Genomic DNA, 72,089 nt, shown 5'->3' with positions numbered 1-72,089 from the left:
TTTTTATTTCATTATCAGATCTAAAGCTTTATTTTGCTGGATATAAGATTCTTGGTTGGCATCCATTTTCTTTCAGAGCTTGGTATATGTTGTTCTATGATCTCCTTGCTTTGAGGATCTATGTTGAAAAATCTGCTGAGATACAAATTAGTATCCTCCCTATGTGATCTGATTCCTCTCTCTTGCAGCTTTTAAGATTCTATCCTTATTCTGTATGCTAGACATTTTCATTATAATATGCCTTGGTGTGGATGGGTTGTAATTTTGTACATTTGTTGTCCTGTAAGCCTCTTGTATTTGGTTTTCCAATTCATTCTTCATGCTTGGGAAATTTTCTGATATTAAATCATTGAAGAGATTGTGCATTCCTTTGGTTTAAAACTCTGTGCCTTCCTTTATCCCAATAACTCTTAGAATTGGTTTTTTGATGCTGTCCCATAATTCTTGGATGTTCTATTCATGATTTCTTACTATCTCCACAGGGTGGTCAACTTTATTTTCCAGATTGTATACTTTATCTTCATTATCTGACATTCTTTCTTCCAAGTGACCTACTCTGTTGGTTATGCTTTCTATTGAGTTTTTTTATTTGGTTTATTAAGTTATCCTTCATTTCAAGGATTTCTGACTGTTTTTTTTTCCCCCAGAGTCTCTATCTCTTTCTTGAAGTAAACTTTTGCTACCTGTATTTGTTCTCTTATCTCTTTGTTGGAGTGATCAATTTTGCCTGCATTTTCTCATTTAAGTTATTCTTTAATTCACAGATCATTTTAATTATGAACCTTTGAACTCCTTCTCTGACATTTCATCAACTTCACTGTCCATTGAGTTCTGTTATTGTAGTGTCCTGGTTTATTTGGGGCACTTTTCTTCCTTGTTTTTTCATGTTGTCTATGTGTCTTCCTTTCTTACAGTGTGGATCTGAGATATTACAGTTTCTACCCTACATTCTTGTAGTACCCGTGCAAATTGTCTGTACCTCACCTTGATGTTGGGCTTCCAGACCCTGCTGGTGTTCCTCAATGTATGCTACTTCAAAAAGGTGGTGGTGGTAATAGCCGAGGTAACTCAAGATGATAGTGGAGGTGCCCCAAGATGGGTGCAATGTCTTACAGAGATGGAGCTGAAAGGGTGGGCCTTACACTGTCTTTGGGATGCCTGCTCTGAGATGCAGCTGCTTCTAGGCCCTGTCTAATGTCAAAAGGTAGGGGCTACTGCGTGGGGAAGGCTATGATGATATCTGCAGTGTCCCAAGATGGAATTGGGTTAGGCTTGGGCTCCCAGGTGGGAGTGGGGATGGACCCAGGCCTACTGTGAGCCTGGGTCCCACACAGGTCAGTGTGGGCAAATATGGGCTTTTTTTGAGTTTTTTTTTTTTTTTTGTGTGTGTGTGTGTGTGTGTATGTGTGTGCCATTTATTTAGTCAAGTCTGCTCATTCTTCTAAAAGATTTCTATAGGCCCCTTTCCCTCAATTCTAGAAAAATATCAATAAATAAAACATTGTGATATATGTTGTAGCTATTTTATTTCAGCTTGTAAGCTGTCTTTGAGCTCTTTAGTTGTGCTTTTAAAGGCCATAATTTTTTTATTATTATGTAATCAAATTTAGTAACATTTTCTTTTATTGTATCTTTTCTTACACATTTTTTTTTTGGAATTTATTCATGTTTTCCTTTGGTATTTATATTGTTCTATCTCTGAGTCCTCTGGAATTTGTTTCTGTATGTAACGGAAGGGTTATGTTTACTTTTAGTTTTTTGTAAGTGACTGTCCAGTAGTCCTCACATTACTCATCTTTCCCAGTGATTTGATATGCTTCTTTTATCATATAGTAGATTTTTATATGTAGTTGAATCTACCTCTGGGGTTTGTTTTGTTGTGCTGACCTGACAGTTTATTCTGTGCTAGTACCATACTATTTAATGAAAGAGATTTAAGAGTACTTTTATGTCTAGGAGTAGTTCTGCTCTGCCTCTATCCTTGCCTCCCACAGTTCTTCATATTTACTAAGTTCCTAGCTATTCTTGTGTCATTTTTCATCTTAAGCTTTTAGTTTTTAATAAACTAAATTTTTAATCAATACAAAGATGACTTTTACTATGTCATTAATAAAGTATGCCAAACCTGGATTTTGGAAGTTGCTTTCCTAAGCAGGAGGGATTGATAGCCATTTTATTCTTGAACACACAAAAAAATAATTTTTCTCATAGGAGAATAGAAGCAAAATATTCAGTTTAATATAGCTTTAAAAAATAATTTGTTTTATTGTATTATTCCTATTATACATCTGTTCTTACTGTTTGTCTCCCACCAGTGCCATATACCTCCATCTTGCCATCAAGAAAGGGGGAAATATACCTTTACCACATTCTGATAGCTTCTCCCACATAGACATGGAGTTAGCAGTTGAAAATGGCCTTCTACCTCTTTACTCCATGGATTAACATATCTTCTACTGTATCTACTTATGGTCCCAACATTAAGTTAAGAGAATTGTAGCTGACTGCTCTGGCCTTGGGATCCAGTCTCTAGTTAAATCCCCCTACAGAAGGTGGGAGGAGATGGACCCAACCATGATTCCATAACAATCATTCATGCTAGTTTGACTTAAGGTAAGCAAAACTAAGGCTGATTTCACCTACTTCAAATCTGTGATTCAAAAATAATATCAGCTAGAGAGGAAAAAGGAATAAAAAAGGTGTGTGTTGGGGGGTCACTTGCAAAATTAGAAGGGAGATAAGAAGAGTAGAAGCAGGGGACCAAGGAATAGGGAGGAGGGGACTGAAAGGGAAAGAATTGGGTAAGGAAAATGACCAAATTATGTTAGGTACTTTTATGAATATACCACAGTGCACTTAAATTTTATATGTAATCATAATGCATTAACTAAAAAAATTGAAAGACTAATAGAGTAGAGGAAGGGGTTAGGGGGATGGAGGATGGATAGAAAACTATGCTATATGCACTTATGAACATGTCAAAATAAACCCCATTATTATGTCTAAGTATAATGTGCTAATAATACATAAATAAAATAATATCTGCTGACCCAAGTTGAATCCATGAAATCTTAAAACTCTGAATTCAATAGAACATATCATGATGGATGAACATTTTTTTTTTTTTTGGTTTCTAGCATCATTAGCATATTAAATTTTAACTTCCCCTTATGATTTCATAGAAAACAGAGCCATTTTCTCCTTTAATTCTTAAAAAGTTTCATAATCTCAAAGATGAACACATAGAATGGTTGATCAATAGAATTTTATACTTCATTGACATAGTCCAAAGCTTTAAAAAATGTTCCACACCAATTTAGATTCTCAATTTTTTGTGACTATGATAGACAATGGACCATTTCATGAAGGCTTAACTTTTAAATCAGAAGAGATTGTTCTCAGTGTTACAGAACTTTCATTTTAGGAACTTTTTATTATTGGTGTTTTAAGCATTTAGTAAATATTTGAATGTCTTCTTTTGGAAATTATTGTTTGATATATGTTCCCATGTGTCTATTAATGTCTGTCTTCATGATGTAAAGGTGTCTCACATAATTATAAATATTAATTTTATGTTGTGAGTTTGCAAATATTTCTCCAAGTTATTTGACTTAATATTTTGTTTAGCATATTTTGATTCATAAAATTTTTACATCTTTATATGGTCCTTTATCTTGTGGATATTGTTCTAAAGCTTGGAAAAAGCTTGGAAGGTTTTTCTTCCATCTTCAGATCATATAAATATTCCATATTTCCATATTTAGCCTTTTAAAAATATTAATACTATCCTTGTCCTATTTATTGAGTAATTTGTAATGTGTGTGTGTGTGTGTGTGTGTGTGTGTGTGTGTGTGTCTGGTACTAGGGATTGAACCCAGTGGTGCTTTACCACTAAGCTACATCCTCAGCCCTTTTTATGTTTCATTTTGAAACAGAGTCTCACCAAGTTGCTGAGGCTGGCCTCGAACTTGGGACCCCCCTGCCTCAGCTTCCCAAGTCATGGGGCTCACAGGCAGACATCACATGCCAAGTTCTCTTTTCTTTTTCATTTATATCTTTGTCAATTCCTGGTGTGATAGTATTCCATTTTAACTTTTGCAGTTTTGAAAACCTTTTCAATCTGGGAAGGTAAGTTTCCTTCAGTATAGTTCTTTCAAAGCTGTCTTGACTATTTTCACCTACTTTAAAAAAAAAAAAATAGACGAACTTCGGTGTTATCTAATCAATTATTTGTCCAGAACGTCTCACATTTATGCGTTTTTTCATTTCGTGCTTGTAGCACAAGTTTGTAGTTTAAGCAGAGTTTTCAGTTTCCCCCACCCCACCCCATTGGTCATCTTGTGATACTTGAGCGCTTCTGTAGGTTAGACCTGTGGTTGTCTTGGCTGGTTCTCTACTAGGGTTTCACAAGGCTGAAACCAGAGAGTCCTCAGGGTTGCTTTCCTTTTTAGAGGTTCTGGGGGTGAATGAAACTCCATGATCTTATACTTTGCTGTTAGAATTCAGTTCTATTTGGTGGTAGGGAAAAGGACTTTGTTTCCCTACAGATTGGGGGTTATTCTCAGCGTCTAGTATTTGCTCCCATTCCTTGATAGTGGGTCCCCTCCCCCCATCTTCAATGACAGCATGGCAGGCTGAGCCATTTTCACGTTTTAATCTCTATGACCTTCCCTCTGCCTTGTCTGTCCTTTGCTGCCTCCTCCATTGCATCTCTCTTACTCCATCCCTTTACTTTGCATATAAAATTCAGGATTGATTTGTCTGTTTAAAAAACATACTGACATTTTCATTGGGGTCAGATTGCATTTGTAAGTTAACTTGGGAGGACTGACATCCTGATGATGTTGAGATGTGCTAAGAAAGCATACGAGATGTCTTCATTTTTTAAGCCTACTTTTGTGCTTTATAGAAGAATTTTATAGTTTTCTTTATATACGTACTGGGCATTTCTTGGGAGGTTTGTTCCTAAATATTTTATCTTTTTGTTACCATAGTCTTTTGCTTTCATTATATCTTCTAATTGGCTTTTATTTGTATATATAAATTTTACTTATTTATGAGTGCTGATTTTACGTCTTGCTGTCTCACTGATTTTTGTTTGTTAGAGTTCATTTTATCCTTGATTTTTGGAGATTTTCCATGCATACTATCATGTAATCTGCAAATAGGGGTAGATTTATTTCTTATTTCCTACTCCTGTAACTCTGGTTGTTTTCTCTAGTCTGATTGCATTGACTGTGACCTTCAGATAATGCCAGATACCAGTGAAATTAATGGGCATCCTAACTAGTTACTGACCTCAGCAAAAATGCCTAGTTTTTCCTGATTAAGTAAGGAATAGATGTGAATTTTGCCAAAGTCACCTTTATTACCTGTAAAGAAGTTCATATTATTTTTCCAAAGACCTATTAAAATGGTAAATGATATTCGCTTATTTTCTAACATATATCATCTTTGCACTCCTTGTGTAAACCTTATTTCTTAGTGTGTTCTAAGAGTCTGTTCTCCAGTATATCATTAAAGAATTTTGAATTCATGTCCATAAGTGATGTTGGTTTACAATTTTTGCACTGTCTTTATCAGGCATAGATATCAGTGTTATATTCGCATGTTAAAAAGCAGTTGAAATTTATTCCTGATTTCTTATAGTTTGAGACAATTTATTTAGTATTGGGACAGGCTTGTCTCTGAAGATTTGATAGAATTTTTCTAGGATTTCTCAAGAATCAGAAATTTTATTAATTTGATGTACTAATTTTCTGTTCTCAACTATTAATTTCTGCTTTTATCTTTAATAATTTTTTCCTTGTATTTTCATTTGATTTACTTATTTTATGCTTTTCTTAGTATATTGAATTGGGGACTTCATTCATTCATTTTTATTCATTCATTTTTATTGTCATGTAAATTATTTTTTAATCCTTGCTTTAAATGTATGTCATAATTTCCGATGTATAGCATTTTTATTACCAGTATATTTTTGGAAATTCAATATTTTTGCTTTATTTGCCTTTCACCCGAGAGCTATTTTATACAAGATCTTTTCATTTCCAGATAAAGTATCTTTTTTATTTTTCAGCTTCATTTTTAATTTCCAGTTTTATTGTACAGTAGTCAAATATTTCTACTTTATGAAACTTACTATGAAGTTTTCTTTAAGTCCAAGACCAGAAGTCAAAAAGGTATGGCCTCTAGCTCTGCATGATTTCTCAAAAAGCTTTTAGTAACACATAAACACACAGTTTAATGAAATAATTTCAAGTGTATAATCTTGAAGGTCAAGAACACCCACCTCACTCTCGCCCAGTGATGACTTCATTCTCCCTGGTGGAAGAAACTTCTAAAGTGAGTGTTGTGGCAATCACTTTCTTTCTTTTCTTTAGTTTTACCCCCAAATATAAATTTATGAACAATATAGGGTTTTTTTTTGCCTGTTTTTAGCCTTTATGAGAATGGAATGAATAGTCCTGCTTTGTTTTTTAAATAAAAGCTTCTATTTTTAGATAATTGAGGATTCACATGAAGAGGTAATACAGAGAGGTCCCATGAACTTTTCTTCTTTTTTATATTTTGCAGTTTGTAGCATCTTCAAAACTTTTAGTACAACATCTCGACTCTACTACTATGATTGGTGCAACTATCCAATCTTATATTTCATCAAGATCTCAATTTTCTCCTCTTCTCTATCAATTTTCTCCTCTTTCTCCATTACCTCATATCCAAGGGCATGACCCTTTCTTCCTCTAATCCTCCCTGGAGGCACTGCTTCTCAGATGCTGCCACATCAGGTCCTACATACACATTGCCAAACCCCTTCCTTTCCTCTAGCTAGGGGCATGAACTACCCAATCCCAACTTGTATTTGACTTTTTTGTGAGTATTGTTTCATGTCCTACTATGGGAGGAGATTTTGTCAGTGTTAATCCAGAGTTCTCTGCTCCTCTCTGTTCTTCTTCAAAGAGCCATCTCAGCCTCCCTGCCTGTTCTCATTCTCCACACCAAACATACAATCTTGCTGTGATTTTTTTTTTTTTTTTTTTTGGTATTGGGAGCTTTGTTGGATTTTTTTTTTTTCCTTGTGACTTGAAGATTGTAGTGTTTCTTGTCCCTTCACATCCTTAAGTCTCATAGCTCCTGTATAGCTTTATTTGTTTTCTGTGTGGATCTTATGGTTATTTTGGGAGCATGAGGCAGAGATTTGAATCAGGCTACTGCTATTGTTATTCAACGTCATTTAATCTTTCTAACAGCTTTATAAGTTACTATCACCTCTCAGTCTATTGAATAGGAGGAAACTGAGGCCCAGAGAAGTTAAGTGATATTCAAGAAGTTGGTAAGTACTACTCCTGGGATTTGCCAATACAGACTTAGTAAAATCTCAGAACTAAAGGGACCATAACATTTCCATTGCTTAGATTACTGCTGTTGTACACACCCAGAGTGGCTACTGAAATTCCTTCTTGAGTAACTCTTGAGATAGGGTCTCATTGCCTCCAATGAGCATGTTCCATCTTTGGATTCTCTAGGACTAAAAAGGTCTCTTTTATATTGTGCTATATTCTATTCCTTGTGTATCTTTGTTTCCAGTCCAAGTTTATACACCTTAGGGTTGGGGCAAACAAAGTTAAAAAATAAGCCCCTATCCTTCCTCAGCCCTCCATTATTAGAAGATAACACTGTAGCCTAATGTTCAATAGTAGATTATCCTTCCTCAGCCCTCCATTATTAGAAGATAACACTGTAGCCTAATGTTCAATAGTAGATTATCCTTCCTCAGCCCTCCATTATTAGAAGATAACACTGTAGCCTAATGTTCAATAGTAGATTATCCTTCCTCAGCCCTCCATTATTAGAAGATAACACTGTAGCCTAATGTTCAATAGTAGATTTTCGGGTTCCATTTCATCAAAGGGCCACATTGTTTTAGACATACACTACTTTACATATATATCACTTATAGAGTAATGAACACAGGATTACTTGAAAAATCTGACCAACATAAAATTGAGAAGGTTAATTTGTTGTCCTACTGTGGAAATTATATCTGGATGTCATATATATATATATATATATATATATATATATATATATATATATATATAGAAATTTACATATATAGAAATTATATCTGGATATATCTGTGTATAACTGATATTATATATATTACATTATCAGATATTAATGACATACACACAATTAGAATTTTTTGGACTATCATGTCACTCTGAGGGGCACACAGGTAGTGGTTAGGAAACATCCCAAGTCTCTTGCCACGTACTGATGACAAGGCACATGTCTTCCATGACATCTTTATGCAGTTAGCTCACTCCAAAGGCTGAACTTCCACATTTATACAAATGCAATGCCATTGTTTCCAACCCTGCCCATCCTTTCAGCATACAGCAATCCACATAACAACATTTTTTTTGCTTCCTTTGAAAAAATTAATTAATTATAAATCCAATAATGCCTTTATCTTAGTGAAACAAAAATGTGGTGTAGGAAAAACAGAGTCCTATTGCTTGCCACTCATATCCTCTCTCCAAATTGATGATCTTTAAAGCAAGAATTTTTATTTTTTTATTACAATTTGTAACAAAATATGGTAAGAATATAATCTTATTTAAATTTAAATCTTATTTAAATCTTATTTAAAATTAGTCTTTAAATTTACTAATGCATATCTATTTGAAAATAAAACCAAATATTTGAGGGTCTTGTAAAACTTAGGAGTTTTGGTTTTTGATTTCAGATAAATGGGTCAAATAATTTCTTTCAACAAACTGTCTTCATTCTTTCCCTGTCTGTCTATAGGCACCCTACCTCCCTAGTCAATTTCTCAAAGAATAAATTTCACACATGAACTTTTCAATAGGTTCCATTGTTGCATTTATTTTGAGTATCATCATTGCACACAACATCACAAGTTTTTATTAGTTCCTTCTCAGCATGGATTAACATTTTAATTTTACCTCAGTGTTTTATTTTCCTTCTCCTTAGGCAAAATGACAATCCATTTGCCAGATGGCTGCCTATATGTTCCTAACAGACTGTGACCTAATCACAGGTTAATTCACTGAACATGGGAGACTTATCACCTAGGGTGAAGCATGAAAGGATTTTGCTTTCTAATTAAGCCACCAATGAATATATTTTATAGGAGTTATATCCTGTAAAATTCTCCTACATAATACATATCCATATAAGCTCAATACAGTCAATGACCATATTGTTCTAAATGGAAAGTCAATATCTTTTTACAAGAAAGCTTGTTATGTTTGGATTTACATCAAATTTCCACTCCCAGAACAACAATAACACAACACAAACCCAAAGACTACTGTAAGTAAGTAAAGCTTAGATTAAACACAGAGCTAATTTTTAATTAACAAATGGGAAATTGCTTTAAAATCATGCATTAAAAATCCCCTTTTATAGAATTTTTTTTGAAATGACAAAATTATAAAGATGAGTGGATTAATGATTGCCAGGAAAAACAGGTGGGTACAAAGATAGATAGGTCTTTGTGGTGATGGAACATCTATACCTTAATTGCAATGGTGATTATATCTGTATATTAATGTAATCAAATGGTATAGAACTACCTGTGCACACGTTATTACCAACATCAGTTTCTCAATACTGTACTAAAACTTTTTAACCATTGGAAGGGGGAACTAAGTAAGAAGTACATAAGACCTCTTCATACAATTTTTGCAACAGGATCTATAATTATAATTTTATAATTGTTTCAAAATAAATACAAGAAAAACCCAACCTGTACAATTTATTCACTGTACAGATAATTGCACAAAAGCTAGCTCAGTATCATTAATAGTATTTACCAAGATGAAGCAAATACATACATAGAAATTGCCTCTGGTCATTTTTGGAATGAGGCAGGATTATGAACAAACTTTAAAAATTTTAAAGAAGTAATGGAATGAGGGATTAGGAATTTTGTGATTAAATGTGTCAAGTACAGAGTTAAAGTAAGCAAGCTGAGTCCATTTTCAGTAAGTAACATAAAGACACTGGTAGTTAAGGGAATAAATGCTTCTTTTTTTCTTTTCCGTATGACATGAGCACCTAATGTCACCTAGGTCATTCAGTAGCTCAAATAATGCAAGAGGCCAAAGTCTTCTATTTATGTAGGTTTCAGGAAAATAGTCCTCAGGAAAGATGTTCAGAATTTCATGTGGTTTTCTGTTGTTCATGGTCATGATAACCAGTGCTATACAGCTAAATTGATTCCGCTGTTAGACTGGGAAATCCCCACAATTCAGGGTTTAAGCATGCAAATCTAGTAATTTTGTGTTTTTGTGTTTGTTTGTATAAAGAAAGTGATATATATATATATATATATATATATATATATATATATATATATATATATAGATATAGATACACACACACACATGTATATATACATGTCACCTGAACACATACATACACATACACTGCATATATATATATATATATATATATATATATATATATATGTGTGTGTGTGTGTGTGTGTGTGTGTGTATAGGTGTGTATATATATATATATATATATATACACACACACCACACACACTCACACATATGTATGTTTAAAATAGGATTACTTTACAGAGTCAGTGTTCTGAATGAGAGACAATCTAAAAAAGGGTGAAGTCATGTACCAACTTGTACCAAGAAATCTGTATAACACTCAGAACAAATTAGTTCATGGCTAGAACTTGAATCTCAGAATTTAAAAAAAAGTCTCAAGAGCCTAAAGATCATGTTATTAAACTCCAGACGAAACACATGGAACAGAGGAAGACAGAATTTTCTTTTACATGGTCTTAATCCTGGACAAATCTTGAACATCAGGTAGAACTTGTAAGCACTTTCATTATTATTATAAAATTAGAAGGCAAGTGAAAGAATTTAAGTTGTTTGGGTTACTGCAGAATGTGCGATACCATAAGAGTAATTAAGTGAAATGCCATGAACTGTTGAGTCAGAAAAACCTGGATTCCAGACATAAATCTGACATGAATAAGATACTGAAGTTTGGGCAAGTAATTTAGGCACTTCTGATCACAAGAAAGCAAGTCACATAGCCACACCTAGCCTCAGAGGTATGGAGAAGTGTAATTTCTCATGTGCCCAAAGGGAAGAAGTGGAATATTTGTGAACAACCTCAGTGACTACCACATTTTCTTAATTCTTTCTACCTCAATTTTGTTCCCCCCAAAACTGGGACAATAATGTCTAACAGAGGAGGACACCTGTGCCTATCATGTTATGATTAAGAGTAAATCTCTGGCACAACACTGCCAAAGTTGAAATCCCAGTTCCAAGTCCTATAAGCATAACCTTGGGTAACATAAAAGGTCTCTGTCATCAGATTTCTCACCTGAAAAATAATATGCATGCCTACTATTTACCTGTGAAGATTAAGTCTGTTAATATGAACAAAATATTTAGAATAGTGCCCAGCACATAGTAAAGACACCAAGTATTTTCTCTTGACCCCTGGCACTGCTCCTAGAATGTAGAGCATCCTATGATGACTGGGTATGATGAAGATTATTACTATAATAGAGGCCAGGCTCTCTGCTGCCTAGCACTGGCTGACTGAGTACCTGAGAAAGAATAAGTTGGTAAAAACTGACTGAATCAGATTCCACTCCCATCAGAGTGAACTGGAGTAGATTATTCTTGAGGACTTTACAAAGACTCACTGTAACATATATTTAACAACAAGCTCAGCAGGTGTTATTCCCACAAAACTAGAAGCTTCCTGAAGGTGGGCACATCTACTTGCTTGCCCCTGCCACCCAATGTGATGACCTCACCAAGTGGGTGTCTATGAGTGGGACAGGATGGAACAGCCCAGCATAACTGCAGTGATGTCAGGGAAACTTACCACATCCAAACAGAGCCACAGGCAGGGTCTGAGTCTATTCATACATATTCACATGACTGGGCTAGTATGTGTATTGGAATTATTTTAAAATTCAAAGGTGGTTTAAATGACATTTTTAAAGACACATCTAAACCTAGTGCTGAAAGCTGTTTAGTACAGTTAGAAATTCATAGCTTTCTAATGTCTGAGTGATGCAACCAAGTCTTGGGTGTTGTTAAATTCGCCAGTAATGGGTATTATTAAACTATAGGAATAACTCATTTACCCCATAAAATTTGCAAGTTAAAATGTGTTTTTCTAACTGAGCCAAGTAGGATGCATTTTAAGACATACTTGGCTTCTTGGTGATAAAGTTTCTGATAAACTCAACATTGTAGAATCTTTGGAGTCACTCTGAAGTCACAGGGCATTTCTCTAGTCATGTAATTTTATTCTTTAATTATGATTATTTTAAAGATCATCCAGATATTTCTCTTTCAGACCTCCTGTAGTGTCCTAGGTTTGAAGACTCTTCTCCAACATATGTACTATTGTTATGTTTTGAGACAAAGAGAAAATCTCTTTGGGACCTTTTTTTTTTTGGTACTAGAGACTGAACCCAGGGGTGGTTAACCACTGAGCCACATCCCCAGCCTTTTTTATTTTTTGAGACAGAGTCCTGCTAAGTTTCTTAGGGCCTTGTTATATTGCTGAGGCTGGTCTTGAATGTTAGGGACTTTTTAGGTAAGGGATCTACCTGCCTTATCTAAGATCAGGTGATATAGTTTTATTAATATTTTTAATACTTATTTTCAATTTTTTAAATAATACTCAGAGAACTGCCTAAATTAATTCTAGGCTGAGTAGTTTTCATAAATGGACACCTTTATAACTAATACTTAGGCAAGTGAGTACATCACACCACCTAAGAAATCCGGTTCATCATGTCCCTTTACACTCATCAGTCCACTCAATGGTGTAACTATAACCTGACTTCTATCACCATAGATACAGTTTTGCCTGTTATTAAAAGTAACATAAATAGAAACATATAGTATCCATGTTCTCTTTAATGTCTTGTTTATTTTGTTCAACTTTATGTTTGTGAAATTCACACATAATTTTGGGTGAAGTTGAAAATTGTTCAGTTATAGCACTGTATGGTATTAATACTCTTATATGAATATATAACTATTGATGAATTTTGTTGTTGATTGAAATTTGGGTATTTTCTGATTTGGGGCTATTATAAATAGTGCTGTTATGAACATTTATTTTTATTTATTCATTTACTTATTTATTTGGATGACATTGTACAACTTTCTGTGAAGTAGGTAACAACTGAGACATAGGACACAGATGTTCAGCATAAGCAGAGATCCACCAAACAGTTTTCTAAAGTGTTTATATCATCTTATGATCTCATCAGTAGTGTACCTTCACATTCTTGACAACAGCTTTTTTTTTTCTTCTTTAAAAGTGCTCGTTCTAGTAGGCATGTCTCAGCACTGAGTTGTGCTTTTTATTTACATTTACTTGATAACTAATTAGACTAAGCAAATTTACTTTAATTGATCATTTATTATTCCCTATAAATTCTTTATTAAATGATCATTACAAATGTTTTTGTGAATTATCTGTCCATGGGTGCTCATTTTTCATTTGCTTGTATTTTCTTATTAAGTTATGGGAATTTTTTATATAATCTGGATGTAAGTTCTGTTACATGTACTGCTAACATCTTCATCCATATGCTTTGCTTTTTCATTTTCTTAATTTTGTCTTTTGATGAGTGAAGTTCTTAATATTATTATCATCTAAATTATGTTTTTTTCCCTTTCTGGTCAATATTGTCATGTGAGTATTTTAGGGGAACTTTCACCCAATTCAAAGTCTTAAGGATGTTCTATATTTTCTTTCCTGGAAGCTTTACTGTTTTGCCTTTCATATTTAGATCTATAGATCATTCTGTCCTCAGTACAACTTAGTGTCTCTATCTATTGTATATCTGTGTGTATACCACACTCTTATAATTGCCACAACTCTATATTCTGCTATATAGTAGGTTAATTTATTCATTTTTTTCTTTAAGAGTACCTCAGTTATTCTTCATTGTTTGAATTTTAGAATCAGTTTATCAGTGTCCAAATGAACACACATATCTGCTTATATTTTCATTTGGTTTGCACTGAATCTGCAGATCAACTGGGGGAGAATTAGCTCTATAAGAATATAAAGTCCCGTTCTTAATGAACATGGTATATCTTTCTATTTGGTGGTGGTGGGGGGTCTTCTTTAATTTCTCTGAATAATATTTAATTTCCAGTATAGAGAACTTACACATCTTGTTAGATTTATCCTTGGGGAATTTGAGTTTTTTTGATGCTATTGTAAGTAGTATCTTTAAGTTTTTTCATTTTTACTTGTTACTGCTATATAGACATACAGCTGATTTTTATATATTAATCACACAGTTTTTCAATGACAGAGTGAACCAAAATAATACCCCCCAAACAAATGTTGTGACTAAGAACTTGCCTTCTGCATTTTTAAAATGCACAAGAGAATGAAGTTGTATTCAAATCTTGAGAAATCTAAGCTGGAATAGTTTATAAATATAGATCACCATTAGATAATATGTGTATGTATGTATGTATGTGTGTGTGTGTCTATACATATATGTTTGTACATACATAATATGCACAAACACAAATATGTTAAAGACTTATTAATTTAAACAAATAGGAACAGGGAGACCATGAATTCATAAATAAATAAAATATACTATAAATACACTTTTTTTCCATTGAGTGTTTAATGACACAATTAAGCTTACAATGAATTATCAATTATCAATTAAAGCACTTTTTACAAATAAAAATGTTCACATTTAAATATATCATGTTCTTTTAAATTCTTTACAGTATTTGTTTAAGAATACATATAATATAAAGATAAATAAACTGTATTTAGCAGCATTTAGAGAGGTATATAATCCTGATCAAAATCTCAAATAATAAAGTTTACTTTTGTATCATATGCAATTAATTTGAATGTAAATAATATGCAACATATAAACACATAAACATAACTTTTCATTTAACTGCTTAACAATTTATCTCAGCAAATATGACTGTGCAAACATGCTTGTGAATACTACTTATTTATGTCTCATTATTAGCTGCAGTGGGAACATATCTAGAAGAAGAATGCTAAAAAAAAAGCTCAACATATTATGTAGGTTTATATCCAGGCTTTCATACACAACAAAATGTATATTCTTAAATATTTAAATTTATTTGGTTTTAAAAGACTCAAAAAAGCAATAATACCATTTGATAAAATTAAAAATTTTACATAGAATAAACAATCTTTTTTTTAATCTTCCTATTTTACCACTTACCACTGTAAGTTTCAGGAGAGCAAGGATTTTGTTTATGTGTTCTGCTACATTCCCGGTGCCTAGAACTGACACATAGTAGGTGTTCCATAAATATTTCTTGAATAATGAAATAAATTTTGGCATACATTTAAATAAGCTTTGAAGCATTCACATTCATGACTGAAAACTAATATCCACTTAGATCTGGAATGTGCCAATGTTCCATTCTTTTAACTCAGGTGGAATAACTGTAGGAGGACACATACGACCCCTCTTCTTTCCACTTCCAGCAGCTTTTGTCCTCACCCATGTAATCCACATTTCCTGGTAGAAAGCAAAATTTCAAACACTCACAGTAATTATTCTTTTGAGAAGACTGGAGAGCATTGTCTATAAGAGGGTTGCTTTAAGTCTGCAGGCAAAATCGACAACACTTAATGACTCAACCAAGCTGAGTGACTCAGCAAGCACTTTAGCAGTGTCCATTACCACTGCAAAACCATCTTGTTCGAATACTTCCTTGAGACCACATGCTAAAGTCACTGTATTCACACACAGTTTTTTGTTAGACTCTTATGAAACAATCTTCCCTATTGTCTTATACTCTAAACACAGGGAGGAAGTGAAATGAAAACTTCCTTTAATACTTTTAAAAGCAATAGTGTGTCTTCGTTTACGTGACTGATGCTTATATGCCAAGAGTATAATGGAAGTAATTGTGTCAAGATTTAATATTTAAAGCAGATATAATTAACCTCATAAGGGCTTGCTATATAAGAATATACTTTATTATTTAAATATTCTCTTTAAAAAGAAGGCTTATTTAATATTGATTAGAAAATAACAAGACTCAAATATTGGGTAAGTCAAATTCTAGATTAGATGTTCAATAAATGTTTGATATAAATCATTTACTAGAAGAAGAAATGGAGTATGGAGAAATTTTCTTCATTAAGGCTGAACCTACAAGTTTGTTCTGTAGATTTTTTCTTAAAACTTTCTTCTTACATGCCACCCCCATCTCCCACTATCCCCTATTTTTGCTTTAAAAGTATAACTATATTCAGACTTTACATAGCAGGCTTTTTTCATATTGTATATCATTACTACTCCAAGCATGGGGCTCCCAACTGCATCTGATAAAGTAGCAAGTCCCAGAACACCAGAACTTTTGCTTCAAAAGAGTCAAACAAAATGTTTAAATGCAACTCAGGTTAATGGATAACTGTTTTGTACTAATGTGCAATCATTTAATGTTCTGGTGCTTTTATAAAACAGGCCACAGCAATCCACAAATGTAGCTTTATACCAGTTACCAAAACTTTCATCTCTTGGGTATTTGGTAACTTAAAAAAAAATAATAATAATGTGAGATAGTTCAAAGACAACTCATCTGACAAATCATTTTACGTTCCTTAGCATGAATTCATTAATTTACCTTTTTGTTCCTCTTGGAGTTGATCTCATAAATAAAGGACCACTGGATAGTATCAAATGTGATATATAGAAATACTCCAAATCCATTCCTCAAAGTTGATTTCCAAGGCAGAGAGAGTAAACAGCCTTCTCCCAGCTTTCTTACTTGCCACAGCTGAGAGTGTAGGATGTTTACAGTATCTGTCGCTCAGTGCTCTCTAGGGAGGGGTTGGTGGTCAGCAGTAGAAGCCTCAGGAAACCCAGCACTATTTCAAGATTACTATAATATGTCACGGAAAAAAGATCAAAAAAGTATACTTGGGACTAAATTATGGCTCTTTTATAAACCTGGTCTGAAAGGGTAGGCGTGGAGGCCACACAATGCTTACTTGCTTGCCCTAAGTTCTTGTTCCCTTCCTGCTCTGTACAATCCAGGATTTTCCTGGAATCTTCAGCTTTGGCCATGCACATTCATGTTAATATTGGATGTTCAATATCTATGTTTTTCCAAAATGGTCTCAAAAGTTTTGTCCCCTCCTTAAATGGCACACATTTCCTTTCTGACTGTGGGAAGAAAAGTAATCTAGCTTCTCACTCTCTGAACCATATGACTTTGTTCCATCTTACTCCCACACAGAGCTGAGAACAATGGCTGAACTGTGTCTGCAGACAGAGGACCATCCAACAGTTTACTAAAAGTTAGTTACCTTCATTATGGTTTATGTAGCTATAAATTCAATCAAATGAACAAAAAGTAAATGTTAGGATAAAAAATCATGTGCACAAAATGGTGTATCGCAAATTGTTAATGCTTAAGTTTTTTTAAAAAATCTCATATTTAGAAGGAAGTAATTCTGTAATTGGAAACATATGCATAAATAGAGTTATTATATTCCTAAACTCTTTTCTAACCTTTTAAATGGTCGTGATGTTCAAAACACTTGGGTGAAGAAGAGAATGTCAATACTGTATATCACAGAACAACACTACTTACTAAGAACACTATACTATAAAGTAGCATATAGTCTGAAATTGTTAGAGGATATCACTCTTTCATTCATTTGACAAACATTTGTGGGTACCTGCCATATACCAGTGATGTTTAAAAATCTAGGTGGTAAGAAATGCATAACATCATCCCTGCCCTCAAGACAGCTTGATATGACAGACACATAAACCTTGAAGTGTAACATGTGTTGTGGTGGGTCAAAAGTTGCCTGACAAACCAGGCTAGGTTGGAATATTAAATAAAGTTGGTGAAGTGAAGATAGTGCCAGTAGGAATTTGGAAAGGATAGTCAGTGATGAAAGAACGTCACAGAGAAAGACAAAGTTAAGGTATGCTGAGACCTTCAAGAATTCAGCAGTTGGGGGCTCGGGATGTGGCTCAAGGGGTAGCATGCTTGCCTGGCATGCGTGTGGCCCGGGTTCGATCCTCAGCACCACATACAAAACAAAGATGTTGTGTCCGCCAAAAACTAAAAAATAAATATTAAAAAAAAATTCTCTCTCTCTCTCTCAAATAAATAAATAAATATATAAAAATTTTAAAAAAAAGAATTCAGCAGTTGGAAGGAAAGATGCACATGGGGAGGGGGAGGGGGAAGTGGGGCTAGAGAGAAGCACAGGGGAAGATGGGGGGCCCTTATATGCCAGGCTAAGGGATTCGGGCAGTATGTCAAAACTACGGAGGCCAATGGAAAAGTGTAAGCAGGCAAATGGTGTTACCATATTTGAACTTTAGAGAATTTGCTTTAGCAAATTCTGTAGGCAAGGAAAATAGGGAAAGAATGACTTTCTGTGTTAGTAGTATAGAGGATAGCACAAAAACTTTTACTTAGGGAAGAGATAGTAGGCACGTAGAGAAAACAAATATGAGAAAGCAGAAAGATAAAAAGCACAGCAGAAATCCATGAATGACTAGTTCAGGAGATGAAGAAGTTGTCTAATTCCTAAGCCTGGCTTGAGTGACAAGGCTTTTCATGCAAGAGAGGGTAAGTATGAAGACAAGTGATAAAGGAAAGAGCTCTGAGAAGTACCAGTGGTAATGTGAAAGGGAAGGGACTGAAACATTTATGAACTCCTGTGTGTTGAATACTGAGTTCTGTCATAATGAAAGGATGAAGACATTTTTTCATGACCAAATCACACAAGCCTACTCTCTATTCTGCACTTGTGCTTACCCTTCTAGCTGGTGAATAACCATGCTCTTCAAATCCAAATCAAATGTCCTAACTTGTCCTCTGGTTATTGCCATCCCTGATACCTGCTCCCCCTACCCCGACCCTGGGAGAAACTGTTGAACCTGTCTTCTCACCACTACTGTGACTCTACATATTCTTCTAGCAAAGAATTCTAATTTTATTATAATTATTTTCTTACTTGTCTACCTCTCCATAAAGCCAAGTCACTGGAGAAGAAACACCATGTTTTGTTTCGCTTAGTTTAGTTTTTTAAAAATTCACAGCATGTAGGAGCTGAGGTTGTGGCTCAGTGGTAGAGTGCTTGCCTTGCACATGTGAGGCACTGGATTAGATCCTCAGCACCACATAAAATAGACAAGTAAAACAAAGGTACTGTGTCCATATTCAACTTAAAGAAAATTTAAAAATAAAAAAAAAAAAATTTTTTTAAAAATCACAACATGTAGCCAGAGTTTGTTTGTCACTAAAGGAAGTTCTTGGTAAACAGTGAATGAATGAATGATGCTAACATCTGGCAATTTATTAACAATTTGAATATGATTATTAAGATTTTTAATCTTAAAATAACACATATGAGTTTGTGAAAGCTGTTTTTAAAATCCCTGATAATGCAAAGTTAGGTTGTTTTACTTTTCTAAGGAATTCATGGCTAAAAAAAGAAATGACTGCACCACACTCTTGCCTTAAATGACAGCAATATCTCTTGGAAAGTTAATCTTTCATGAGGGCAGCCTGAATTTTAAATTTTATTTTTTGATATATTTCAAGTGAAGAAAAGTCAAAGTAAAATGTAACTACAGAGAAGAAATCCATGTAAACAGTCTTTAAATGGACAAGAATGAAAGGAAATGGCCCCTAATAGTTGGGTCTGAATATTGAATAATCATTTAAGAGTTTAAAATGTTCTAACTGGAAAGAACCACACCCTTACTAAATATAGTCATTAAAATAACTTCAGTTACATAAAATGATTATTTTAACCACTCAAAGACAAGTCTGGAAAGTTCTGTCGTAACATGCAATCTAATCTTTTTGCTTTAGCAGGGCTTTTGACTTTAATAGGCATTTTAGTCACATAAAGCCAATCTCTGGTAAACTACCATTTGATCATTTTTAGTTCTAAATGAAAACACTTATTTTAAATGTATATTATATCTGATCACATTTGGCATATTCCATATTCAAAAAATGTGTGTGTGCATGCATGGGAATGTGCTGGTGATTGAACCTAGGGCCCTGCATTCTATAACTGAGCTAGCCACCCTACCCTCCCCCGCCACCCCCATCCCCCAACCCAGGCCTCTATAATCTTTTTATCTATTATATGATTTTAAAAATCCCTAGTAGTGCTGAACATCTTTCAGATACACAGTAGCTTTCTCTCTCATTTTTAAGTTAAAATGTAGCAGCTTCAAAGTAGCCAATGAATGATTCATTGGAGAAAAAACATTGTTACCATTTTTGAAGCTTAAGGTATCTTGTATACTAGGATTTTTAGCTGCTCATTCCCTGCTCAGGCATAGGTGTTACTAATTCTTCTTCTTTTTTTTTAATTGTTGATAAATCTTTATTTTATTTATTTATTTATATGGGGTACTGAGAATTGAACCCAGTGTCTCACACATGCCAGGCAAGTGCACTAACGCTACACCCCAGCCCCAGCCCCAGCCCAGATGTTACTAATTCTTAAAGTCAGGTCCAGGTCTCCTACTGCTGTTGGATTTTTAGAGCCAAATGGGAAAAATACCTGGTGAGGAGGTTTCTTATTCTAAGGGCATGTTTCCATAAGTTACTTTGCTACCTGTCCCCTTTCCTTGTCTAGATCTGGCTTAGGCTACCATTTTCTTTTCCACCTTTTATTCCACTTTCATCTTGCATGTGTAGAAGGTAAACATATAATAGGGAAACATCACGCACCAGTTGAAATCAAAACTCCCAAACTCCCATAATGTAATAAACATATCATCATATATAGGGCCCTGCATTCTATAACTGAGCTAGCCACCCCACCCGCCCCTGCCACCCCCATCCCCCACCCCAGGCCTCTATAATCTTTTTATATGGAAACCTTTAAGGAACAACCATGAGGCAACTATAAGTACAATAAATAACAATATATACTTATTTTACAGTAACTTCATTTATAGTAACATTAGAAGTTCTTACTCTGGTTAGTTCTTATTTATACCCTGGATCCTAAAGTTTCCATATAATTCATTATTTCCTAAAGGAAAATTGCAAACATAGAACATCTTGCTATGATGTTACAAAATATGGCTAATCAACAACAATGTTTCTTTAAAGTAGATCAAAGTACTATATTCATAAAAATCATGGACATTTATCCAACTCAAAAAATTCCATGGTTTTATGAATAGATCCTTTATTCTAAGAAACTCTACTTCCTCTTTAATTAACCTTCTCATGTTCATCTCCAGGAAAACATTCTCTTCCTTGAACCCAATTTGCTATACTTTGAATTTATAATTTACGTTATCTTTCTGTCTCAGGTACTCACTGTAGCTCAAATCAACCTGTAGTAAATTCTATAGTGCATGGAATTGCTACAAGTTTGTGTCATATTTGTTTGTGTACAATGCTTGTGATAGGTTTTTAATTAGTCTGGCATAACCTTCAATCATAGTTTTCTTGAAAAATTCTTTGGGTTCCAGATTCCTTAATTTTTAAAACTTCCATGCATACTATTTTATTTAAGTAATTATGCTGAGAGGACAAGAAAAGATACTCCTGTTATGATGAATTCATATATATATATATATATATATATATATATATATATATATATAACTTTTTACTGCCTGTCAATATATCACATTCCTATTAAGAGTATAAAATTCTTATTTTTTTTAACATTAGGGGGGCTTGAGTGTTTAAATGAACATACATGTGAATTTTCAATGAAAATTATAAAGTATTCAAACAAAATTTTCTTATAGGTATTTTTTTTGAGTCTTCATATATTCTGTGAACAGGGTTACAGGCTATAAATCATTTTGATCCTTTTAGTCATAGTAAATTGTGAATCTTATGTTTAAAAGTTAGCTTATGTTGGCTATAGCCATGGAGATGGGAATGTAACACTGTGACAGAAATGAAGGTATTCTTACCACTGTTGCCATAGGAAATATATATTAGAAGACTTAATCTATACAAACTAATAATTACCTTGAAATTAAAATGTAAAATGGTAGACTGACCAATATTTTAGTTGAATCCTGAATATTTACTATAGGAATGCTCAAATAACTTTAAAATAACTGTCACTACTATAAAATATCAAATTGTTATGATGATACTTGGTGGCATGAGTTCAAGTTTTGATGAGGCTAGTCACTCCAATGAAAAGTCTTTACCAGTATGAACTGACTTCAGCCAAATACTATTATGTTTCAAACATACTGAGTAAGCAACCAACCACCCATTTCTATATTTAACATTGTGTGTGTGTGTATGTATTAGTAGTATTAGGGAAGGGTATCTAGAAAACTATAAACCAAACTGATGGTGGCAATTAGGAGTAGGGAAAGGAGGGGAGAACCAGGACTGATCGCCAAAGATTTTAACTGTATCGGCAGTATTAATTTTCAAAAAGAGAATGTATTCGTGAAATGTGTATGTAAATCAATGGTATGTAAATCTAAAAATTACATTGGAAAATTTAATCGTAAATTTTCTCATTGTCCAAATTAAAATACAGAGTTCACTTAAAAATTCTGGATTCCCTCGAGATTTAACCAAGTTGATTAACTTGTGACTTTGGGTACTCTAGAGTTCTGTCTTGGCTTTTATAAAATGATAAAATAAAATACTATGTACATTATGGTGTGTGCCAGGTGTGTTCTCAAAAAGTACACATCCTCAGAAGTACTTCATGTCATAAAATATCAGCACAAATACTTCTAATATTACCATGTAAAAATAACTTCATTCTTTTGGCCTTAATTTCCCCCTGTACACAGGGCATAGATCTTTTTCTCAAGCCAAAGGTAGAAATATAGGGTATATTGGTTTTCTCCTGCATGGTTTCTGGCCACACAATCTCTTCTACAAAAGAGGATGAGAGCCAGGAAGGGAGCAGCCTCTTAAGACACATCCTAATGGATAAAATATTCATTCCAAGAGATGTTCTAGACAAAATAAGATTTTAAAAAACAAAAGCTAAAACAAAAGTACCACCAGGTGTCACTATAACACAAAGCACTGTTGGTTACTTTTATATTCAATTGGAAAGAAATGCAAGGATTTAATATTAGAAGCAAATGGGTACTGTCTCTCAAGGCTTGCCATGGCCTAGTCTATCTAAATAGATGCAAAAAGGCACAAGCTTCAATTTTTTTTAAAAAATATATAAATATAGAATAAGACAATGAACAATAAATAATTTCAAATGCAGTAAAAAAGACCTGTGGAGGTCAAGTTCAATTTTGCCTTTTGGTAGGCAAACATCAAGGGCCACAGTTATGTGATATTTGATGGGGACAGATTTGATCATGGAGCAAATGAACAAGTCCAACTGATTACTCAGCACTTCTCTTATTATTTATTCCATATTAAGTTTGTTTCTTAAAGTGATAAGAATAAGAGTCAGAAATGTTCATAACAAAATTTTAAGAGATTATAAATTTATTTTAGAGATAATTAATAGCTATTCATACATCTTAATTTTATTTAATGACCTTTCTTTAATTTCCTAAAGGCATATGACTTCTTACAGAAAAACTTATATAATACTCTGTTTGGGGTTTTAACACATAATATATATGGTAATAATAGTACAAAGAATGGAGGAAGGTAAATGGAACTCTAGTGTTTCAAATACACTAAATGTTTAACTAAATACATACAATTACATATGTAATTACATAGAATTATTTTTATTAAAGCTAATTCAATACTAATTCTAAGTTGGTTGTGACAAATTAAAGAAGAATATTGCAATATCTGTAGTGTTTATTACCACCAATTCAAGGAAATATAATTTTAAAAAGACAACAGAATGAAATGGTATATCAACAAAAGAGGGCAGGAAAGGAAGGACTGAGGAAAAAGTAACACATAAGACAAATAGAAAACAAATAGCAGAATAGCAGTCCTAAATTCAGCTATATCACTAATTACAGTAAATGTCAAGTGGACTAAACACTAATCAAAAGACATGTTGGGCCAACCTGTGTTAAAAAGCTAGCCCCAAATATGCTATCTATAAGAGACATACTTATTCAACCTCTGGTTTAGTATGGCTCCTATATTTCCTTCTGTTTAAGCTTTAATCCATTCATTTTATTTTCCATTATGATAGTATGCTCTTTATTAAGTGGAGTTTTCTACAGCTTATCCATTATTGACTTGTAAAAGACAGAGGAACTGTCTCTATATTTGTCATATGTTACCTTTTAGGTTTTAAATTCATCATGGGCAACAAGCATGTTTATCACAATATATTTCTAACTCCATATGGGTAGGCATTACACTTGCTTCTGAAGAGATCACGTGTATATCTTTATCAATCCTTGTCTATTAATGTTCCAATGTGCATCGATGAAACCAAGAATGTTTGCTTCCAGAGCTATAAGCGTATAGCTCCCCAAAGAAGAAATTCACATAGTAAAATAGAGAGGTTACTGCCTTTACTATAATTAAAAATTCAGGTCAACGAATTTTTGAGTTGGCATTTTGAACTTTAATATATGCATAATGTTGGCATGGTTGCAGTGAATGTTATATTCGTGTGAAGCCAAATGTAAGTCTACTTTTGATTTGCCGATGTTGCTTCATAAAGTAGTCCCTTAAGTCACTAATTTGATATCTGTGTATGATAATTTTTAAAAGTAGACAATTACTTTCAACATCTCACACAGTTGTGTCTACAAAAAATGAGTAGGTACTGGAATATAATATGTGAAATTGAAATATTCAGGTTAGAATAGTAGAATTACACATCGTTTTTCTTTGGGCACTTTTTATTACTATTTTCTAAATGCCTCAATAGATTTTGAGACAAAGATAAACAGGAAAGCACTGAGTCTCACAATGATGAGACTTAGATAAAAAGATATAATGCTCTTTGTAGATAAATTTTTAAAAAAGATGTTTGCTTGCTACACAATAATTGACTGCTTTTTAAAAAGTAGCAAGAATATAAACGTTTCTCCAGTGGCTTATTATATTCAGTTAAACCTGAACAGGGGACATTTTATATTTTAAGAAAAGTCTGGGCTGGGGATGTGGCTCAAGCGGTAGCGCACTTGCCTGGCATGCGTGTGGCCCGGGTTCGATCCTCAGCACCACATACAAACAAAGATGTTGTGTCTGCTGAAAACTAAAAAATAAATAATAGAATCCTCTCTCTCTCTCTCTCTCTCTCTTAAAAAAAAAAAAAAAAAGTCTGACAATGATTTCTCTTCACAGCACTGAGGGTGGTATCCTTGTGTAGTTTTTTTTTGTTGTTGTTTTTTTTTTTTTTTTGTGGCTATCATACATTAACATGACACAATGTTTTCTTTTGATGTAAAGCAGAACCCAGTAGAATCAAACGAAGAAAACTTCTACAATAATTAGTATTAAAATATTCTGGTACTTTGTTTCAATACTTAATCTTTGTCTATAATTGTGTTTACAAACGCAGATTAAATTTACCACAGATCTTAATTTTTTCCATTATGTTAAAATTCAAAGCTTGTCTCAATTGAAAAAATAAACTTATAATGAAAAGCCTCATGATAAAATAACATGCTATTTTGTTATCTTTACAAAATAAAGCTTCTAGCCCAGTCTACTTTATTCCCCACCAAAAAACAAACAAAAACTTTGAAAAAAGCTGAAATCCTATCATTTGAAAACTCATGTGAAATCTGTGCATTTATTTTCTTTCCAATCTATCTGAAGGCTGAGGAGTTTCTAAGGGAAATAAGAGAAAGTTCAAATGTCTACACACAACTCAACTGGCTCCAATTCTAGCTTAATTGCTGAAGTGTCTAGGGCAGCAAAAGCCATCTCAGCGGGTGAAAGGGGCAGAACTAAAAAATTTGTAAGAAGTTGTCCACAACATCTCCTCTATCCCCAAAAGGGAGGAAAATAAAGCAATACTAGTTAAATCTTGAGAACAAACAGTTACCTTAGAAGTAGGACAAAGAAATGAAGAGTAAAATCAAATTCTTTTCCTTAGTGATAGTATTAGAAGTTCATAGAGAGGAACTAAAGATACAACTTTCAGAATAACTGCAGGTTTCGTTTATATTCAATATCCTGACCTTATTCATTCTGGTATGGAGTTGACACATTTCTATAAAGAGCTGCTTATAGACACAGTTTAACACATTGCCTTTTGTGTTCATTATACTTTCTTTAATAAAAATATGCCAATAATATTTCTAATTAATTTCATATTTTGTTTTGAGACATTTATAAGGTCACATGAATAGTGTGAATCTGGCTCCATTTACTACTTGTGTGACACTGGGCAAGCAATGAACTTCAGTGAATACTTAGCCTTAAGAGAGATGATGGTAATGGCAACTCTCATTAAGATAAACATCAAGCTTCTTTTTTAAAGAGAGAGAGAGAGAGAGAGAGAGAGAGAGAGAGAGAGAGAGAATTTTTTAATGTTTATTTTTTAGTTTATTTGTATGTGGTGCTGATGATCGAACCCAGCACCTCGCGCATGCAAGGCAAGTGCGATACTGCTTGAGACACATCCCCAGCCCAACATCAAGCTTCTTAACCATCAAAACATATTAAGTATTCTTTGTTGAGAAACATTACACTGTTTACTATGTAGCAGGCAGTATTCTAGGTTATAGGGCTCTATCAGTGAGTCATTGATATCATGGTATTCATAAGGAGACAAATATGATCAATTAAGAAATTAACATATAATTGACAGGTAGCAATAAATGCTTCAAAGGAAAATACAGCAGGTTAAGTGATCAACTGGGAGAGACAGCTATGTCAGATGAAAGCAGGGGTTGGGTAAGGCCTTTCTTTCTTACTAAACTGATGTTTGACCAAGAAACTAAATGAACCAAGGGGGTGCCTTTGTGTGTATCTGGCATCACATATTTGTCTAATTCATTTAGATGGGTTTCCTTTTCTAAGTGTGACATACATTTATATAGGAAGTTAAAACATGGAGAAATAAAATAGTAAAAGTAGTCCAGGAAGTAAATAGACCAGAAAGAAAATATAAAGGGAGAGTAGAATAATACAGCAATAGTAAGAAAAAGAAAACATTGATTTCCTTTTGGGCAACTGAGGTCTCACCTGTAGCTTCTGAGTTTGAGCACAATCACCCTTCCATGTAGCATCCATATAGAGAAGGGAGAAGGAAAGCTGGGCACCCAGAGTAGGCTGCAGCAGGGAGCAAGCTCCAAGGGAAGAAAAAAAACAAATTCCTTTTCCCCCCACTCTTTCTTGTGGGGGCTACCCAATTTTAGACTCAGAGATAAGCTGCTCCAAACTGATTTAGGGTTAAACAGGAGTCTTGGGCAGATTATTTTATGATTCCCCTCGACATTCCTCTGGAGATCTGTGCATGGAATATAAATAATTTAGAAATCAGGATAAGAGTCAACACAGGTAGAGCACACACCTAAACAAAGAAGGACTTTCAGAAGATGATTAATATGAGCCCTCTGGAGAAACAGTGGGAGAGATGGATGTTACACAAGCGATTCTCTGAAAACTCACTAAAGAACATTAGTCTTAGGCAATGTAGTAAAAAATTGACTCATTGTTCTGCTATGTCCCCCCATCCCCCACCCCCGTGGCTAAAGAATCAAAATTCTTATATGGCAGTTCTAAGTTCAAAGACATTTACTTTAGATGACAGTGCCATTTTTAGAGCATGTTAACCAGGATGTGTGAAATCTACCCTTAGTATGCACTTGAATTAGCGGGGGGAATGAAGTCTATTAATACTAAATGTTTTAGAAAGTGAGCTGCTCCAAATTTCAGTTTCTTAGGGTTTATTTGTTACATAGTTCAAAGTTTCCCAATCTGTCTGGACCTTGATGGCTGTATTTGATTTTAGAATCTCAGTAACTTAAAAAGCTTCCACTTCTTACACACCCTATTTCCCAGCTCTGTTCTGTCCACCACTTACCCAGCAGCTGCTTTCCTCTCTTACCCCACCCACAGGCCTCTTTGAGAACCTGGCAATAACAGACATTTCTAGGGAGGGCAGGGAAAACATCCGACTTGTTCACAGCTGCATCACCAACCTTAGCACAGTGTCTGGCTCAGAGTAACAGCTTAATAAATGTTTATTAGATGAATAAACAAATGTCTGAAATCCTCTGCCTTAGATCAGTGATTATCTTTTATCTTTTCTAAGAAGGATCTGGGAGAGAAAGCAAGCCAATATTTATATAATATGGATGTTGATTTTTATTTCCTCCCTTTTTAATATGATTACTGGATGGAGAGAGAAAATCTGTTAGGCAAAGTCTATTTGAACAAGTCTCAAGATGTTCTTGTGGAAAAATTTAGTCTGAATCCTAATACAATCAGGGAGATTCCTGATGGCTGACCAAATGTGCCCTAAAAGAGCTGATTACCACAGATCAACATAGAAGAGTGTTGACGGCTATTTATCTTTGCTTGGACATTCCCTATACAACATTTTAATTTTCATCTTTATTTATTAATATCTCCAATTAAGCTAAGAGAGAAAAAAAGGTTTTCCTAATACAACACACAATTAAAGAAGTTAGTTATTATGTTGAATAAGTGAATTTGGACCCCAAAGGACTTTGACATATTAGTGCAATGGGTCAAGTCAAACCAAAAGTTAAGCAGCATTTCTAACAAATTTCCTATGGAGGTAAAGGTGACATAGCAGTAGCTCTTGTGAAATCTTAGGAATAAGTAAATACTTATTCACATTCAGAAAATGGGCTACACAAGCACCAACTAGGGCAAAAGGACAATTCATATGACAGAGGAAGGAGTTTCAATTGCCACTAAGCTCAACCTGAATAATACTGATGACTGCCAAAAAAAGAAAAAAGAAAAAAAAAGAAAAAAGCTAATATGCTTTTAGCCAACGTTAAAAGAACTGTGAGCCAACATTAAAAGAATTGTGCTATCTTTAGAAATAAACCAAGTATTTATGGACCTTCTATTGGCATTGTTCTGAGTGCTGTAGGGGATAGAGAAGTATTAGACATAATCCCTGTTTCTAAGGCACAATTTAGTCATAGTGAGATTAGCAGTGAAAGCCCCAAACCAAAACCCCCAAATCAAAGGCTTCTACATGTAAGAGGTGGACACCATTAACTGATGTTTACAGCCCAAACTGAAAGTCATCAAGAACCTGATAAGGTCCACTACTCTTTTCAGAGAAACCAAGTAACAGAAATACATCTTCAAAATAGTCTTGTTTTATTTCTTTAGTTTTAAATGGGATAAAATTCAGTTATCTGGAAAATTCGGTTGTGGAGATTTAACTTATTTCTAAATGGGGCCAAATACATCAAATACTACTGTAAATAGTTAACCACTGCAGTGTACACACCAACTGTAATGCTAGAGCAAAGAGGGAAATAAGAATGAGTCGTCAAAGAAACAACATATTATATTCCAAACTCTCATAAAGCTGAGTCAGATTTGTGGGCTCTGTGCAGTTAAAAGTCATGACACAGCCAAACTGTTAACAGGAGGAAAAGGGAGCAAAGCTACTTCTTCTAGATACGGCAACTGTATAACTTCTCAAAATACTTCTATCATGTCACTTTTTATAACTATGGTGCCCTACATGCCAAACAATGGAAAATTTCTTTCTCATGTGGAGTTTCCCATGCCCATAGTCTTTCTTCTTTCTGCCTATATTTTGGACTTTTGCTTGATGCCACAAAGTAAATACATACTACCCCAAATTTATGGCTTCTAATTTTAGCCATCACTCAGTGAAGCACAGAGCATGTCCACCTTCCTTTTTTATATTTGTAGTTTTGATACTGGAGATTGAATTCAGGGGCATTTTACCACTGAGTTATAGCCCCAGCTTAGGTCCTCACTAAGTTGTTGAGGCTTGCCTCCTGTCTCAGTTTCCCAAGTCGGTCTCTGGCATTACAGTCATGTGCCCACCACATCAGCCTCACAGCAGCTTTTCTGAATCTCCACCTTCCTCCCTTTTCTCATTCCCTTTAGCTGTGACCTACATCACTTCCTACTAAATAAAGTATATTCTGTACCAAAGATTACTGCATTCCATTACAAATCTATTCTAATGTTTTCTCATCCTCCTTCATACAAAGACACCTTTCTGCTCAAGGCTAATTACTTCATTTCTTTTCAGCTGTTGATACTGTTGACTTCTTCCTCCTTTTTTTTTTTTCACACTCTAGCCTCACTTTTCTCTTCCCCTTCTGAAGGCCCCCTTTGAAGCATCTTCCTCTGCCTGCTTTTCCATGCCACATTTCCCTGATTCTGTATATTTTTCTTTTCACATTGACTAAAACAGAAGGACTCACCCACAGCTCTATCTAACCAGGCTTTGCACACATTCTAGCTATTGGGGTATCTGCTCCACTGGTTCATTTGCCCAGGATCTGCTTGTTTTTCTTTCAATATGTTCAAATGTGTCTTTTTTGGACTGCTTCTTGATTCTAAGTTCTATAGACCTTCTGTATATACCTTTTCTCCTAAAGCCCTCAGCAGCAACTCAACCATAATTTCGCAATCACTGACTCCGTGGTTTATCTTCATTTAAATGTTAATTCCTTTACATAAGGAGGCTGCCTTGTTCTTTGCTATATTTTATGTGGGCAAAAGCTCAATAAGCATCTATCAAGTGAATAGATTAATTTGATATGTGCAAAATGTGATGTTGGCATTAGTTCTTGACTCAGAAGACATCCAAACACTGTCTATATGACCAATGGGTGGGATTACTATTCAATAAAGCTATGGACCAAGTAACTTAATGCCCCTACAATGAGGAAGAGTTTATAATGTTATGATGATCCTGTACCAAGTAAATCTCAATTAAATTATTTTTTAGAGACTAGAAATTGACAGTCTAAATATGCTGTATGATAAATTTAAAAGTACACTGGTGATATTATGCTTCCCTTTTTTTTCCCTAGCAGACACTGAAATGTTTCAACCACAAAAGGGTAACTTTTGCTCTGTTATGGTGACATGGGTCACTGGCTAGTGAAGACCTATGCCATTCTTGTATACTAGATGTATAAACCTAGTAGGTCTTGGAGGAAAGAGATCTAACCTTATTCCTCAGAAGTTATCCTCTAACTTTCTATGGTAATTGCAGATAATCTGACACTATCTGATGGGGACACCAGACCCAGGAGACGTGTGTTGTCAGCAGCTATCTTGGAGACCTCACATGGCTGGAAGCAAAGGGGGGATGATGACAAGAATATCTTTTCCTCTACTTCGTGCAGTTTTTATTTTTAATAGAAAGCTATTTGTGTTTAAAGTTTATTTAACTACCAAATCTTACAATGCACATGTAAAAGAAAATAACTTTATAGTTTCTGGTAAGGTTGGAGACATTAAAAGAACTTTGGTTGTTGGATAAATTTACTTTCCTGAGAGACTTTTACTTCCTCTCTAATTCCCCTTCAAGAAAACATTTGAGACCAGTATGAAGTTAAGAAGCTACAACTCGGGCTGGGGATGTGGCTCAAGTGGTAGCGCGCTCGCCTGGCATGCGTGCGGCCCGGGTTCGATCCTCAGCAGCACGTACAAACAAAGGTGTTGTGTCCACCAAGTACTAAAAAATAAATACAAGTACTAAAAAATAAATATTAAGAAAAAATTCTCTCTCTCTCTCTCCCTCTCTCACTCTTTCTTAAAAAAAAAAAAAAAAAAAAAAAAAGAAGCTACAACTCTTTCTTCTGATGACTACCTTTCACGGAAATGACAAAATGGAAAAATTATTCCACAAGGTTCAATAAAACAGCCAAATCCTCCCAATAAACCCACAGATAACATTACTCTTAAACACCCTCCACTTATGGAGGGGGGAGAAAAAGAAAATTTCCTTAGATCCATTCAACTATAAAAACATTCTTTACTACATAGAATTTTATAAAATCCCATTGTTAAGTACTTCCTCTCAAACTCCTGCCAAATGGGAGGATTACTGCTGAAACAGACAAGGAGTATGTGACCTCCTCCCCATGCCCTGACGAACATCAGGGTTACACTTTGGCACACACACAGATCTATTTTCTACAAAGGATGCAGCTTTCCAGAGATGTGAAGGATCTGGAATAAGAACACCGGCTCTCATCAACCCACTTCCTCTATTGGAAGGGAGTCTCCCAAATAGTCTTCTGAAGGAAATACTGAAGTGAAGTCACCCATGTTTAGAAAAGTAACAGTGGCTAGAAGATGTGATTGTCTCAGCAGTGGTACAAGGTCGGCCCAACAATTAGACTGAAAGTTTACTGGGACTTTTAACAAAGCAAGTCTAAGTGGATATTTGCACAGATGCATACACAGAGCTATTTGTTCTGCTTCAATGAAACTCATCCAAGTACTAGTTTTAAAATATAAACAGTGGGAAACCACTATACTAAGGACTAGCAAAATAAGGCAATTATCTGCAAGAGTTGAAAAATCTAATAAAAAAAGTAGGAAGTTGTGTGGGAGAAAAAGGAGTGACATTCTCTAGTGAGTCCATTTGGAATTTAATAATTCACTTTGGCAATCATATTTGTTTAGTCAGCAGGCCAGTGTTCCTACTGTGCTTGTACAATGCCAGGGACAGTCTTCATCTTAAATGTCCACTATGTTAAGACAGTAAAATGTTTGTAGCTAAGCTACATAAATGCTATTCATGCAGCAGTCTTTGAATTTAGATTGTTTATTACATATCTCTGAGAAGATCTGTGCAGCAACATAAGACGCTTGTTAATTGAGAAATTAATTTGGCTGAATGGCACCAGAGTATGTGTTATTGAGCAATACTTTGAAAAATCCTGCGTTGGCAGAAAGTTATGCTCTAACTATAGACCCAGAACAGTTTCCCTAAATTTTCAACATCTCCTTAGTATTATAAATAAAGACAAAGACATGGAAAACTCTCATGCTTTTCTCCTTTTACTAAGCAGTGTTTTATTGGGTAGAGATATTTTTCCTATCACTGTTCATCAAAATAACTTCCTCTTCAGAAGAGTTGTAAAAGTGAAGAGATTACAATGTATATATTGCCATAAATTTAAAGGTGGAGAGATGTAACAGATAATCAGAATAGCACAATTGAATTAATGTAACACTTATCTGATGAACAGTTCAAATTTATAAATAATGAAAAACTACGGAAGGCCCATATAGAACACAAAATGTAAAAAATGGAAGTCTAAGAATATGAAACTGCAATTTATCTGTGTACATTTATTCATAAAGTATCTTTGTTTCCTGTGCTTATTCTCTGGTTCTCTGTTTGATTCTTAAATATCACTTAATTGGTTAAGTGAGCACTTCACCAGGATTTATCTGTTAGTAGTTATTTATAGTAACCTGAAAGTCACAGACCTCTTTGTTGGTTGGTTGGTTTGTTTTTCTCATGTAACAGATAGTGAGATATGCCTAGTAGATATTTTTTCCTATGGCAAAATTATGGTAGAAATGTTTGTGGAAAAAATGTAAATATTCTTTCAAAGAAGGAGAGTTTAGATATCTGACAAGAGGGTCATCCTGTGTATGAAGAAGCACAGAGCTTTATAACTCCTGGGCAATGAGAGATTTGTGCAGTTAATCCAACACGGACTTATTTCCTTTTGATCAAAAAGTACCAACTATAAACAGTTCCATCTCATAGCAAGGGGCAGATCCCACTGAGATCAGCCTAGAACAGGTGGGCCTCCTGCATATCAGAGACCCAGAGCAGAACCTGGTGGCTCCAGAATGAAGAGTGACTTCCTGGTGGCATAAGGGGAGTTGGCACTTTTTAGAATGCACTAGAGAAAAGTGGTCATCTCAGAGAAACAGCTTAGGAAGACTAAATGTTAATTTAGTCTTAATTTCAATTTAGAGCAAATAAAATATTAGAAGTTGAAAATCTTCAAATTCATACTGCAAACACATGTCTAGGAATCTCTAAGAATAACAGCTATGGAACAAGAGAAGAACCAAGTCTCATTCCATTCCCTCAGCATCAGGTATCTATGGAGTTAGTTATTTCCTATTTCAAAGATTGAAAGTTTGGACCTGTGTGTAATTTGGTAGATAATAATTTTGTTTTAAAAAATATTTAGAAAATTATAAATAAACTTTTCCTCTAGCATTCCTCATAGTCCTTGGTAAAGAGGGAAGCTGTGATGTAGAAAAAATAACATTCTATTATGGCTACCTTTGCCAAAATAGCCTCTCTCATTACAGGTCCAGTTTGACTCGGACCTCAGAATCTTTTGAACTAAGAACAACTCAGGCCATTGTGATTTAGAAGTATTCTGGTGCTAGAGAAGATACCAAGATGGTCAGGAGACAATGGCAGCATTAGAAGGCCCTCACTGAACAGAATATATAATTCCATTTAACAGCTGCTGAAGCTCATTAAACTATGCTGGCATGAATGATTCTTTACAACTACAAAAAGGAAGAAAAACAGATAGCAGCCTATTTACAGATGCAGCAAGAGCTGTCCCTTGTTTTGCAGCTTTCAAGGGAACCAAAACATGTCTGCATAATAACTTCAACCTACAATTCAACACTATTTAAAAGTGTAGTTTGCTATAAGCTTGAAAACAGATTTTTGCACATTTCCAAAACATTCCAGCATAGTTTCTAAGGGTACTATTTCCAGGCTCCCTCTTACCTGTGGGGAAAGACTAATCAGGAAGCAAACAGCTGGCCCAGCCAATCTCTCCAGGCACACACCCCACCCTGCACTCCAACTTTTCTCTCCAAACATTCCCTGTACTTCATGTCCTCAATCTGAGGAAAGTATATCACGGATACTATCCACCTTTCTAGCTTAAACTGACTGTTCTTGCCTTTTTATGAAAGCTTCAGTGCTTTTTATTTTTTTACTTTAGGTTCTCTGCCACTTCCAGAGTGATGTTAAGTAAGTCACTATTGGGAAGATTGAACTGTGGCACCTCAAACAGTGCCTCTCATACAGCAAAGACCCAATAAATGTCATCCAGAATTTCATCATTACCACCACTTATTAAGACATCATTCACCAATGTTACTCATTTCACTTGTACATCATCTACTCCACTACAAGCAAAATTTCTTGAGGAAAAATTTAGAATCTGGAAAAAGTACAGCTGCATATTAGCACTTTCCTTGCCCTCCTCCCTCTTCCACCCCTTCCATATTCTCCACACCCTCCTTCCCCAAACACATACAGAGGAGGTTTTATAGGCATTATCTTGGCCACTGAGAAAAAGTGAAGGTTTAAGAACACATAAGAATGGTCTTTATACTATTTACACAGACTACCCCTACGGATATTCTTCCTACAAAGAGAAAGTGGTACCATGCAAACAGCTTCTGAATTTTCTTTTACTTTCTCAGCCTCTGTTCTTCAATATCTCTCATATATACAACTGCCCAATATGGGGCTGCAGGTTAAAGTAGTGTAAGATGAATTATTCCAGGCCCTCTCATTAGCATTCTATATTGGGGTTGGAGCAGATGCCCTACTTGGTGATAAGAAGCTATACTGTTTCTTTGTCCCCCTTCCTAGCATATAATTCCTGAGGTACCTTTTCAAGGAGGTCTGGCTGGTCTCAGGTAGGATTCAAATAATCTTGGATGTCTGGTCCATATAACATCATATCATTCCACTCTTACTAGCCACCACATGGATCAAAGCTTTGTCAACTTTGTATTCTTCAGCCCCTAACACTCAGTATCCCTTATGCAAGTAAGCACTTCATATTTCTTGAAGCAAGCTGTTAAACACATTTTGAAAAAACTACCACCTTCAGATAGGGTCAGACACTATGATTAAGGTGCTATTATTTAATTTAACCAAATTCAAAATTCAAAGAACATTTCATAACAAATATTAATCCAATGCTTATTGGTAAATGTCAAACTTGTCACTATGACCTACAAGGCCCTGTCCATTGCTTAGCTCTCTGACCCTGTCTAGCCCACTTGGTACTGACATATTTCATAATTTTAGATTGATCCAACTTCTGGCTACTTGCACTTGTTCTTTTTATCTGTCTAAAATGCTTTACCTCCCAGAATCCCACATGGTGGGCTGATTTTCATGATTCCTATCATAGGACGAAGAAATTGCCCATGGCATGAACGAAAATAAAGAATTCTCTCCACAAGGAAACAACAATGTAGAATAAAATCAAAAGAATGAATGCGCATGCCTGTGTATGTGCATGCATGGGTGTATGTGTTTAGGGGTAAAGGTAAGAAAAAGAAGAGCATTCAATCTATGGAGAGGGAAGAGCTAAGGAAAAGGCCTTGGGACATAAAGGAATAGAACAAGGTTGTTCAAAGATCTGAAAGTCTGTGTAGCTGGAACTTAGAGAGCAGTAGAAGATGGGGCCATGAGCCAGATCAGAAAGTTCTCCTTAGAAGAGGCTTCAAAAGAGATGCACTACAGCGTTTATGCACCTTAACACTTAACTAATATCTTAATCTAAGATATAGAGTTGTCATTCTTCATTTAAAAAAAATCCTTGTCTTTACTGGTGTTCTCTTATTCTTCTTTAATCTACAAATAATTATCTTCTTTCATCTAAAAATAATAAATGTGTTGGTCATCCCTGGGAATTAAAATTTCCCTCAGGAAAAGTAAGCTACTACTTCTGGAGATTTAGGGAATAGGACTGCTCATACCAGACTCTGAATGCTTGTTTTCTGATCCAAAACATTACCCTAACTTCTCTGGCACTAGTCCTGCCCTTGTCTCAGGCGGCAAACTGAATTATTTTAAAAGGTGGTTTAATTAGCTATTAACTTGTCATATACATTCAATTTGTAGCAATAGCCTAAATCTGTACCAATAATCTGAATAGATTCTGTTCTATACAAAAAGAACAGATAAATTATATTTTAGTAAACTGAATTCTGAGAAATGAAATTCATACTTTTTAAATGTCCTTAAATTTTTAGAATTTCTCATAATTCATTATGATTTATTTTTAATTACTCAGAGACTTAGGATCAAGTATGAAATCAATAGCCCAGAATCTAAAGCAAAAGTATAGAAGGTTACGTGGTTATTTTATGGTACAGTTGAACATTATTCTGTGAATAAACAATGTGAAAATTTCCTAATGTCTTATTAAACTTCTGACTGTCCTAATTTATTTGAAGAAAACTACAGGTTTATTGGGGGTAAAAGAGTATAATAAAAATCAGACAAAAACAACTATATATCTGATACGGCCATGAAAACATATGAAAAAGAACAAATGTTTGAAAATTAAAATTTCTAGATGGGCTTTTCATAGTTTAAAGATTAAAATTCTAAAAATAATTTTAGTCAAATGTGAAAGTTAAAATTAAGTAATTTAGTAAAATAATCTCCTTAGTGTATAATTTAAGATCTACTAAGTACAAAATGTGAATGTTCAAAGTTAAATATCTAAATTTGAAACTTTTACTAATTCTTGGATTCATTTCAACATTATTATACTCAGTGCAAGTAAACTTCTCTTAAACAGGATAACAATGTTTCTATAGCATTAACATCACATCCTGAAAATATATAAAATATATATATATATATATATATATATATATTTATCTCTACTGACAGTGGAAATCATGAGTATAAGTGCTATTGTTTTATGGCACTGATACATATATTTAACTGCATATACTGCTATTACATAAATTTTTCTATATTTATAGACAATTGGTATTAGCACTTTCACTTTTTGAAAGTTTAACTCTTTAGCAAAAATACACCAAACCTAAAATTTAGAAATAGTGGTCAGAACCACAAGGAAGCACATTGAAATGAAACAGTTTATGATACCTTATCACACTAAATAATGCTTTATATTTTCCAACATGCTTTCCAAAATGTATCTTACATCTTGAGACCTTCTTGTATTGTTTTTGAAAGGAGAGCTATGGAGAGGTTCTGATGTTACTCATATAGTTGTAAATGTATCTAATGGACTACATTCATTAATTTCTTTAAACCTTCAGGATGCTGAAATCTGTGGGGACAGTAAGTTTACATTTAGCTTTGGTGCTAAATGAATTCCCAATCTTTTTTTTTTTTTTTTAATTTGTGTCAAAAAAGCCTCAATTCTCAAAGTATTGGATCACAAAGCTTATATAACAATCAGATCTAAAAAGTAGGAAAAGCAGATTATCACCTGGCAAAATTAACTTACCCATTCTCAATTTAAAAAGTGTATATTAATGAGTAATAATTTGTTCATGCCTAACAACTAAAAAAGCATATTAAATAAATATTTAATCCATTGACTATTATTTCTAATAATAAGCACATTCAGAGAATAAGGTTTTTTTTTTTTTTTTTTTTCATTTACTGGCTTTTGCCATTAAGAGGAGCAAAATGAAGAAGAAAAACAATAATAAAAACTCACTATTGGGGCTGGGGTTGTGGCTCAGCAGTATTGTGCTCGCCTAGCACGTGCGAGATCCTGGATTTGATCCTCAGCACCACATAAAAATAAATAAATAAAATAAAGGTATCGTGTTAAACTACAACGAAAAAGTAAATATTAAAAAAAACAAAACAAAACAAAAAAAACCCTCAGGGCTGTAGTTGTAGATCATTTGTAGAGTGCTTGCCTAGCATGTGTGAGACACTGGGTTTGATCATCAGTATCTCATAAAAATAAATAAAGAAAATAAAATATATCTTCCACATCTATTCAGAATCTTGAATACTTATTCTGATATAGCACAATGTGAAGAAAGTCTTTTCCATTATTTTAGTGAGACCAAACTGTGGAGCCAACCTAGATGCCCTTCAGTGGATGAATGGATTAAAAAAAAATGTGGCATATATACACAATGGAATTTTACTCAGCAATAAAAGAGAATAAAAAATCATGGCATTTGCAATGAATGGCGTTGGAGAAGATAATGCTAAGTGAAGTTAGCCAATTCCCCCCAAAAACAAATGCTGAATGTTTTATGTTTTCTCTGATATAAGGAGGCTGACTCATAATGGGGTAGGAAGGGGGAAATGGGACAAATAGAAGAATTCTAGATAGGGAAGAGGGGAGGGAGGGAAAGGGAGGAGGCAGGGGATTAGCAAGGATGGTGGAATGTGATGGACATCATTAGCCAAAGTACATATATGAAGACACGAATTGGGTGTCAACCTACTTTATATACAAACAGAGATATGAAAAGTTGTGGTATATATGTGTAATAAGAATTGTAATGCAAATAACAAAAACAAACAAACAAAAAGATGGTATACTTAAGAATCATCTTGTGTCAGTTACTTCAAAAGGTAAAAAAAAAAAAAAATTAACATCCTGTTACTCTTCTAATATAAAAAAGCAACTGGAAGTTTGAATTTGTCTTAATAAATCACCTAAAACTGACAGCCTTAGGAAAGTTTTTTTTTTTTCTTTTCTAAATCCAAATAGTAATAGTTAGTTAAAATTTGGCTTAAGAAAAAAAGGCAATTCTGATAGCAATCTGGGCAGACATGGGCCACAAAGGTCTAAATTTCAAGTCCTACTCAGGGTTACACTCACATGCAACTCCCTTGTCTCCATTATCCCCTACCCTGGTTTTTGCTGTTCTCTCATGGAGGAAAGGGTTTACATAGGTGAGGTATTTATCGGCATAATCACTATGAAATGAAATGCAGGTTCAAATCAGAGTTTTAGGATCAGGAAGAGTAAGTATCATTCAAATGAATCACCACTGCTAATTTTAGAAGCTCTTATACTTCCTTTAGGAAGCTCCCTTCCAAGGATGTGCCCATTTTTACTTTGGCAATCATAAATAAAAATGAAAGGTACAATAGTCATGATGGTTAGTCAGTATGGTGCTATTATTTAAACATTACCAACTTTACAGAAACATTCAGGTTATGATTAACTAGCATCCACGTTGACAGTATCTTATTCTCAGTAATTGATGTACTATAGTCCATTTTAAAAAGCTTAAGGAGTTGGGAGTGCAACTCGGTGGTAGAGAATGTGCCTACCACGTAAGAAGCCCTGGTTTTGACCCCCAGCACTGAAAAAAAAGATGATGTCCTAGTTCATGTATTATATTTTATTATGCTGATACAAACATAAAATTTAAAAAAAAAGAAAAAAAAAACCACATGAAAGTAATTAGTAATGGTTTCTAATTTATGCAAAATGTTAATTTATCTTACATAAGTGCACAATAACTTTGTCCAGGTAACTGTAGGAATGTAATACTGTAAATTTTTAAAGTTAGATTCTTTTTGTGAAATAATAATAAAAAAAATTGTACTAGATCTTATTTCAACTATAAATAGCACACTGTTAATATTTTTAAATAGCATTTTAGATTGTTACTGTGGAAATGTGGGGAACAAAACAAAACAAATAGTAGGTATCAATTTTAAAACTAACCAGAATGACTTTATGGAGGTTTGCATTTGTTGGTTTAAGAATATCTAAGAATGTTGTAATTTTTACAACTGAAGAAAATTCCAATAAGCAATTATTATGTGAAGGAAATAAGCAAATAGAAGAGGAAAATGGAAATTTTAGGAAGCAGTGAGGTGGTGGGGGTGCTTGAAATAACACAGGCGGAGAACCTAAAGACAGTGAAGGTCAAAGAACCAGGAAAAGTTTACCCATTTCTTCCAACCTATAGTCATTCCCTGGGAAATAATGTAGGTTCCCTGGGACACAGCTGAGTTATTTGCTCTAAGTGTTTTCCGTTTACCTATTAAAACAGGCCACATTCTCAATTCCAGACCCCAGGGCCTGACAGAGGGCTCCCCCACCCAGCCCCTTGCATTTCAGTGGCAGCCAACTAACCTCTCGTGGCTGGCATGACTAATTGAGTTTTTTCACTTGATGGCTTTATGTACAAGGGAAACTTACAGGCATTTCTATACATATGTCTCTTCATTACAGCTATGAGAATGGATACGATTTTAAAATAATGAGATAATCACACTGCTTTACTATCACTTCATCAATGGGCAGTAAGTGGGGGAACAGAAGCTATAAATTCTAAATTAATGAAAATAATACATTTTTAAAATACTGTATTTCAGAACATAAAGGATGCTGCCTTCACCTCTTTTAAAGTTTCTAATTTCAACAATTCAAGCAAATAAATATTCATATGTTAAAAATAAACAGATGAACTAGAAATTAAGTTCATTACAGATTCATCATAGGAGTCTCAATCTTAAATGGCTTTCATATATTTAGGATAGAATTTATTATTTTTAGGCAATATGAGTTATTGCATAAACTGTTCAATTGAGAGGAAAAAGTCTCAACCAAGGCCTAAACTACTCTGCTGAAAACAAGAATAAATAGATTTTTAAAATAAGAATCAGTTGAATCAATATTAGTTTATTTTACATACTTGAGTATCTAAAAAATAAAAACAATTAACTGATACTTTATTATTTAAAGACTAAGAAGGAAATAAAGGAGGTTCAAGTCAAATAATGTGAAAGTGATTTGGTCTTTACTTTTTTCTCTTTTCAAATAATCTATATTTCATTAATAGAAATTTTTGTGAATGGCTCAAACACCTACTTTGAAACTGCAGATAAAGACAAATAGGATAAAACAGATCACTTTTTTAGAATGACTTTTAAAATACTATCTAGTATACTGGTTTTAAAAATAACAAGAAAAAATATAATACATTTCTCTCAAGAATACTTTCTTTTTAAGAATTACACACACACACACACACACACACACACACACACACACACACACACATCATATTCTATATACACACAAGAGTACTTCTTCTCCTATCTATCTGAAGCTATCTAAAAATATACAAAGAAGGTTTAAAAGTTATTTAATTTGCACCATTTTTACCCAAGCTTTTAAAAAATATATCAAAAAGAAAACAAGGTATCCAGTTTTAGTAAACAAGATAATTGCTCTTCAAGTGGATCCTTGAAGTCTGAGGCAGTAGGCAGCTGCAAACATCCGACTGAAAGCCAGTTTATGGCTTCACAGCTTCCAGTCGAGGATGTTTACAGTCGCTCACTGTCAACAAGAATAAGCCTTCTTCAGCTTTTGGTTTGGTTAACCTGAAGAAAGCTTCCCAGCAGGTGTTTCTCAGATATACAGACAACAATTTGTAAATTTAAAAGCCCCTAACAGAAATATTCTAGAAAATGTCTCAAATTCAAAACAAGCACAAAGCTTCATGAATGTCTTCTGTTCATCTACCAAGTTTCTATAAAATGTTGTGATACACTGAGACCGCATATGCAAACAGCTTTCATCCATTACTGTTGTCTACAAGAAACAACAGGCAAGAGACCAGGTTACTTAATATGGCTCCAGCATGCATTATGTAATAAAAATCCTTCTTACAGCATAAGTAACCAAACATAGAAACTACACTCTTTTAACAGCATAATGTGCACATGTAACATTAAAAAGCTGCAGTTAAATGAATTTAGACTATAAATAAAAATAGGAAAAAGTTATAAATTCTGACCAAAAAAAAGAGAGACTTACGTGCTGTTTATAGATCACTTTTGTTCTGAAATCTGCTCCCAGGGAGAACTTGTACAGTCAGCTGATTTTTGAAAGAGTAAGCAACAATCAGAAGAAAAACAGAAAGGAATAACGAGGTATATAACACACTTGTATCCCATTGTGTATCAAAGTTTCCCACTGGAAAAACACAAAACTTATCACTCTCAGCGGAGTGACGCACATTAACTCCAAATTTGAATGTTTTGAATTCCACTCCCATTCTCTTATGAAAATAAATGAGGAAAACTGAAGGTTAAGCTCTATCAGTCACTACTTTCCTAAGGTAATTTAAAACACTTATGAGTCCAGTGAAAGATTAAGCTGATACAGAAAAGTGGGTGTGCTTTTCCTGGAGATTTGGTTTTAGATGAAGTTGCCATAGGTTCTTAAGTTGCAGAAGACTTAGGAGTTTGTGACACCAACCCAGAGCAAAAACAAAATCCTCACAAATAGGAGCAACATCATGCTTACTGAAATTAACAAAAGTGAAAAGCTCCATAAATTACTTTCTCAAAGCAAAGGGTAACTCTATCCCATTAAGGTTAAGGAAGTTAATCTTTGAGGCAGCAGGTGAAAACAAGCTGAATTATGTTGTGGCCTTTTTCTTTATTAACTACGGACTTTGAACTATTAAAACTTCCTAGGGAACCACATTTTCTCAATGGGTCAAGTCACATAGGGGAACAAAGCAAACTTTATCAGTGCTGTGCAATTCTACATTCCAGAAATTCTTAGTACTTGGCATTCATATACCACTGCTGACCAGAGTTTGAGTCAATCCTTCAAACTCAGCAGCAATTATCAACCTCATGAACTCTCACCAAGATACCCATTTCTTTTAAGTTATCCACAAATACACAGGCAGGGTATGCTTTAATTAAAACAGATAAGTCCCCAAACTTACACCCTACAAGGAAATTGTGTATCAGTTACCATTTACAAAAAGAAAATATTTTTACTTCCACAAATTTTTCAGAAAGTGATAGATCCCCAGGGGCGGGATCTACATGCTTGCATGTACAGCGCCCTGGGTTCAATCCCCAGCACCACACACACACACACACCAAAAAAAAAAAAAAAAAAAAAAGGTCGTAGAAAGTGATAGATCCTCTGCTTGCCTTGGAATCTTACCAATTTTGAGTAATAATTTTAAATTAAAAATGATTAATGGAAACTGACTTAGTATATACTAAGCAAATCACTTTGGATAACAAATAATTCCATGAACATGTAGCGAGATAAACCTTAGCACAACTTTGAAAATCCATGTTTTTACTCAGCAGTTTATGAACAGACATAAAACATTTTCTAAAGAGCCAAGCATGGTAGCACACACCTGTAATCCCAGATATTTGAGAATTTGAGGCAGGAGGATTTCAAGTTTGAGGATAGCCTCAGCAACACAGTAGATCCTGTCCCAAAATAAAAATAAAAAGGCCTGGGGAACGTAGCTCAATGGTAGAGCACCCCTAGTTTCAATCCCCAGTCCCCCAATACTAAACAATAAACAAATTATCCAAAGAAAGCATGGAAGACCACAAGATAATAGTTCACAAGAGTTCATAAATGGAAGGCCATTTTACCAGTTATCAGTATAGTACTTCATGGCCTATATGTATAGATTTCTTTTTCAGCAAGATCCAAGCAAGATGGTATCTATGTAAAAGCTAAAGCATTATTTATTCCAATAGATACTGAAAACTTTTGTTAGTTTTGGTGAGATTTAGTATTATTTAGGTGTTTAAACTATTTGTTTTTTGGTTACTGAGCTGTTTAGGACATATCTCACTCTATGTATATCTATCTTTCTATCTGTATATCAGTGTAATTATCAAAGCTAAACAGTAGTAACAGATTATCTAGACAGCTTCGTCTAACTCCATATACCTTAATTTTCTCTTACCACAACCATTCTGCAATTCCTAATCAGTAGATGAGGAGACTGCTGGATTTGTATATTTTGCATGAGTTATCTAAGGCTTCCATTATATCATTCTGGCAGAGAACCACTGTTCTATAAGGACTGAACTAAGTAAGTTTGCTTAAGACTGAAAAAATCTTATTACCATATGAAAAATATGACCAGTAAATCTACTCAAAATCATGGGTTAAAAACAAATATGGCAGAATAAGATCCAATTTTGTTAAATACATCAGATTTAATGCTTGGTCATTTATAACTCTGGAAATACCAAAAACAACTTGTCTAGTTCAAAACCATAAGCATTCCATTTCTTTAGCTCTGTTAGATGAGGTCCCTGAGTCTTCCTACCCAAAAGGTACAGCTCTGGATGTCTATACCCTGGTCAAGTCTTATACTCTTTCCCATATCTGTTTGAAGAATTGTTTAATTCCTTCTTGTGGGGAACAGTTTGGGACCAGCCCCAGAAAAAAACTTAAGAATTTTCTTAGCTCACCTAAGTGATTCAGTATTGACCCTTTCAATTGACTCTTTAATAATGTACTTTCTGCAGGCTATATACATTTTAAGAATATCTTAAAATGTTATTAGGCACCCAAGCTCCCTACACCAACTATTCACAATTTATTCACATAAATTTAATGGCCCATATCTGAATGGAGATTTTAGGCACTTAGCAGTTGGTGAAGGTTACCATTGCTTATGATGTCTATGTGTCTGTCTCTTTCTCTCCTAGTACTCTCCTTTAGAGAGTGATGGAAATGAAAATGTGCATGTAGGAACCCTAGTCACCTAGAGAATAAAGCTTCTCTCTCTGCTTTCACCTCTCTCCTCTCTTGTCCTTATAACCTCTCAGTCTTCAGGCCAGAGTTTCTGCAGTGGTGCTCCAGGAAGGGGTGTATTCCAAGTCAGCACAGGGCATAGTGCCCAGGCTCTGCATCCTTCCAGCCTCCCTCTCTGAGGCCCTACAGTTCAGGCAATTGCATTAATAGTGTTGGCATTCAGCCTCTGTCCTTTTTTTTTTTTTTTTGAAACACACATGAAGACAAACACAAGTGGTCTCTCTTCCTTTTGTAGAATGCATACCTAGAACTCATCTGAAATGGAAGTGACCTAAATGTGCAAAAAAAAAAAAAAAAAATCCACACTTTAAAATTAATCTTTGTCTTCTCTGATTTATTCTTTTACACTTAGCAGTCCTCATTGTTTTTAACCTAGTTCAAGGGCTTCTAATTCTCAATATACTTCTTGCTAATAAGCAGTCTTTTGCTAGCTTTTATTTATAAGTAATACAAATAAAGACCTACCTGGCCCTTGCCTGTGAAAATGGATAGAGGGTACAGGAATTCCCTGAGAACAATTTCTCATGGCTTATGCTCACATGAAAGATTAAGAATCTGAAATTCTAGGAAGAGAAGATTATCTTGAAAGTATACAGCTTCCAGAGTTATAAAAAAAAAATCTATTCTGCTGTAGAAATGAACATAATTATTTTGTTCAATAAGCATTCTTTGATAAAATGGCAGTGAAAATGAAGAATTAACCTAAAAAGTATATATGTAAGTGTATATATATATATATATATATATATATGGCCTCAACTAAGTATTTGTTGTATGTCAAGCAATGTCAATGCATGGCTTCATTTCATCCCTGTCATAGCATGAAAAAGCAGTTGCCATCACAGGTATGTCATCAGTATCACAGGATTGAGTGTAGAAATCATACCCATCACTTACTCTCTTGTTCTGATGTTTTGTTTATTGTAAGTCTTTCTGGATCATTTGTGGTGCAAGAAGACTTCATGGGTGTGAATAAATATGAGATAATCAATAATAGTTCATTGTAAATTGAATATAAAAGTTAACCAGAAAATTAAGAGTAGAAAAGACCATTTGGTGATGAAAACAATTAAGTCACTCACTCATTTTTCATGTATTTATTCACTGCCAAGCTCTCCTTTAAAATAGTACTGATTCCCAGACAGGAGCTCTCAAACTTTATCATGAGCTTTTGGGTTGTTATCACCCTACTTTCTCCACCCACCCTGATCTGCTGGGAGCCCATCCTCTCCAACTTTGGCTGGCATCCCTACTAGGGAGGGGGATTCCAGAGGGTCAGAGCATCATAGCTTTCAGGCTAATAAGGGACTTTCCACTCCACTCCTCCTGCCTCAGGGCCCTCCCTTTCCTCCAGCCTACACTGTCAGCAGTTCCCAGGCAGCCTCCCTCAGACCACCTGCTGGCTCAGCTCCACCCTTCCTTGCTCAGGCTCCATTAGACTTCTTCCTCACAAAGAGCCTCTCTCACAAGAAATACTCTCCCAGTTCTGCTGAAACAGACATTTCTGAGGGAACATTATGTAAATTTAGGATGAGTTTCACTGTAATAATCATGTGGCAGAATTCAAAACTTGGTCTTTTTTTAAAAAAATCAAAGCTATAATTCCCTAAACAGTAAAAATTCGACATGATTAGTACTATTCCTTCAAAGTAATAATCATTTCAGAGGCGCACAATTCTATAACAGAAACTGCCTCTTAAATATTTATTGTGTTTATAAATTTCATAATTTGAAAAACATCAATTTCTAATTCAGGTCCAAAGTAAAAAGTTGATACTTCTGTCAACTTTTTCAACAAGTTAAAGGAATCTGCAACTTAATTCATTTTTTTTATTTTTTATTTTAGAAAGCATTTATTAAGTCAAAGTTAATTTAGAATCTTTTATTAACCATTTTGTATAATATAATATTAATAATAAATTGGCATAAAAAGTCAGGTTGACATAATTAGAAACTGAATCACTTTGAAATTACATAATCATTAAAACATGTTTTCAAAGCTATGCAATAACTGAGAACTTTAGATATTTCATCAGGTTAAAGAAAATCTAAGAAAAAACTGATATAATCGTTACTATATTAAAGTATCTTACAAATTTTCTCTAATATGGATACTTTAATACAAAGTATTAAAAATGTTGACTCATTTCAGACGTAAGAAATAATACTTTCATTCCTCAAGAGCAACATAGACAAAAGCAAGACATTTCTTGTGAATAGTTCTCTACGTGAATAAATCTAAAAAGAGGGAAGATTGCATAAGCCTTTTCTGTCCAGGTCACAATTTTGTCTTAATCGCTACTGGGACCCTCAATGTGCCTGGGATATAGTGGATGCTCATATATTGGCTGAATTGTTAAAATGCTGGTAAGGAGATTTTTTTTAACACACCTTTTACAATTATACGCCATCTTTATTTTGAAAAATTTAAGAGCTCATAGTTCTCTAAAAATGTACTTTTTCCCCCCTTTAAAAAAAAAGTTAGGGGCTGGGGATGTGGCTCAAGCAGTAGCGCTCTCGCCTGGCATGCGTGCGGCTCTGGTTCAATCCTCAGCACCACATACAAACAAAGATGTTGTGTCCGCCAAAAACTAAAAAATAAAAATAAATATTTAAAAAAAAAAAAGTTATGAAATAGGCAGAGAAGTTAATAATTGGTCCCAGGTAAGAGCCAAAGCCAACATCTAAAGATAAGATTTCTCCATCCTGTGGTCTTGGGAACTGTCCTGAGATAGGCTATGATTCTGCCAAGATGGGAAAACAAGAAAACTGAGCCCTTCTGATAGATGTCAGTATAGACAGGTCTATAACCTCCCCCTCCCTCCCCCAGAGCATGAGCCTGCTTTCTCTAGGAGTGGAAACCACGATACCTATACCTCATAGAGCACTCCTGAGAAGTGATACAGGTATATATGAGAAAATACTATAGGCCTGTTAGCTATGTTTCCTTATTATTACCTTCTGATTATTAATATGCTAGGACAGATTAATCAGAACAGTGTCTATTAATGGAAACGTACTAAACAAGCTACATGATCTCAGTTAACTTTACCGGACATCAATCTCCTTAAGTATAATGAGAGGGTTCATAACATTCTCTATAAAATCCTTCTAGTTATAAAATGCTTTGACTCTTCATTGCTTAAATTTATGAGGTAGAGTGGAAACTTCAGTGAGGGAGGGCTAGAAGTTTTAAAAAATTAAACATACACAAATTATGGAAGCAGACTTCTAACTAGTGTGATTTTTCTTAATATAAAGAACCACCAATTACCCTGAACTCATTCAACATCACTTCCCACACCCACACATTTTTAAAAATAGTGGGACTACAAAATTGTTTGAGAGTATATTTACAGACACAGTAGTTAGCACCAGACTTATAAAGCTTTCTGCAGAAGAACTTACTTGTCTCCAATACTGCATGGTGTAGGGACTGGGTTATAAGCGGCAAAGAGGCTCATATACCTTATACCAGAGGCAAACAGGAAGAAAGCATACAGAAAACAGTGACAACGAAAATTTTATTCAGAGTCCAACCAAATCAGGTTGCAAGATTTCTATACCATTTCACACGAGAATGGGTAACTTAATTTAAAATAGCTCACTCACATCAAAATCAGCAGTTACTGCAAGTTAATATTTGACTTAAAGTGTTTTGGACTATCAGTTGCTCAAATAGGAATTTATAGATTTTCAACAAAAGAAACATAAACCTATAAAAAAACACCCTTCCTTTCAAAGAATGGTTGTTTTAAAACCCATGTTATTGTTGCATTCTACTTTATTCACCTAATTAATATGTACTCACAGCAGGTTTGTGATAAATGTGAATCACTAGAGATAATGATGAAATACAGTAAGACCACATAGTTAAACATTAAGACAGAGGTAAGAAAAAACTCAGGTCAAACAGGGCAACTGCAGAAGCAACAGCAACAAACCACCAATTTCTGTTTTGTTTCTCTTGCTTCTAGGGAGGACAGAGTGTCTGAGAAAGTATGGAATCATTTCCACCTATCTCTAGGCCCAGGTTCCATTTCTGCCTTAAAGCAGAAATCTTGGTGTGGTGGCAATCTAGGATGTTAAAATGGGGAGAACAGTAGAGCAAAAAGAATATTTCTATAAAATACAAAAGGATGGTGAAGTGGGAAAAAAGTAGGTTAAGCAAAAATAAAAGTAAAAAAGGAAAATTCCTTTTCCTCTTTTCTATTTCCTAAAGGTAATTTATTAGTGATTTCTCAAATGTGTGAACAGTATGTTACTGCCATACAAGTATCAGAAAAAAATCTTTAATTTACTTTGTTTCATGGATGGGGTTCTAAACAAACCTGATAGGATCATGTTTCTCTATCTGGGGAATGAACTACTATTTAAAAATAAATGAATTTATCCAAATCGACACTTTTGCCATTTAGATTAGCTTATTTAAACAGAATACTTTCCATAATTGCAAATAAATAATTTCCTTTTCTACAGATAACATGATAAAAAGGGATACTTCCCTTCTTATAAAAAGGGGGACCATAATATGAATTATTACAAAGTTTAAGAGTAAGATGATCATGTATCATGGATTTTCTGTAAGGGTCATTTTCAATTATTCTTTCCCAATATAATCACAAATAAGTAAGACATTCTTTCAAACCTGTGTCTGACCAAGAAAAGTCATGAAAGATGAGTTAAACAGCAGCAAAGAAAGAAACTAAAAATCCTCAAAGAATTTTTGTTCCAATTTTAGTTCTGTATTGTATGAAACAAAAGCACTACACTTATATTTCTGCTAGACTATCTATTAAGAAAAGGGAACTTATTCTATACTACATGAAGAATATTTTACACTTACCTTTTTAAAATGAACTATCCTAATTTAGAATCATTGGGGGAAAATCTAATATGGCAGTTAGTATTCTAAAGCATGCAAGCCTTAACTTTTCCTTTTATTTTTTCTTTCTTTCTAAAGTTGTTCTTAAAATTGCCTCTGGTATTTTCTAAATGTGCTCAGAAGTCCTATGGCTCTGGCAGTTTTTTAACTAATAAAATAAACATAGCAATCGAGTACCTGCAGTTCTGTTAACAGTATTATTTGTGTTATAAGCCCCATCCACAAAGGCTACAGAGATAATATCCAGTACAAACAAACATTACTGAGATACCAGTGGCATCTTAAAGCAGCACACCCAAGTTTCAAAATGCAGAAGAGAAAAATTTTCCACTCCCACGATGCTCAACTCCCTGGTAAAGCACATGTCAGGGAAAAGAGAGTGACACTGCTGCTGTTACTGTGAATTCAGGGAGGAGGTGTGGGTGTGAAGCAAATCAGCAATTCTCTCCATTTTTTCACCATCCTTCCCCATCCCAATTTATCTCTTCTTTCTACATTGTCTCTCTTTTTTTTCCTCCATATTTCTACTTTTTACTACATATTTCCATATTGTCTGATTTTAACTGCTCTCCAATTCCAACAAAAAAGATGGATTTGACCTTTAATTTTGTTGCTTAACATCAATCTCTGAATTTCATAAAATACAGTTGCATAGACCCTACTGAAAAATATTTCAAGGGAATATGCATAGTGCAAGGAAGGGGCTGCAGTGGGCTGAAGTAAAGGCTGGGGAAAAAAATTTCTCGAGTGATTTGCAATGCCCAAATTCCCAGCTGAGGGAAAAGTTAAACCCTTCAGGGACAAAATGGCCTGAGTCAGCCAAGAAATGCTAGGAGGTAAGACATAAAGGTTGGTGCAGCCCTATAAGAATCACATGAGCCAGTACAATCCACCTGCCAGGCTGAACAGGCAGCTGAAACCTGAGGAGCAGCTCCTCTTTCTAAGTTTGTCCTTTGCTTCTAGAGCCCAAAGACTTAAAATTGAGTAAGGATGACATGCCACTCTTTAAGACTAGGCCCAGCTGAATCCTTACTCCTTCCTAAACAGACTCATCTTCCCCAAACTCCTGCATATCTTTCTTTTGCTTCTTAGCACTACTATTAAGTTATCTTCTTGACCGACACTCAGTAGTCTCCCCCAACTTAAGGCCCTACCACAAGATAAAACTCTGTACCTTAGTTTTCTCAATTGTAAAATGAAGCTATGTGTTAGTATAGAGTTAAGAGGATTATATAAACTAATATTTGTAAAGTATTTAAAACAGTATTTGTTACACAAAATGTAAGAATTTGTTAAATAAAATGAAAATAAATCATGTTTGAATACATGTATCCAGATCCAAATGACAGGAAGGTCTTCATAATGGTAAAAACAGGCTTCAAACAATAAAATAATAGCAAATATGCTGATTTTGTAGTGTACCATCCATCCAAAAGACTTTCTAGGGATTGAGAAAGATTTCTGAAGAAATGAGGCTTTAACTTAAAGTTGCATATTTAGTCAATTCTGATCCCAAGACACTAATCATTACTGAAGAAATAAGTCTATCTGCTGAAACAACACCTTACAAAATGAAAGTATGAGACTTCACCCTTAGTCTGGGGCATCTTGTACCTGACTATTCAGTATTGCAATGGTTTGCATTCTTTAGGCCTTATTAAGATAATATTATTTAAGATGTTTCACTGTACACTCCATTTTTTTAAAAAAGTATCTGAAGTAAAACATTTGATTAAGAAAAAGTGATGCATTTTTCATTTGCACATGGGGCACTATGAAATAAAAAGGACAGGATAAAGTAAGGAATAGGAAAAGAGATGGTGAGAAAATAAGGTCAGTTTCATGACAACTGGACTGTTTACCCTGCTTGTAATATGTGAATATATAAATAATATAATGTGATATATAATAATATAATTAAAACTTATAAAAAGGAAATAGTGCATTTCAAATTGGAACTATATATTTGTACAGTATAAAATTACATCATGAAAATGAAAACTAGTTTAAACTTTAATAATCTCCTATTTAATAACCATTTTTAAGGTAGAAAAAATATTCAAAAAATGTCTAAAGTGCCAAAAGTAAATTACTAAAAAATAGTAAATACATGTTTTTATTTTTCTGTCAGAATTTAACAAGGCTTGGAGCAGTGGCACATGTCTATAACCCCAGCAATTTTAGAAACTGAGGCAAGGATCACAAGTTAAGACCAGCCTTAGCAACTTTAGTAAGACCCTATTTCAGAAAAAACAAAATACAAAAAACAACACTGGATGTAGTTCAGTGGTATAATGCTATAGCACCCCTGCATTCCATCTCCAATACCAAAAAAAAAAAAAAAAAAAAGAGAGAGAGAGAAAGAAAAGGAAAAAATTAGCTAGCCATATTGAAAATTACTTCCAAACAAACGCTGATTTCATAAATATAAGACCAAGAAATCTTACAGACATTCTCTAAGTGATAGTAATAAAATATTTTTTAAAAAATATATTCATATTTGACTTTTTTGTAATTCTTCAGTTATAGCAAAATTCTACTCACAATCATTCAACAATTATAGTTTTTCATGAAGATAGTTCCTGTGAATTCTTGTTTAATAAAAAACGTATTAGCACTGATACTTTTAATCTACACTAAATAGAACTGATTTATAAAAGTTTATGTTAAAAAAATATATATATAAATATATATATATATATATATATATATATATATATATATATATATATATATGTATGTATGTATTACACTTCTCTAAATTTTAGTATTGTACTTTGAAGAGTTCTAACTTTTGCGGGAATAAAAGTACTTTTCATTTAGACAAGAAATTTCCATTACTTGTGTATTAAGAAGCCACACCCCATACAACTAATGACAAGAAAACATTTCAATTCAGACCTCTAACTTGGCCTGAAGCAAATAAAAAAAAAAAAAAAAAAAGACTCAAAAAATACAAGGCAACTCACATTTTCAAAGAAAGGAAACTTTTGCTAAATAAGTCGCAATTATGCTGAAGAATTTATATGCTAAGCACGACTGAATATAAAAACACCAGAGCAGTCAACCATAGCTTTAGCACTTTCAGTATGATTAACAGAATGAACCTTCAAAGGTCAATTAAATGTCAACACACTTTAAAGAGATATTCTTAAAGTCTGGTCAATGTATAATAGGATCTCATAATTTAAGGGTATCCTTCTTAATTTAAGTATAATGTGCATGTGATATATGTACATATATATGCAGGCTTACAATATTTCACCAACCAGCTTACAATAAAAAGTCACCTGGCATGTATTCTAGAGTTTTGAATATCTTAATGTTTTTCAAGTTATGAAATAATTTTAAAAAACACAACTTTGTTACTATATAGCATTATTCAATGAAAATGAAACACAAAGTTGGCTTTTATATTGAGATTCAACTAAAGGTGGATTTAAAATATGTATGTAAAAATTGTTATTGAACATATATAGCATTTGTATGTCATTATTACCTAAAGAATACAGTAAAATAACTATTTACATTGCAGTAAGTATTACAAGTAACCTAGAGATGATTTAAAGTATCCAGGATGATGTATGTAGGTTAAATGCAAATACTACTACACCATTTTATATAAACAACTTGAATATTCACATATTTTGGTATCTGTAGGAAAGTGGATCCTGGAACCTATCCACCATGAATACTAAGAAATAAGTGCAAGTTATAAATTCTCAAGACTAAGTTTATACAGTAGATGAATCTATTTTTTCTATCATAGGAAGTCAATCCTAAGGATAATGCATTTTTGTCCCCAATACATATCATCTAGTATATAATCTATCCCCGAGTAATCTTTTCTGAATTCTTGTGGTTGAAAAGCTTCTCAGAAAAGGTATATGCCAATTGAAAATAGAAATCTGTGGGACTGAACAGGTCCTGAAGGTACTAAATGCTTGTATTGATATTTTCATCCAAGAACACAGTAAGATCTCCAATTTCATTTCCCCTGAAGAAGATCAAATTATCATAGATCCTCAGAATGAGAAAGGCATATCAATGTCATTTGGCCCAATCCACTCCACTAACAAGATAGGGAAATGTAGAACAACTTGACTTGACTCTTACAGCTCCTTGGCAGAAAGTTTTCTTCCAGTAAATATAAACACATAAACACACACACACACACACACACACACACACACACTTCCATTAGGACTTTATGACTAGGTTATAACTGACCCAACAGTTGTGACTACTGTAAGAATTCAGAGGAAGTGCATACCCTCAAGATGTTAATGATTTTCCAAGAAGGTATCAGAAATGGAAGAATAAAAGTAGAAACCGATAGTTCAAAAGGAAACATCACTAATGAACTAAGCTACCATGGTTGTTCCTAAAATTATGGAAAGATAATGTTAGATTAGAATGGGACTCTGTTTTTTTTTTTTTTTTTTTTTAATGTCACCCTATAACCAGGCAGGAGAGATTCAATTTCATTAGAGGATTTTAAATTTAGAAAACCTAAAATAATAAAAGCAAAGACTAGCCTAGGAATACATGTGCAAGAGAGAAGAGAGGTAAAGAAAAAGATTGGGGTCCCTCATAGGAAGTACTGGAGTGCTGTAAGAAACAAATAAGCTGATGGGAAAGAAAGTACACTAACAAATATGAATTGCTCAAGAAATTTAAGTTAGAACTACCAGGGGACAGGGGCCTCTCTAACCATGTTCCTATGTTTTGGTGGCAAATTCTCAAAAAAAGCAAATCTAGGATTAAATTCTGGAACCATTTCTACAGAATTACAGATAGAAATCTCTTAACCTCAATGATTCCAAAAGCTAGATCACAAGGGGAGAGATAGCTGCCATTCTTAAGCCTCCAAAAAGTAAAGGACCACTGATAATTAAATGCAAAACCAGGATTAAAACTTTAAGACAGATCACATAATCAGACAAATTGAGTAAGGAAAGAATATAATTAAATGTTAAGTAAGGTGGTACAAAAAGGGAAGAGGATAGAGGAGACTGCACCTGAGCCAGGAAGTGACATGATGAAACCGAATTATTAGCTGGCACCACATACAGTCCACATCTTTCTCCTATCCCTTTTCCCTCTGCTCAACAATTACTATTTAGTAATGTGCTTTTCCATTGTGTCCAGAGCTACTTATCTCCTCCAGTGTTGCCTTCTTTCCTGTCTTCTACATCAACACTCCCGAGCTAAAAAAAAAAAAAATTTAAAAGTTACCATAATAAGTTAAAAGCTACATATATATATCAAGTATTACTGCATGACAATTATTAGCTGATGATACTTTTAAAATTTTATAATTTCCACTCCTTTGAGGCTGGTACTATTATCCTCTTTTCCAAAGTAAGGACACTGAAGCTTAGGGGGTCAAGGATGCAGCTCAAGGCCACTGAGGCAATAATGTCAAAGCTAGGTTTGGAAGTAAGTCTGGCAGATTCCTCACCCTATTTTTTGAACATCTCTCCTACAAACTCTTTCCATTTTTTCCCAATAAACAAATTCTGACATATGTGTTGGGGATTTTATGGATACAGAGCTTACAGGAGTGCTTATATGAGGTTGCAGATACAAGATTTGACAATAGAAGGCAGAGAGATTGGGTGACAAACACTTGACTGCCAAATTATCAGCTTCAGGAACAAAATCTTCAAATTAGCATTGAAGAGACAGCTATCCATCCAGTATTCTTTTCTGTCCCTCTCAGACCTTCTGTACCTTAGGACCCATTCTCAATCATTTGCTTGAAATCTTATCTACCCAGTTGAAAAGGGGAAAGAGCCTGGGATTGCCCCTCCCACAAATCACCCATAGGCTGGGGAGAATAGAGCAAATAATGTACTAGTAGGAGGTGTCTGTGAACTCTAGTCTTCAGCCTTGTGCAATACCAGTCTTAACTGTGTTTGTAGCTTTTATTTTCATTTACCTGCAGAGGTGGTTCATGGGGGGGCTTTCTGGCCACAGGGCTCAAATAAAAGATGAACCAACAGGTCTGGTACCATAAGGAAGTGATCAGAGCAGTGATCATCTGGGGAGCTTTTTAAATATTCCTAGGAGAAAGCAACACTTGCCATTACAACACTGGCAAGAAAATTGTAATGCTCATTCTTAAAATTTAGTGATTAACTCTCACTTTGGAAGGAGCTTAAGAATACAGTTAGATTCTCCTCACAGACATGCTGATTCTGTAAGTGTGGGAGGTACCCAAGAATCTGATGTTTTGCTAGTACTACAGGTGATTTTGATAAAGTTCTAAGGACCACGCCCTGAAATACTTTGTTCCAACCATTTACAAGGCTGACCAATTAGCAAATATGAGTGGAGAACACAAACTCTATAAAGAAAACTTGTTCAAATATCAATGCTAGTTTCTAGGTTGAGAGATCACTTTTAAATAAAGCTACTCTGCTTTTGAGAAGTTTCCAGGGCTATAAATGTTAAGACCTTTGTATTCCCCTGATGTCACCAAATGGACTTTTACACAAGCCCTTCAAAAATAACTGCATATCTCACTATGGTAAACCTTGCATCTCTCCTACACACAGTACTTGTCTAGAGTGAAGACCCTGACCAGTGCTTAATTTACATTTGGTGTAAGGTTGGAGATAGTTCTTAGTGCAGATTTATTTGATTTCAAAAGAAGCACTTCCCTTCAGACAACAAAATCGAAAGATTTCATTCATGCTATTTTTAAAACAAGTTTAAAAATTGAACAGTACTGGAGCAAAGTATTATGGTTATGATTAGGACATTTAATTAGACATTCAACCATAATGCAAACAGCCACTCATTATTTAAGAAACAAATCTTTCAAAGACTCATGTTCTTCAAACAAAATTATGTCATGAAATATATTATCTTAAATCAATATTGCTAATCTTTCTCATAGAAACCCTACCAATTTCTTTCTTTCAAAATGCAAACTATAAATTTTATAAACTATAAAAGCTATAAATTTTGGGGATGCATTCTAGAATTAAGCTCAATTTTTCTGTAAATTCTTCCTTTGAAAACTTCTTTCTCTCCAGTAAAGCATGATGATAATTCTCTTTAAGGACAGGTAAAATAGGTTTCTAATTATTTTCATCTGAGCACTAGGTATTTTACTCAGCAAATAGTTGTTGAATACCTTAATGCACTTCTATGTTTTAAAAAATCAACTATTGTTACTATAAGCTCCACCAAGGGAGAAACCATCCAGTGGAGCACTTGACATGTAAAAGGCACTTTCATGAACGGTGAGAAAACTAGGGGACTTGGTCTTATAGTGAACAAAATAACTTCTTTTGTATAAACTCCTAGCAAAGTGTACGTGGAATATTTGAGAGAATTTTGTTCATGGAAAATGTTTGACTTGACTTTCTTATGAAAAATAAATGTAGATTATCATGATAACCAAAAGTTAACACTTCATTGTTTTTCAAATCAATCTGCATTGATAATATTTCAATAACTAATGCCAGACCAAACCTTTAACATTAATTATTTATCAAAATTATACATGCCACTAACACATCTCAACAAAGATTATGTAAGTGCGCTGTCTAGGCGTCAGTGATACTGAACACAGTAGCTATTTTCAATCCTTCATTAAAATTAGATCAAGATGTACTTGTATTTTGTGTTACAGTTCCTGTAAGGAAGATTTAAATTACTTTACCATATACTTTGGTTACAAGTAACATTTTCTTTTTCTTCTTTGTCAGAAGAGCTCCCATCTCCCAACAAAAGTTTTCAGTAGAAATAAGCAATACAGAAACTAAAACGACAAACACAAGCACCTGCCCTATCTCCCTTGCATAAAAAATGACTTGCTCTCCCTCTAAACTGAGTCCAGAAGGACTTGCTGGGGGCACCTGCCACTTCACCAAACTCTTGACTCTCTGTGTCCATCCTGGTCCCCAGGATTCCAAATGGCGAAGCAAAGTAGATCAGTCTTACAAATCATAAAACAAGCAATTCCGGGTAATTTATTTTCCCGGAAGATAACCTATAAGTATTGGTGTTTTTAAATATCAAACTTAAAAGTTGCTTCTTAGTAAGCTGAAAGGTGAATCCAGGCGCATGTAAATATATCCTGGCCTACCGCTTCGTAACTCCTGCACCTCGTTGAAGCACAGAAAAATCTCAAATGGAGATTAATTTTAAAAAACGGGTACCACAGATCACGTAGCTGTGGCCCCATATATCATATACAAGGAGATCTAAGTGGTTCAATCGTTTGTCCAAGGTCAAGCAGAGCCAGTTACAGGCAGGGTTGCTCTGCGACCTTCTAACCTTTCCGCCTGCCCCCCTCCTTGCACAGGCTCTTGGCAGCCCCCGCCCCTGAAAGGTTCCCACGGATACGGTTCGCAAGTCAGTGGCATGTCAGTGCCTCTCCAGCGACGGCACTTTTATTTGTTCTCCCCGCCTGCTCCAAAAAGTATTAAAGGCTCCCTCCACGCCTTCTCCCTAGCCAGGCGCCCCAACCACTTGAGCCCATCGCTCTTCAAAACCGACTCACCCTCAGCCGGGTCTGGGGAGCCCTCGGACGAACTCCGGCCCTCCCCGCAGTCCCCGCCGACCGCGCCGCGGCCCTGGCTGACGACGAGTCTAGAAAGTCACCGGCGGTGACCGAGGACGCGAGGGGCGGGCCGGGCCGCGCCGCCCCGCGGAGGCGCCGCAAACTTTTCCCGGCTCGCAAGTTGCCGAGCTCGGCGGCCGCGGACCGACTTCCTTCGCCCGCCGCAGGAGCGAGGGGGCGCCCCTTCCCCGGGAGGGGGCTGGGCGAGCCGAGAGACCGTCAGTTTGGGGCCGAGGGAACGCGGGCGCCCGGTACTCTGAGGCGCGCCGGGCCAAGCCCAGCGCATTGTCTCCGCAGCTTCGGACCAAGACCCAGCGGCAGTGGCAGGAGCAAGAGCAGTGAGGAGTTGCGGTCCCAAATTTGCCGCCCCTTTTCGCCGTCGCCGCCCACTGCGTTCTTTGTGTGTCTCTAGCCGTCCTTGGGCAGCTCCGCCGCTCGCCTGACAGCTGATGGGCTCACCACGCCGGGTCCCGCGTCCCCTCGGCGGCCACCGGCGAAGCATGGCCCAGCTGGCGGTGGAGCAGGGAGGAGTGTTGACAGATGCTGTCTCGGAGCGGTCGCCGCCGAGGGAAAACGAAGACTGGCCTGCGACCAGTCTAGCTCCGCACTCCCTCTCCAAGACCCGGTCGGCGCGGAGACCCTCAGTTCGCGGCCGCCCTCGCAGCCTGGTCCGGCACCCAGTGCCCGGCTCCGTGGACCGGCGCGCTCGGTCAAGAATCCTGGGGAACCTGCTCCGCCCCTTGGCTCTAGCGCCCTCCAATGATCTCGTCCTACAGGGGGCAGTTCTGTCCAATCAAGTGTTGGGAAGCCCGGCCAGTCCCCGAGAGTGCAGCCAATAGAACGCGACTCCGGCAACACACCCGCCCTGATCCACTAGGAACAAATCGCTCACAGCCCAGAGGTGGGACTCGATCCTGGCGCCCAGAGCGTGTCAAGTCGAGCGGCAGCTGGGTCGCAAAGTGGAGAGACAGTCTGTGGAGCGAGGGCTGATGTCTAAATTGCGATTATTATAAGGAGTTGATGTAAATGGAAACCCGCAACACACTACTTTTGTAGGTCATCAAAATCCACACCCACACTTTTCTGGAGAGAGTGCATAAAAGAAAGCTGCACAATCCGTCCTAGCACTATTAAATATTTCAAGTTAAGGCTTTTCCTTCTAGAACACTACTTTAAACCAGGTGCAGGCCAGTCCCAAGCATTTGTGTTCTTAATACATCTGACAGAAAACCCGATATCTGAAAAAGGTTACTTTCTGTCCTGCTCCAAAACGCAAAATGTCACTGTTGCCACTACAATGTTTTTTTCTTTTCTTTTCTTTTCTTTTTTTTTACCTGAAAGAAAATTACATTCAAGAATGAAAATATGAGTTCATTAGTTCTGTATCTGAATTATTTTTATCGTGGACTTTATTTCTATAATAAAGTCACAGGAACTATCTTTAGTGGAGATAAAAGAATATAGATATAGATGATATATATGTATGATTATCTATTTATCTACCAAGACTTGAGTAAAGTGCTGGCTATAAGTGACTGCAGCTCTTGATCACAGGACCTTGTCATTAATCAGCACTGCGTAGTATTTTCTAATTTGACTTGAATAGTATTACTCAGTTGTTTATATGAAATTAATAAACTTTATTAAGTTCTTTATTGAAAGACTACACCATGATGACAGCAGTTTTGGTAACAAATATTTACATATTTTAAAAATAAAATTACACTTATTTGTATGCTTCAAATTGTCATGATCAGTTTATTTCTTCTGGCAATGAACTTCACATAAATTTTTTTTGTACACATGTGACACGTTCCTTCTGGATGAATTTCTTTGATGACCAATCTCATTTTTTTAAAAGATCCTCTGTACAGTGAACCAAAGAGAAAAAGATATAAAAGAAAAATTACTATATTACCATTTTCAAAGAGGAAATTACTATATAACATATTGCTTTCATGGTTGAAACCCACTGTGCCTTACCACATTTGCTTCAGGGAATAGCATGAAGCCCAAGACTGAGTTTTGTCAAAAGATGCATAAGTTCTGGATTGACTTTGAGCAAATCTTTTAATGATTAATTTTCTAATAAGAAGCTAGTATACTAGGCTTTGCCTGCTTCATTGGGCAAGTGAGAGCCAAACAAGATAGCTTTTGTTAAGTTCTATGTTTTCTGTAAAATATTATGCCAAGTGAAAAGCAATATTAAATATGTTACTATCCTCTGATTTTCTATAAAGATACTCACCTACTAGCAGCCTAATAATATTTCCTTGGTACAGTTTTTCAATCTGAAAATTTTTGAGCCCATCAGTTTTTCTCTCAAAATAGATGTAAACAAAACCTCTGTCTTAATATTCTAGAGCAAAGCAATATTTCAGCTGGGTCCTATGGTGCATTCCTATAGTCCCAGCTACTAGGAAGGCTGAGGCAGGAAGATTCCTTGAGACCAGGAGGCCAGCCTGGGCAACCCAGTGAGAGCCATTACTAAAACAACAAAACAAACAACAACAACAACAAAAATGCAGCATTTACAATATTTTTTCTATCTTTTTTAATAGAGAGGGTATTAGGCTAGAAAACAAAAGTACTTAGGAAAGAATTCTGGATGGGAAAATATGAGAAATAATGTTTACTGTTGTTACCATTGACATATTTCTGAAAAACAAGATGTATTAATGTTCAACTTAATACTCTTCTACATATACTGTTTAAAATATATGAAAATTTCAGTATATACATATAAATACATTAATGTATCCTATTTCTGCTAAATTTCCATAGTTATACATGGCAGTTATTAATGGCTAGGTCAAATTGATACTTATATAATCAAGTATTGAATTTAATATTTCACAGCACTTGTTAGGGATTCACTATGGGTATTGTGATTAATTTTCAAAGAGAAAAGTATTTTTAGATATATTTCCATGTATTAAAGTATAATTTGTTTACTTTATTCCCAAACTTGCCATCTAGCACAGAAATTTAATTATTGCTTCAAACAAATGTAAATATAGTAACAATAACATGAAATTTACTGAATTTAATTGAACCAGTACTTGTCATTTGTACATTTCATTTTATGAGTGAAAACTGTAGGAAGATTGATCAATAGAAATCTACTATTCATCATTTATTAAGTAGATTTAAATCAGAGTATTTGATAATTTCCTGATATTGACAAGTCCACACCCTTTTATTGCAGGGGATAAATATTTTCTCAGTTGTCTGAGTTATGCTCATGACTCCACTGTGGTGATGTTTTATTCACTAAGTGATATTTTCAAATTTTTTTTTTTTTTATTTGTGACTTCCTTATCGGTTGTCCAGTATGGAACACTAGAGTTGTAGCTCCAGAAGAGAGCTGTTGGGTTTGGCACATATTTAAAGGTTTGCTGAAGAACATTTTTTACTTTAGAGTTTGTCTTAGCATTTGTTGATATTTTTGATATATAAACATACAGTCTAAGTTGCTTCACCACAGATCTGTGGTAATATGACTAATCACAATATTATTTTCTCTGTATTTTTGTATTTAAGATACTATCATCTTAAGATTGCCTCATCAATGAGTATAACAAACAACTGGATTTGTAGTTTCTGGATTCTGATAGTTGAAATGCCTCTGAATTTCTGTGTTTTAGGCAAATCAGGCTTCCATGTGATTTCTTTCCAATTCACTGCATCTAATCCATTCATCTGAAAATGGTGTTATTAGGAATAATGAAATAATATCTACATAGAGAATAGAAAAATAATTAGCTCTATTTTTCTTTCTATTTTTGACATGGATGAAGGAAAATTGCTTTAGTGAACCACAACATCAGATCCTTTTAACTCTTTTATGAATCTTATATTCTTCTGATTTCTTGAATCTGACCATACAGTTTCCTCATTGTGTGATATAATTCCTGGCAAAAATATTTTATATGCATAAGAAGGAACATAAAAAAATTACAAAAAAACACTGGTGATAGGCACACATGACTCCCTTCTCCATTTTATTTTGGGTTCCAACCCCTCAGAAAAATTGCTCTTAGAGTTACAAAATTTTATTTTCACTAAAATGAAATTTTTATAACTTTTTTCTTAACTTCAACTATTAGAAAATGCAAAACTAAATTTGCAGTTCAATTTAGCAAGATATTCACATATTCACTGTGATATAGATATAGATATAAATGTATTTTAGGGATAGGGTCTCCCAATGTCACCCAGGCTTGTCTCCAACTTCTGGATTTAAGCAGCTCTCCTGACTCAGCCTCCCAATTAGCTGGGACTACAGAAACATGCCAATGCCTCTAATAGACATAATATTTAATTTGTCTTGGCTTATTACTTTCCATTCTGTTTATGTATTTTTTACTATTTGCATATATACACTTATTTAAAATATTTTATGAACTTTTTTACTATTTGCATGTATGCATTTATTCAAAATATTTTATTACATGAGATTAAATATAAATGAATGAATAACATATTTTGAGTCATATATAAACCCTGGGAAAGATGGACTGAACAAAACTTATATATAGTGAGACAATATGAAGGATATCACTGTCTTTCTCCTTCAACAAGGAATAGAAATCAGATTCACCAGGTTTAACATCTCAAAACCTTTCTCAGAGAGACAGAAAAATAAATAAATGAATAAATAAATAAATAAATAAATAAATAAATAAATAAATAAAAGTACCAGAGGGATGAAATTTATTACACTTATTTCTTTAAAGTTGAAGTTTTGTTTAAAAGTCATACCCTTGGGCTGGGGATGTGGCTTAGTGATAGAGTGCTTGCCTTGTACATGAAAGGGTTATGGATTCCATCCCCAGTACCAATCCCTAGTACTGAAATAATAGCTTCTCTTGCGTAAGATATTGGCTTATAAAGAGTACAGAATGGCATCTTAGCATTTTTTTTTGTTTTGCTTTATGAGATACATTTTAAATAACTAGAAATTACAGGTTAAAAATATCAAACATCCTTTTAAAAGAGAATATTCTATATAGATAGACAATGTATAGATAAAAATCTACAATAGATCCCCTCTCCAGGCCAGCAAGACAGCATGCAGGAGGCTTTCAGTAGAATCAGTAGGTTTCAGGGGTAGTTATAAAAAACTTAACCCAACATGATTTAAATATTTTTTAAAAATATTTTCTCATGTGACTAAAACTTTGCAACCACAGTGAGGCAAAATCAAGGTAGTTAGTTCATGGAAAGTGGTAGAAGAAAGCAGAGAGCAAAAGTGAAGAGTCAGATAGAGGCCAGAACAGCCTTATACACTAACAGAGGTGTCAAGAAACTGACTAGAATTTATCAGACAAAAAAAAAACAGAAATGTAGTTGGACCAAGTGGTACATGTCTATAATCCCAGCTACTCAGGAGGCTGAAGCAGGAGGATCACAAGTTCAAGGCCAGTTTGGGGGATTTATGGAGACCCTTTCTCAAAATAAAAATTAAAAAGGGCTGGGGATGTAGCTTAGTAGTAAAGTGCAGCTGGGTTCAATCCCCAGGACACAAACAAAACAACAACAAATTATTTAAAAGGCATAAATATAAATTGATTATTTCTAAATTACAAACAACAAAACTAAAAATAATATCAAAATTATAGAGATGTGGAGAGAAGCAATACAGTAAAGCCTCTTTTTACATTGGTGGCAGATAGTAAATCACATAGAAATAAAAATACAGAAATAATTAGTAATTTCACTTTTTTTTTTAAAGCAAAGAGTTTTGTTTGGCTATCCACAAGCAGAAACTAAAAGCAGAAATGGTTGAAAGACTTTTCTTTCTGGTGATGATGTTGCAATTGAGTATGAGGAGGGTTGTGGTCTTTTCATATTTTTGAATATTGTTTTGATGAAAATTGTCAATATTATAGGAAAAAGCCTTAGTGTAAATTATTAAATATAAATTAGGGTATAATATATCTTGGGAAGCCCTAATTGTAAAGTAGTTAGAGTATGATAACATGGGTTAGGACCTCAGTATGCTAAAATATGAACATTGGTCAGGAATATGGATGGTGGTTTTAAGAAAACAAATATAATGAATATACAGGAAAATTATCTTATGTATTTTATAAGCTTTTCACAATTTAGTAGGTTATCTTTTGGTGTGTGTTTGAGAACAAATGTGCCTTTGGGTCCCAAAGATTCTAGGGCAGATTCAGTCTGGGAGAGACTGCTTGCTAAGTGCCTGTTTGTTTTTTGATGAAGTAATTGTATCATTTAAAACTGACTCAGCACACAGGAAAATGTGTTCATTGTGAGTTTCATAGCTTGAAAAATGAGTGAAAATTATGGAGATGATTTTGTGGAAAGTTACAAAAGGAATTAGAAGTCTGGAACATAGATGATTTGAGAAATTATCATTTCAAGCCTTTGACGCTCCAGATTTTCAGATATAATTCATTGTTCATTTTCTGTGCAAATGAAGGAGACTATAGGGCCCAATGTGAGATGCTCTAGGAGGTGTATTAGAATTAGTTCATCTTGAATAAGAGGGAAATCAATCTGTTGGGCTTGCAGGTTGTGTGGTGAGTACTCATAAGCAAGGGAAAATATCATTACCAGAAATAATGTAAGAAAAAGGGTATGCATATCTAAGTGGGTAAGGAACCAACTCAAACAACCATTTGGATCACTGCCAGTTGATAATAAGCAAGATGGATATGAAAAACTATCTGTAATAATTAAAGCAGCAAGATAGAGCTATAAAACTACTGCCAGGGTACAATATTTAATCCTAATATGTAGTTTTATTTTATAATGTATAGTGTCATTTGGAGATAATATTTGTGGGAAGTGCCTGAACTTTAACAAAGCATTCTCATATACATGACATTTTTCTGAAGTTTTCTGAAGATAATTATATTAATGATAAGAATTTGTTTTACATACCTTTTTTAAAAAATGGAAACCACCTTTACATGTATAATGCTATTAGAGCCTAATATCTTTTCCTTGAGTTGAAGAAGAAGTCGCTTGGTATAGTATTTAGATTAAAAGACATGTTTGAACTCCACTACCCAACAGAACTCAACCAGGTCACCAATTCCTCTGAGCCTTTAAATGAGGATGATAATAATTATGGATGCTGTATCTATCTCTCGCTGTGTTGTTAGAAGGATACTAGTGGCTGATTTGTGTGAGCACCTTTGCAGACCTTTCTGTAGATGGCCCACTTTCTTATTAGCATAGCTTCTATTGCTATTTTATTTTATTATGTTTGAGATACTGGGGATTGAACTGAGGGATATTTTAGCACCAAGCTACATTGCCAGCCTTTTTTAAAAAAATTTAATTTTAGATGGACTCTCACTAAATTTCTCAGGCTGGCCTTGAACTTGTGATTTTCCTGAGTTGCTGGGATAACAAGTATACATCACTGAATCCCTGTTCTATTTCTATTTTATTATTAATGGAAAGGAGATGCAGTTATCAAGAGATAATCCAATTAAATAAGGTTGGGTCCATGGTCTTAGATCCCTAGGTCTTCTAATTACTACCAAGTGTTCCATTCCACTACTTTGATCCTTGCTTTGGCTGATGATCAATGAATATAGAATTAGAATAGTCTGTTGGTTTCCTCAGTTTCTTTTTTGGATTGAAGAGTTAGACAAATTGATTACCCAGGTCTTCTGGTTATAAATCCTACTAGTCAAGTACTTGATTCTCCAGCTCCCTTGGGGGTCTCCACTGGTCTAGAAGGGGTGGCAACCAAAAGAGAGTTAAAGTGCTCTGCATAGAAGACAGATGAATTTCTCTTTTTCCTTAGAGAAAAGAAGGGACAGAGAAACAAGAAGATGATTTGAGGTTAGAAAGTACAAACCATGAAACAGTTTATGAAGATTTTCTGAATGTGGGGACAAAAGTGATATGTAGAGGACTTCTAAGATTCAAGTATCAGTTTCAGTGAAATCTTCTTAACACATAATGTGAGCTAATAAGCTATTATGTGTTAATTGTAGTTTTGTTGTTGGTATTTGTAGTTTTGTTTTGTTTCAATGGATTCCTGTGGAACATAGGAAAATAAGAGAAGACTATGAAAATATAAGTCCCTTTCTTCTTTTCCCTAAAATTCTTGAAAAATTGTCAGGCCTGAGACAGAATTTCTAGACAAAATTTCTGAGAATTAATTTCTAGACGACACTTAGAATAGAATGAAAAAGTAAATAAGTAAAAACGAAGGCCTAATTGTGTTTGAGTTTCCCTTATCTTAATAATGGGAAAGCCTATTGGTACAGAAACAGAAAGAAAAATTGCAGTATATGGAGATTATTGCTGAAAAATAGAAAAAGTAGAATGATTTATAGCTAATCCAACACCGTGTGCTTTATTGCTATAAAAAAATAGTTGTCTGAGAAAACTAAGTATATTTATCATTGCATATTTTGTTTTTAATATATCATCTGGCAAACATTATGTTTAATTCATATAGGATAGGGTAAATATTGTGCCCTGTCAAAGATGTACTATAAGATCATGTTTATATAAATGTAATAAAATCTAGACATATCAACAACTAAATGTTGCTAACTGTGATTATTTGTGTAGTAGAATTTAGTAAGATCATGGTAGTCTACATACTTTTCTGTATTCTCTGAAATGTTTTACATAAATTCATTACTATTAAAATGATGAAAAGAAGATCTATAAAAGATATATAACTGGGCAGGAGGTATAGGTCAGTGATAGAGTTCTTCTTTAGCATATATGAGGCTTTCTGGGTTCAAACCCTGACACTGCCAAACAAACTATATATATATATCGATAGATAGTGAAACTGCCACTCCTCCATTGTTACATTAGTTATTATTAAGTTTATAATTAAAAAGAAGAATATGAATTGTATGAAATTATCAACTTCATGTTGAAAATCTCTTGGGCTTTTGAAAGAAAAGTTTAAATATCCATTGCAATAAAATAATTTGGATGATTTTCATGATCAAATTAAAACAAAAAAATATAGAGAGTAATGAAACAAAATTTAGTGTGATGGTTACCTCTAAAATCTAAATTCCAGCATTTTTTGTCAGCTGTTTATTTTTTTCTGCAGGATATGAGAAATCTTTGTTGCTTATTAGCCACATTAAGCAGAATATTTAAGGACTAGCAAAATGATTTAATAGCAAGAATTCCTAGAAAGAAAGGCATGACTTTTCACTTTGGGGGGACTTTGTAGTCATTAAAGAAGATAGGTAATGTGTACGTAACACTGATATAATTTAGAACAGAGTTCTCAACCAGGGAGATTTTGCCACCCTCTATCACTCAACTTCCTGGGGATGTTGGCAGTGTCTGGAGACATAGATACTTATCACACCTGGGGAAAGGAGTGTGCTACTGGCATCTAGAGGGTAGGCACCAGGGTTGCTGCTGTATATCCCACAATGCACAGGAGAGCCCTCGACTTCTAAGAATTATTCAGCCTAAAATGTCAACAGAACACAGGTTGAGAAATCCTACTTCAGGTACCTGTTTACTGAGAAACTAAATAGCAACATCAACCTCAAACTTAAAAAAAAAAAATTAAAAAAAAAGAAAAGAAAGAAAGAAAGAAACCCTCTTTCATGTTTTCTTACAAGCAATGGAAAACGAAAATTCCATTTCCTTCCCCCCAAAGTTGAATATTTATCATACATTTGTTGTGATATAAAGTAATATGTAGAAATTAAGAAACCTAAGGTAGCTAATCACAGTCTTTGAAGAAATAGAACTGAAATGGTAAGTCTCTGAGAAAATAAATATGCTTCAACAGGTTAGTTAGGAATGCCTTTAAAAAATTCCTCAAGAGAATATTTTAGCTAGCAATTTGAAACTATTGAGAATGTGAATCCAGTGATCTGTCAGGATTATATATTAATAATGACTGCTTTTCTCCCAAGAAACAAATGAAAACACAAAATGCACTTATTACAATGTTTTATGTGCTGCTTAGAATCTTGAGTTATTAGAGAGGCAGTGTGGGTATGCAGGACAGGAATCTTTTCCCCCACCCCGCCAACATGCAGCCTGTGATATCTTGGCAAAGTTCCTGACAACACAAAGGTGGGCAGTATTTTGTATTGTGTTAACCCCCAAATGTAATTTTTAAATGTAATTTCTGTTAGTTAGTGCAGGAATTTCAATGAAGATCATTGCATCACCCCACCCCAATGAGGGCACTAATAAATTGCCTATAAATAAGAATGAACATGATTAACTCAAGCATAATCTCTTGTTCTTTGTTATTCTTTTCTTCAAGGAACAAGGTAAGTTTTGTGAAGGATGAAATGATATTTCAGGATATTATTTTTGGTTTAGTTTTTAATTAAATGTGTTATGCTGAACAAAACAACAAAATCATTCTGGGAATGTTAGATGAAGATGTGCTGAGGACCAAGTTACTCTATGTTGTCAAAGATTTTCCTTTTAATGGGTGATAGAATTGATTCTACCAGGTTAATCAGAAAGGTATAAATCTCATTCTTTAAATATTTATTTTATATTTTAATTGGTATAGGGATCAAGAAACCAAAAGGATTGCAGGATGAACTCTTTGTAAACATTCTGTGTTTTCTTTATAATTTAAAAAATATAATTAATATATTTTTCATTAATAATAATTTCTTTCTAGTATACAAGTAATATGCACTTGACACTTAATATTTGAAGAATTCTGGAAAGGATACAAAGAAAAAATATCTGCAGAGACCTTCATTTTCAAAGTATGTCAACTTCCCTTCACTTCCTCCTTAAAATGGGTCACTGTATATCCAAACCCTACCCTCAGCTCCATCACATTTATCCATCCCATCAACATTTTTCCAAACCAAATTTTAACATGGTTGCATGTATTTTAAGTGGTTGTACCAAACTCAGTTCTGCAAGCACTTCTTGTTTTTTTTCCTCGATAACACATATAGATATATAATGTTCACAAGTCAGTAAATGCTAAGGTACATGTACATAAGGAAATTTCTGGCATATGCAAATTTCCTTCTTGGATGTTTGCCATTTCTCTGTTCCTTTCTTTCCCACTCATAAAGTACACTGAAGTATGGGAATAACATTAAAGGGATAATCTGGATTCTACCCTAATTTTTAAAATAATGTTCAGAGTTTGGTACTTTTCCTACTGGTCATGACAAATTACTTGTAATATGCCTCAAAACTAAAATAAGTATTTTGTGGATCTCAGGTGATTACCACTAAATTCAACTAAATGAAGATGTCAGGCAACAATGAATGGCCCTGCCCTCAAATGTTCTCTAATCATTTTCTTAAAGAGAACTGGCTGAAAGTAGAGTTATTGAATTGAAGGACATTAATTCTTTATATCGTCTGTTAACTTGCTTTCCAGAAAAGTTGTTCCTATTATAATAGTCTCACATTCAACAGTACTGAAAGATTTAATCTTAAATGCAAGTATTTAAACACACATGTTTAGTTTTTCTTTTTTTCCTTGTGTTTCCTTCCCTCCCTTTTTTCCTTCTTTTATTTTTCTGTGAAATATTTGTTCATATCCTTTATCAATTTTCCTATTCATATTTTAAAATTAACATGAGCTCTTTATGTACTAATTATACCATATTTTGGTCATAAATCTGTGTCATATATATTCCCCAACTGAGTACTTTAAAAATTATACTTATTTTTTTCATGAAGATAGAAATTTTACTTTAGTTCTTGATGCTTTTTCTTGTTATTAGTTTCAATATAATTTCTCCATAGTCAGATTTATACTATTTTGTTGTTGTTGTTGTTGTGAAATTTCTGTTAATACTTTTATAGTTAACATTTTCCCATCTTGAGATTTTTTTTTCTAGGTTTGTTTATGTGTTTTTCATTTGTAATTCATTTGTAATATTTAATCATTCTACAGTTTGTTTTCTAGTATAAAATGAGATATATTTTATTTAAACTTGTTAAATAATTATCTCATATCACTGATAATTATGTCTTTATCCATTTCTGATCTTATTTTTATATTACATAGAGTTTTTTTAAATTCTTGTCATCATTTTGTTTTTTAATCTACCAGAGTTGGCTTGTGGTCTATACATTCTATACCATTGTATGTCCAAACCATATCCTCATTGTTTTATCTATTTCTGCATTCCACTGAGGCAAATTTTCTTTATAAAGCTTTCAATCTGTTTTAGTTTCTCCCATTTAATTCTCTGATAAACTTACAGTTGTTTTGAAAAATACTCTTTTTATCAGACCCATCATCAAATAATTTATTTGGGGGTTTTAATGGATTATATTCAATCTTTTTTTCTCTCCCTTCACAGTAAATATATTTTTTTAAATGAAAGTCTTTTTATTCCTTTCACAGCTTTTTAGTATTTTCATTGTATCAGTCCCACACAATTCTTTTAAGGATTAATCTTACACATTGTGATATTTTGGTTATTATTATGGATAGAATGTTTGTCATTACTTTTGATCAGATATCATTTATTCATTCATTACTAACAATATGATGGATTTTTGTATTATTAGGCATTTAATCTACACTGAACCATGCTATTAGTTTAAATATTTCTTCAGTTCATTCCCTTTGATTGCTTGATAGACAAACAAAATATATGAAAATAATTTATCTATTCTCATGATTTTTAAATTTAACAATTATACTTTATGTTTCTTTTTTTATTTGTTTGTTTGTTTTGTTGTTACTTATTTGTTTTGGCTACCATTTCTAAAACAATTACAAATGACAGTGATAACAGTGAACATCTTGAATTGTTTATAATCCCTCTAGTGTTTCATTATAAAACATGATTTTGTCTGCATTTTAAACTATAAATAAATACTTTATTATGTCAATGATGTATCATTTTATTCTGAGCTTATTAAGCAAGTTTTGAAATCAATGAAAGTTTATTGAATTATATCAAATTATTTTCCAGATTGAGATATTTCTGTGTTTCCTTTGCAACCTATTGATGTGATATTCATTGGGATCTATATATACAAATTCTCAGGGTAACCCTTAAGTATTCAATGTAAATTATTATTTTAACACACTTGAATTATACATACTAACTTTTTATTCAGACTTATGCATCTATACGAAGCGTTTTTAAGTTTTGCTCTAAGGGTCATCATAGCTTTGTGAAGTGAGTTGGAACATTTTCTTTTTTGTTTTTCTTTGCACAAGAGGAGAATATTATACCTTGCAGGAATCATTTCTTGAAAGTTGAAATACTCATTGATAAAACTTCCCTATATCTGTCTTGAAGGTACTTAATAAAAATAAAAATATTTTCAATTTCAGTTCTTCAGATGATATTATATTTCTTTTTTTGTGTGATAACTTT

The 72,089-nt window shown here is 34.3% G+C and overlaps 1 long non-coding RNA gene across 1 annotated transcript; it reads right to left on the bottom strand.

Moving 5' to 3' along the window:
* Window positions 1–15,072: 15,072 nt before the first annotated feature.
* Window positions 15,073–47,147, bottom strand: LOC143401278 (uncharacterized). Its single transcript, XR_013091627.2, has 3 exons — window positions 43,872–47,147; window positions 42,515–42,575; window positions 15,073–15,589 (listed from the first exon to the last, which is right to left on the bottom strand). It is a non-coding gene; the product is annotated as an uncharacterized LOC143401278 (long non-coding RNA).
* Between the last annotated feature and the right edge of the window lie 24,942 nt (window positions 47,148–72,089).

This window comes from Callospermophilus lateralis, chromosome 6, assembly GCF_048772815.1.
Source record: "Callospermophilus lateralis isolate mCalLat2 chromosome 6, mCalLat2.hap1, whole genome shotgun sequence".
Lineage (NCBI taxonomy): Eukaryota > Metazoa > Chordata > Mammalia > Rodentia > Sciuridae > Callospermophilus > Callospermophilus lateralis.
The sequence above is the reverse complement of the archived record's forward strand: the minus strand, read 5'-3'. Positions and strand labels throughout refer to the sequence as shown.